Below are 59,928 nucleotides of genomic sequence, written 5' to 3' on the forward strand. Positions count from 1 at the left end.
AGACTCAATCTCTTCATATAAACAACCCAGAAAACAAACTGAAGCAGCATGAACTAATAACCTAAGTGATGGTTGGTAACCAGTCCTCAATTATCAAAAAGACTGTAATAAAGAACTTTAAGGGATAATTCTGTCAAAGAATGACAACAGCAGCAGCAAAAGGAGTTTGGGAAAGAATGCCCAGCTTGGCGGGCTTACAGAATATTTTCACAGTTGAAAAAAAAAACAAAAAACCAAAAAAACTACAACCTACTACAAATTATATGTGTGGTTTTGCTTCAGCTGAAGAATATATCTGAAACCACTTTAGCTGTGTCCACTGAAAATATTCTGATATGGTACCAGACTGTTCTGAGTCATCTGAAAATGGACACACATGAATAAGTGAGTTAACAGGACTGTACAGCAGTATGGTAGTAGAAGACCCAGGCCTCACTGCTTAGAGTACCCAACAAAAATTTCTATATTCACATAAACCTAGACTAACTCTTTAAACAGCAATTGCAACAACATATTCGTCACATTTTCGTATGGTGAAACCTGATTTTGGTTACTAAACATGGAAAATCGTGCCCTCGTGTAATTTGTCTCAATTATTAAAAGCTCCTTTAATGGCTTTGCACTTCTCACCTTAGCAGCTGGAACTGTAGACAAGATAACTCTTTCCTTTGTATTAGTCTAAGCGTAGCTTGTTGAATATCAGAAGAGAATAGCCAGCTTCTGTCATTTGAACAAGGAGCATCAACCAGTACCTACATAACAAATAAAAGCCAATAAGAAACTTCATAAGAAAGATATTCCCTTTCTGAACACCATATGCCAAAAATCTACTCAACTTACTTTTGCAAACACTTAGAACAACCTTCCTATTTTCCCTTTTAGGGGCAGAAATGATCTAATTGCTATTTTTCATGTTTTTATGGAGTTATGAGGGGAAGGGAGAAGACAAGAAATTACTGCTCCAAAAGTACCCTCTACCTGAGCAGCTCTCACTAACACAAGAACAAAAGCACAATAGGCTTAATAAAGAGATTCCTGAGGCTTTGCAAATCCTGTACACAACCCTAGTTCCCCTTGATAGGTCAGATATTTTGGTGGGGGCCAGAAAAAAATAAAGTTAAAAAGATAGCAACATCAGAAGAAGCACAATGCAGAAATATCATTCGCTAATAAGTAAAAATGTTACCTTGTCGTATGATTCAGACTTAAGATGTCCAATCTGTCTACCATCCAATTTAGAGACTGTTATTAAATTTATCAAAGGATCCGGGATGAAGGATTCTATTGTCTGTTTCAACCATCTTGACCGCAATTCATCATATTCATTACAGTGAAATTGACCTTAGAAAATTAAAAAAATGAAGTAAACACTCTAAAATAAGTCTTTATGCTTTTTCTATTTTGTTGTTTTACAAATATAAGGATTTACACTGATTTCAGAAGTTCTACTGCTTTGCCAAGATTGCCATAGAGTTTTCACCTTATGTACTTGTATTATTGCACATTTTATAAAACACTGCTGAATTTTTATAAACCTGAGTAAATTTCAACATACTCCTACAGAGCAATCCATAAATATTTACTACCAAATACTTACTGTAACAATAGACTTTCACAGTAAAACAAACCTTAAACATGACCCACATCCAAAGACCAGTGCTAAGTGAGTGTCTTTCTGGGCTCCTTGAGACATTGTCTAAATGAAGTATGTGCCCCTTGTTAACTAATCAATTGTCTTTTAAATAAATAAAACATCAGTTTTGTGTATCCTAAGTTGAGCAGTCCAATCACTTATTTTGGAGTTCAGAGAAGGGCAACAAAGCTGGTAATGGGTCTGGAACACAAGTCTGATGAGGAGTGGCTGAAGGAACTGGGGCTGTTCAGGTTGGAGAAAAGGAGGCTGAGGAGAGACCTTATCGCTTTCTACAACTACCTGAAAGGAGGCTGTAGCATGGAAGGTGTTGGTCTCTTCCGCCAAGTAACAAGTGATAGGACAAGAGGCAATGGCCTCAAGTTGTGCCAGGGGAGGTTTAGATTGATATTTAGCACTGAGGAAAAATTTCCTCAAAGAAAGGGTTGTCAGGCACTGGAACAGGCTGCTCAGGGAAGTGGCTGAATCACCATCCCTGGAGGTGTTTAAAAGACATACAGATGTGGTGCTTAGGGACATGGTTTAGTGGTGGACTTGGCAGCATCAGCTTAATGTTTGGACTTGGTGATCTTACGGGTCTCTTCCAATCAAAATGATTTTATGATGCTATGATTTATTTGAAATTTGAGCCAGAATTGTTTTCAGAAAAGCCTTTTGGTTGCACTTACTGTTAACAATGTAGCCAGAACAGTTATCCCTTCAGAAGAAACAATGTTCTTGCTTGTAACCCAGACCAGAAACTTCAGCATGATATTTTCTTCATCTTAGTCCTGTTTTCTAATTTAATAAAATTACTATTTTCATGTCTCCACAGGTTGTCCTACACCCTGTTTGCCACACTAAATATGGTACATCTTAGTATCCACTGAGATATATTAAGAATCAACTACCTTACATCTTACGTTCTCAGCAACAATCTAGTATCTTCAGAGGCAGCCATGGGATAAAGTTTGGGTTTTTTTCAAACCTTTTGAAAGGGCAATCCACATTTAATCTACCTCAGTGGCATCACCTCATTTCTCTACAAGAGGGAGGGAGAACCGGCTGTAATCACCAGGTACAGGTGATTATAGCAATGGCCTCATCAGTAACAAGGTAAGGTACTTGAAGAGTTTGAGACAATTATTACCTAGACTAACATATAAACTTGGAAACAGCAATCACAGCTTGCTTCCTGGCCTGGAAGAACTGAGCTGCTACTTTCTGTTGCCTTCTAAACACTGTGATTATCTTAGTGCCCTTCTGCAATATCTGGGTGGATTAAGACACAGAGCTTATTAAGCCCTTATATAGACAAATTCCTCATCATAAACTTTCTCCCTTGATCTTGCACATTTAATTTGTTATGCTCTGCTTTACATCAGTACACATAAACTCACTTATATTCTCTGCACAGCACTGACCAGAGATGTAGCAGAGGAAAAAAAAAAAGTGCAAGTATTCTAAGATTGCAGATTACTCACCTCCCTGTGCCAACAAATCTCCATGATTCTAAGTAACTTCTTGAGAAGTAACAGTAAGGGAACCAGTGGAGGAAAAAAAAACATAGAGCTACTCCACTTTCGTCTGTCTGTCTGCAGTATTGAAATAACTACTGCATATCGCAACCTCTTATAGTTAAAGAGACTTCATAAAAATCTTATTAAACAGCATGAACCTGCTTGGAATATGAATTGTTGCCCCCCAATCCAAATCTTGCACAGAACACAGGCACAACTGAAAAAGCCCAGGCACAGAGCCAGGGATCAGCTTCTACCCACACCTCAATACATTACCTGGACAGGCACACTGCAGCAGAGCCACCGATTTACCCCCTGGTGCAGCACAGAGATCCAAAACATCTTCCCCATCTTTTACTTCTAATGCCAGCACTGGCAACAGCGAAGCAGCATTCAGCAGGTAATACTCTTTCAGTTTACCAGCCTGGTGTTTTTGTGCGGGGAATCTCCCAGGAGTCCTCCTAATGTAACACTTCAGTGACGCTGGAAGGTAGGGCAACGGGCCCTGAAAGGCAGGATGACACCCCTTCTCATGTAAGGTGCTCTCCAGTTCAGCGGATGGGCTGAACCTGTTCATGAGGATGGCATACTGCCAGCACAATGGGTATGTGAGTACATCTCTAGATTTAAAAGAAAAAAAAGGAAGGAAAAGCTATTTAATAACTTGGCAAATAAAATGAGCTTTCCATAGCATAGGAAGCCTTTTCTTACATGAGGGTAATAATCCCACAATTGGATCAATCTGGTACAATCAAAAAGGAATAACTTTGATTAGATATGATGAAGAAAAGCATGCAGGAAAACAATTTTAGTATGAAATCGACCCACCAGTTTCTGTAATGATTGTATTTAAAACACTAACTTCTTCTGAAACAAGATATTCTCTATTTTCCCTAACTCTTTAGCAAATAACTGTAAAAGTTATAAATTATGAAGTATATCATTCTTTCTGACTATAAAGTAGTTTCTTAGGGACAAAGTAAAACTGCAATATTAGTTGTAAATGTCACAACAAAAAGAATCCCATTGGCTTTGCAATGGTTATTCCAGCCAGCACTGTAAAATGCAGCTTTTACATGCGTTCTTTTCTAAATTTCCTTTTATGTTCTGCAAACATGGGGCCAGAAAAACTTAAACTGATAGATATTCCTTGAAGGCAGGCAAAAAGCAGTGCTTATATGGTAGGAACATGTTTGTTCATAGTTCACTTTTTCAGACCTTTCTTACACAGATCTCCCCCATTTGCTATTTGAATTTCTCTCAGTATTTTTAAATTTAGCTATAAAAAATACTCCTCAGGAATATTTTTAACCATGGAAATACTTATTTTAAACTACTTTTTACAGGCTACACCAAAGACGGCACTCAAAGGAATCACATAATTTCAAAGACTCTGAACACCTAACATGCCTTTTACTTCAAAGTAATGTGGCACTGATCTTGAGAGCACTCCTCATGCACTTCAGGTCAAAGACAACTACTTTTTTTCAAATTCCTGTTGAAAAGTATATAGGCTGAACAGGGAACTTCTCCTGAAGGGCTCTTCTGCTGGCTTTCTTGTGAGTGACAACCACCAGTTAGCAGGGAAGGGAAGATGTTCTCTCAATACCACACCCAGTTTTCTAGTGGCTGACCCAAAGTGATCAAGACCCAAATCAAGTCATATCCTTTTCTGCACATGTCATTAACATTCAGTTTCTTCTAATGAAAGAAATCAGGGGATGTACATCTCTCCTAATATCTTTGTCCTAGTCTTTCAAGATAAAATAAAGCTGTAGGAAAAAGAAAAATATATAAAAAAAGCCCAAGAGCAGCTGCTGTTAAGTATAAAGGGATGCTTTTTGGACCACCTTTTTACAAAACAGGCAACAAACACCTAAGATGGCAGGCTCCTCGCAGTGCATGTGCATACAGAAGAACAGAAACTTCATCATGTCAGAAGAATCATGTCAAAGAAAAATCAAAAGTAACTTCAAGTTTGAGTCCTCTATTATTTCACACTTTATAACAGTTCTAAACTGAAAATAAACTAAAGCAGTTTTTAAAGTCCATGTCTCTCTTGAGAGTTATTCTATGAACCACTTAAAACATCCTCTTCCCTCCCTCCCCCATCTCCTCAAAAAAACAGACCTGACACTTGTCCATGTGTCTCCAAGTTCCACCATGTACTGCTTCTCAAAATGATCCAGAACAACCTGACAAATCTTCTTTTGAAGTTTCCCTTTTGTTTTATTTTCCAGCTCCAGGGAAAGGAGGAAAAAAGAAAAGCAGTAAAAACAAACAAATGAAACCCTTACTAGTTCTCACTAGAATTATTAAAAGAACACTTTTCAATTTAAATAAATCTAGTATCAGTTATGTTAGGATGCTCAAATATCAACGTCATGTCACACATGTCACCAAGATGTAACAGGAATTTCAGAGAACAAACGAGTTAAGCTAGTGTACTCTCTTCTTCCCTACCTGTGAAGAGGTCATTCAAAGCTTGTTGATAATATCCTCCTCTGTATCACCCACACTAGTAGTACAGTGGTTCCAGGAACAAAATAAGCAAGGCACGATTATGATCATGCACTACAATCACCTCTGCCAAGATGTACCCATGTGCTTAACTGAAATAAATTAATTTAATCATTACAGAAGTCAGCTGAAGCTGAGCTGCAAGGCACTAATTTATTCCAAAAGTAAGGGGAAAAAAAAAAAAAAGCTACACTTTTTGTTTGTTTGTTTGTTTTTTAAAGCCATGCAAATTTGATGTTTTATTTGGGCAGGGAGGGGAAGAACTTTTGGTTTCTAAGCAAACTGGTGCTATTCAGAAGGAAAAGCCCGAAAGGAAAGACTGATATTTGCTGGATTTCCCTCCCCACACCACAGTGTCCTTCCTCCTGCTTCTCCTCCCCGTTGCACACCTGTACTCCCCCAACAGAAACTGGAGCGGGCTGTCCAGGGAAGCGGTGGAGTCACCATTCCTGGGAGTGTTTAAAAGGCATATAGATGAGGTTCTTAGGGACCTGGTTTAGTGCCAGAGTTGGGTTATGGTTGGACTCGATGATCTTATGGGTCGCTTCCAACCAAAATGATTCCATGAAACACTTGGCAGAAAGTAGAACCTGAAGGACCCGCTAAGCTCCGAGTTACTCCGTTGTCTCTTAGTTTATTGACCACCACAGTGCACACGAAGGTCCGATTTTTGTGTCTCAAATCGGTTCCTGTACCCGCGGGACGCGCCGCCCGGCAGAGGAGCCGCGGCAGGGATCGCAAAGCCAGGTACGAGGAGCTTTAATACAAAACGATACGCGCGTTTGTTTCTCGAAGGGACGAGGGGATGACACAGGCGGGACTACCGAGGGAGTCAAAGCCTTGCGGGGCAGAGCCCAGCATCGGCCACAGGGGCTCTTCCCGCTGCTACAAACGCCCCCGGCAGCGACCAAACACCCCGAACAGCCCAAGTCGCCACTTCCAACTCAGAAGCTGCGCTCTCAACAAATGGAGGAGCTTCTCCGCGCTGCCCTGCCCGCAGGCTGAGGCGCGGCCCGGCGGCAGCGGCCCACGGCTCCCAGCGGGGAAGGCTCTTCCCGTACGGCCCGCGGAAGGCGCAGGAACGGACCGCCCGCCCGTCCCGCCCCGCTTCCGGCTGGCAAGGGCGAGCCGCGCCGCGCCGCTTGCCCACTCCCTCCTTCCCCCCCTAGCGCCTCACCGGCTGCGAGGCCCGGGCGGCCGCTCGGTTCGACAGGAGGGCGGCCCCGGGGCGGCGAGGAAGCGCCGGCAGCAGCAGCAGCAGCGGCAGCCGCCGCATGGCGGGAACGGGGCAGGGCGGCGGGGCCGGGGCGCCCCCTGGCGGCCGAGGGGCTGCAGCGGCGGCATCGGGCGAGTGGCGCTGCCGCCCTCCTTGTGTCCCGTCGCTCCCAGGAGGTGCGGGGGTGGGCATGAGGTTTTTGGGGGGTTTGTTTCACAGAATCTGGACACAATATTCCAGGTGTGGTCTCACCAGGGCAGAGTAGAGGGGCAGGAGAAACCTCTCTCGATCTACTAACCACCCCCCTTGTAATACACCCCAGGATGCCACTGGCCTTCCTGGCCACAAGGGCACAGTGCTGGCTCATGGTCATCCTGCTGTCCACCAGGACCCCCAGGTCCCTTTCCCCTACGCTGCTCTCTAAAAGGTCATTCCCCAACTTATACTGGAACCTGGGGTTGTTCCTGCCCAGATTCACGACTCTACACTCTTTCGTTGTGGTTTTTTTTTTTTTTTGGTTGGTTTTAGGGTTGTTTTGGTGGGTTTTTGTTTGTTTATTTGTTTGTTTTTGTTTGGTTTGGTTTGGTTGTTTTTTGTTTGTTTGTTTTAAAAACCATGGGAGGCTCTCCTGTCCTTCAGTCTCTTCTGCCTCTCCCAGGGATAAAGCAGGATTAGGCAGCAACTGGATTCTGGATTAATCAATTTATAAAACTGATCCTCATCCCATAGCCTGCTGGAGGTGCTGCTGCCATCTGCACCACTGCTGGCAGACCTCTGCTAATGGCTTTGCACCTGTCCTTAACTCCCGCCTTGTCCGGGCTTTCCCAGAGTTTGCAATTGCTATTCAGCTGCTTAACAGCCTCCTCTAAACCAGACTGGAGATCAGCTTTAGCTTAACCTGCTGCTACTGCAAAGAAAAATTGAAACGTGAGAGTTATCACACATAAATGTCTTACACCCATTTTCAGATAGCCCATTCTCTGGGACCAGTGTGACCAGGACAACCGCCAGACCTCAATTCACCAACTGTTACTGGCTTAGTAGCACTAAAGCCCGAGGCCAAATTGAGGGCAGCTCCTCTTCTGACCACTTCCCCTGAGCAGAACTGTGGGGACCGGTGAACTCCTGTTAGAAAGGGCATCTTGCTTTGTTAGCCACCTCTTGCTGCAGCCGTCGTGGCCCAGCGAAACAAAGCCACCACACACCCTCTCTCTCACTCAAAAGCTCGCTTGTCCATCAGCATTTGCTGAGTCCTTCAGTAAGAGCAATGCCCATGGAAACAGCAAGCTGGTGAAACAGGAGTTTCCATAACATCAATGCCTACCCACACAGCTGAAACCAGCCTCTGAAATCAAGCCAGGAAAGGGGTGCAACGGTAAAGCAGCAGTGCTGTCATATAGATAAATATTTGAGTTTCAGGCACTGAGTAAAGAAAACTAAGGACATTTATGCAAATCTCATGCAAATTATCATCAAACTTGAAAACTTATTTAAAATGTTTCAATCAGGATCCTGACAAAGAGCCAGCAGGCAAAATGGAGACCTCCTACCTATCAAATGTAAACGGAAACCAGAAAGGCTTTTTGATAAATGAGTTGTACCACAAGACACAGAACAAAACTAGTGTAAAAACTGCAGTTCTCTGTGGATGTAATTCTGCCAAGACCAATAATATAAAAGGAAATACATACAGTGACTGAATTTTACTGTACCAATAAAACAAAAACGTATGCTGAATGAGTTGCCTTCCCCTAAATACAGAGTAATATCCCACTTGTAGAAGGTGCCATCAGTGTTTCTTAATGTGTCTGAAACCAGTTAGATTTGCAACACATCAGAAGGATAGACTTCAGTTAAATAGTTTGTGCACTAGCAACACCAGGACCACAAAGAAACTACAAAAAACCAGTAAAAACACAACCACAACCTGTATCTCCATCGTGCTATTGGAGAGATGGATTGACTCTGGGGGAATTAACTTCAGTACATTTTGAAATTCAGGCTACTGTTCCTCTTAATAAAAAGCAGTCCAAAATGATGTGATATCTGTCACCTAAGCAACTACGCTTGCCAAAGTAAGTGACCACCTGCATGCCTGGATGCCCAGTTGAACCACAAGCTGTATCTCATTTCTGAAAAATCTGTTGTATTTCCACAACTCCACTACAACCTCAGTCCACAATTCTCTCAGGCTAATGCATTTTCTTTAAACGTTAGTCATCTTATTTCAAACTTGGGTTTTCTAGGCATGTCCCCGCATTCAGGAAAGCAAAGGCAGAGGACAGTGTATGCCGTGTTGGCCCCTGATACATTCAGAGAGTGGAAAGTGGCTGAAATGTCTTAAAATTAGCAAGTCAATATTCAGAAATACCACCACCGGCACATCAATTCTCTCCAAACCAAGCAAACTGAAAAGAGAGGCCGTTACTGTGACTTTCAATGTTCAGTTTCAGGTGTCTGCAGCTTCCTTGAGCAAGGACAAATTCCGAGTCTTCATCATTACTATATATTAATTTAGAAATACACAAGAAAACATATTCTCCTTGTTCGTTATATTAGGACAGACCCCACAAAATCTTGCTAGGTCTTATGAAGATCAAATTAATGGATGACTTGAATTTTAGGATAAAAAATATGTAGATTAGAAGATCATGTAAATTAATGATATTGGGATGTATTACCTGCTGGGCCTCTGCGGGTATTTTGCTGCTTCCATCTCGATCCTCATAAGCAGGCCTCTCAAGAGAGCCTCTAGAAAGCTGGCACCAGCTGTCTGTTGCAAGTAATTCCTTTAAAGCCTTCTAATTCTTCATCACGACTGTGGATTTGAAATAGAAGTCTCACAAGATTATCAAATAGCTTCCTCTAAAATGTGCTTTTGTCTCACCTCAATATGAGTGTCCCTCACTTACTGTGCATTATTTACATGGAGAGAGCACGTCACAGATGTGAAACTAAACCTAGTGGATATCAAATATACCTACTTTTAATAATGTGATTATAGTTACTATTTAAAACCTTTACATCTCTAAGTAAGGTTCTTCTGTGGATTCTAGGTTTTGGCTAAAAACGAAGACAACAATGAGAATGACTTATTTTGAAGCACTGATTATCTTTCACATCAGCTAAGCTCATGAAAATTAATATTTCTATCTTAGAAGATCCATTTAACCTACCTATAACGTTTTGACTAAAATGTATTTAAAATGTTGCACATAGATAATGCAAAATCACACAGAATCACAGAATGTCAGGGATTGGAAGGGACCTTGAAAGATCATCTAGTCCAATCCCCCTGCTGGAGCAGGAACACCTAGATGAGGTTACACAGGAAGATGTCCAGGTGGGTTTTGAATGTTACCAGAGAAGGAGACTCCACAACTTCCCTGGGCAGCCTCTTCCAGTGTTTTGTTACTCTCATTGAGAAGTTTCTTCTCAAATTTAGGAGGAACCTCTTGTGTTCCAATTTGAACCCATTACTCCTTGTCTTATCATTGGTTGTCACCGAGAAGAGCCTGGTTCCATCCTCGTGACACTCACCCTTCATACATCTGTAAACATCAATGAAGTCACCCCTCAGTCTCCTCCAAGCTAAAGAGACCCAGCTCCCTCAGCCTTTCCTCATAAGGGAGATGCTCCACTCTCTTAATCATCCTTGTTGCCCTGTACTGGACTCTCTCCAGCAGATCCCTGTCCTTCTTGTACTGAGGGGCCCAGAACTAGACACAATATTCCAGATGTGGTCTCAGCAGGGCAGAGTAGAGGGGCAGGAGAACCTCTCTGGACCTACTAACCACCCCCCTTCTAATCCACCCCAGGTACCACTGGCCTTCCTGGCCACAAGGGCACAGTGCTGGCTCATGGTCATCCTGCTGTCCACCAGGACCCCCAGGTCCCCTTCCCCTACACTGCTCTCTAATAGATCGTTCCCCAACTTATACTGGAACCTGGGGTCGTTCCTGCCCAGATGCAAGACTCTACACTTGCCCTTGTTATATTTCATTACATTTTTCCCTGCCCAACTCTCCAGCCTGTCCAGGTGGATGGCAGCACAGCCTTCTGCTGTGTCAGCCACTCCTCCCAGCTTGGTGTCATCAGCAAACTTGCTGATAGTGCACTCTATTCCATCATCCAAGTCATTGATGAATATATTGAATAGTACTGGGCCAAGTTCTGACCCTTGAGGCACTCCACTAGACACAGGCCTCCAACTAGACTCTGCCCCATTGACCACGACTCTCTGGCTTCTTCCCTTCAGCCAGTTCCCAGTTCACCTCACTACCTGATCATCCAGACCGCACTCCCTCAGTTTAGCTGTGAGAATGCTGTGGGAGACTGTGTCAAATGCTTTACTGAAGTCAAGGTAGACCACATCCACCGCTTTGCCATCATCTATCCACCTCATTATGTCCTCATAAAAAAAAAAAGGTAGCATATTTCCTATGTAGCATATTTCCATGTTCTTACCACTCATGTACTTAACTACAAAACCTCCTAGCTGAATGCACTGATGTGTTTTGAAAGTGATGGTTTTGACAACAAAGAGCATGAGAACCTGATGAAATCTTCTAATTCATGCAATAATAATAATTGTGATATAAATATTACCTCTCAACTTACAAATGTACAATTTATTACCTCTCAAACATAAAGTGCAATATCAAAGCACTTTATATGTATACATGTACTCATAACCTAGTGCCAATCTATCAATATATTCTAAATTTTACCACATTGTAGTTGTAAAAGTATGGTCTCTATTTTGTACATTTTAGCTATGTAAATTATACTTGCAGCCATTAAACATTTATGTCTATAATTGTTTCTAAAAATTTGAAAATTTATGATAATTTGGGAAACATGTTGATGCTGTTGCATTAGTTTTATTCTATACATAAATGTCATCTTGAGCAAATAAAAAGTCAAGGTAGTATATATGACTGGAAAAACTATTGTAGTAAATAATTACAGAGCATATTCATAAACAAAACTGTATTTTTTGGTCAGAAATTGGTAGAATTTATTTTAAAAGCAGAAACAAAACTGTTCACACAAACAATAAACATTTCATATACAAATATAAACATCTTCCTTTTTGATTTCTTAAATTTTATTTCCACAGCAATATTTATTTTTAATAAAGACTTCCATTAATTTATTTTAGATAAGTGTTAGAATAAAAAGCAAATACATTTCTAGAAACTGAGGCTGTAAAAAAAACAAGCCTGCAAAAGTAGAGCCTTTAAGCCAAAAAATTTAAGTGGTAACATAGCTAAAGATAGTAAGATTTGAGATTGCACACATAAACTTCCCCCTTCCACTTAATATTGTGTTTGTTTGAAGTGAAAACGACTAAATCCTGAGAATAATCACACTGACCATGTTACACTGTTTGAATACAACAAAAGTATTCTCATGCTGACAGTCACATACAATTTGTTTCATCCTGACACTAAACTAGCAAACCTGGAATATTCCTCTCCACTCATTCCGAACACAACATTCTTAAGACTGACTCCCTGCCCCCTTCCAACATAGCCTTTAAAAATCTTGGGTAATAATTTAATTTTGTGTATATAACTTGTGTAACTCATTGCTGTAAGGGCTATATGGCAAAGGTTTCTAATGTCAAAGTGCTGAATATATACATTGCATTATTTTAACATCATCTAAAATCTGTTGGTAATACCATGTTATGGAAGACTGAGTGCATAATACAAAATAATCAAGTGATGCTTGTACAAAAAGCCTTTGAATGGGGTTTTCATCCTTGGTGTAACTAGGTACCGTGACTATATATGTTTACACATATACCAATGGCCGTCTCCAATTTAAGAAGATAAATATTTAAATAGGAATATTTCCAACTGTAACCCTTGTTGTTTATGTATCACCTGTATGTGATTTTTTAATGTAAAAGTAACACATTTTGTGGAAGTATTATATAAGTCCTTAAAAACCTGGGGTTTCCTTTGTTTTTGAGATGGTATTTTAGTGTTATCGAGATGAAAAAGTGCTGGAGCTTATCTGCATACTGGTTGATTCAGTTTTCCATCAGAGTTGGTGACTGAATTAGTGCAAAACTTTCACTATGGGCAATTTTCTTGTATGTTGCAGTAGACAATACAATATTCAGCTCTATGTTTTCAACTGAACTTATTACCTATGCCCAACTCAGTTAACAAAACAAAGAAAACAACACATAAGAAAATTTCTCAGACAATTCAAATAGCATATTTTTGTATAAAATGTATTGATCTTTAATTTCCCTATCTAGCTTCCTCACCTCTTCAGATTGGTAGAAATAAAAAATATGCATCTGCTCACGTAATCTCTAATAAGAGGTATTGCTACTGTAAGAGAAATGTAAGAATCAAACATCCTCTACTTGTATGCATTTGACTGTCAGCATTGTAACGCTTTCTAGGTATCATTTTATTGGTAGTAAGTATGTATGTTGACACAAACTTGCAAATAATTTTATAAAAAGTTAGAAAAATATACTCAAATATTTGTTACATAACACCCCTATATTCACCCTATCATATATGAATCTTACAAAACGCATTAGAACCATTTATTAGCTTCAAAAATACTGACCACTGCACAGCACCTGGAGAAAGGTCTTGATGTGAACATACAATCCAGTATAATGTGATCTTGAAAGTTTTTTTCTTCAGGTTTACAGCTACTTGTTTTCACAAGTAAACTAAATAAATATTTGATACTGTGTTCCTATGAGCATACATAGACCTTTCTTGATTTCATGCTAAATCCCAAAGAGCTGGTGATGTGAAAAGTAAATGACAAAGTCTGATCAACTAAATATGACAGAATGACCTCCATGTTTGTCACCAAGTTATTTTGCAAAAAAATAATAGATTCTCATTTTAAAATTTTTCCTTCAAGGGCAAAAAATATATCTGATATAATTTTTTTGTATAACGTTTCTTAAATACTATTTGTGATCCAGTTAAGCAATGACATCATGGGTATCACTGTTGGGTCTTTGGCGTACAGTCAGCGGGGGCAGAGGCTTTCCGTAGAAATCTGTGTAAGAAATGTCAGAGAAGAAAAACACATTAATATGTCATTTACATTTCCTTTGCTTACACACTCTTTAAATCAGGTAAATTCTTACTTCCTTAATAAAAGCTAGGTAGCCTACAAGTTTGCAGCTTATTCCTACAAGCAAATTTCAGACACGGCTCTATTTAATACCTGGAGATGTATTGGCTAAAACAGGGTTTAATTATATTTTGTTACACATGTATTAGCATTTGCAAGATCAAGCCCCAAGGTAATCTGTAAACGTCACTAAAAATAGGAAATGAGACACCCACAGTGTACGACAAACAACTGAAAAAATGAAGTATCAAAATTTGAATGTTGCTGTAGTCAAATCTACATTGCAATAAAGTTTTAAGTGACACTTAATGCTATTGGGCATCCAAATTTTGGAGAACACTTATGCGTATATCTTGAAAGCCACACTAACTTTCTAAAATAACTACATTAAGAATTTTTAGATAAAAGTGCAACATTTTTTCAATAGGGGAATCTAAAGTAGTAAAAGTGTTCAAGACAAAGTTATTAAGTACATCAAAAGAGAGTAACAAGTACTCTCGAACATTTGTAATTGATGAAACATCCCCATGCAGAATGGAACATGCAAAGCACTTCACAAACAAAATATTAGTAATATGAAAGATGGTAAGAAACAGGTAGAAATTAAAAATAAAAGCAGCTTTTTGAAGCATTCAAATCTCAATTTTGTTTATACAGACAGCCTTCTCCCCAGAAAAGCCTTGATGGCTTTCCAACTTAAAATTCAGCTTTAATAAATCAAAATTTTCCAAGAAAAATATATTCTACTTGTAGTAAATATGCAATATTGTGTGTTAAAATTGCATTCCTCAGCTAAAAGTAACAAAAACAAGCTGTATTTCACTACTCTAAGACTTAATCTGTGCACGTCTGTAGGATCAAGGTTTTAGTTATCCTTACATTTAAATCAGTAAAGTAACAACACTGTTATATTATTGTTCTAAATAATTTGTTCTTAGTGGAGCTAATTCAGTGTTACAGGAGCATGTGAAAAGCAGCAAAACTGCAACAAATTATTATAAGGTGAATGAAAATCTGTACAATGGATGTTTTTATTAGCCAGTTTCTTGAGGCCTGGCAGACAACTTTAGGACTGGCAGACAATTTTACCTCCTATAATGAGAGACGTTTATCATTCTTGCAAATGTATCCTCCAGTGACAATAAACAGACACTCATTATCTCATGTAGTGCTAGAATCATTGGCATGACTGGAAAAATGAAGTCTTTAGTGGAAATAAGTGTATCATTAAAGATTTATATAATTGACTCTACTACCTGTTAACTCTGCCTAAATATCCAACATAATGTTCTCTATTTACAATGACACAAAAAAGACTCTCTCTATATATATATATATTAAACAGTTTTCTCACTAACACTAAATTTTGAAGTTTGCACATTAAATCATTAAGATAGATTTATATCTCTGAGAACACCTTGAATTAAAAACCAGACCTTTGGAAGTTGTTTCAACCTCACACTACACTAATTTTATATATTTCAGCAGCAAGGTCTACCAGATATCTGTGACACTTCCAAAAAATATTTTTTAAGACAAAACCAAAAGAATAACTGCTATCCTAACTGACAAAGACCTGTACTAGAATGCATGGGAATACAGAGAAACACCTGTTACTGTGTTTTTCCATGAGCTACCAGAAATCAACACTACAAACAACTGTATCTGTTTTGAAGCTTAAGGGGGTTTCTTGACTTACGTTGAAGAGCTATTAAATGATTCATTGCTACACTCTTGGACATAGACTTTCAGAGTACTCCTGAAAATAACCTCTACCCACAACCAAGGCTTCTTAAACTTTTAAAAGCAGACTGTTAAATACTTTTTTCTCTCCTTGCCCTTATGGACACTAACAATTTTACCTGGAGTCCTGTCAAAAGCATCTATTGGGCATCCTACTGAAATTGAGGTTTCTCACCCTGGTCTACATGAACATAGGTCCTCATTTGCAACATACACAAAGACTTTTTGGCCACTTGGCCAATAACAGTTTGTCAAAGCAAACTGTTCAACAGAATAGAGTACTGCTATAGAAAACAGTGTACTTCAGAGAATCCAAAAGTCCCACAAAAAACAAAGCCTCATTGAAGTTCCAGGTAAAGGATACTAAAAAAATACTTTAAGTTTTCATTGCAAATTGTCCTTCAAGACATTCATATAATGAAAGCAATACAGAAACCAGGTCTTTTTATTTTCACAAAGGTTGAATGCCTGAAAAACTTTTAAAACCACCTTTACAGTGAATTTTGGGCAAAGCTGTAAAAAAAAAAGCACCACAATAATCAAAATTATTTATTTCTCTGCTGAAGGGACAGTCAAAAATAATTTGGTTTTCAGAAAGACGCAATTCAGGGAATATTCTAAAAAAAATGGATCAAAAGTAGGCTCCACTGGTCTTAAGAAAACTTGAATGAGTTTCTAAGCAGAAGCAGGTTATCCACCTACAAAATATGTAAAAACTCATTGAAAAATACAGTTGTGTGACAGAAAATGGGCAAGGACAAGACAGCAAACTAAATTCAGTGCAAGATGCACTTGGTAGTATTAGGTTAATGGTTGAGTTAACTCAGTGACCCTAAGGGTCCTTTCCAATCTAAATGATTCTATGGCTCCCAAATGGTCTGAATTAAAAACAAAACAAAACAAACAAACACCCAAAAGCACAAACAAACAAAAAACCCAAACCAACAACAACAAACTACACACACACACAAAAAAAACCCAAACAAAAAAACACAACTGCTTTACACAAAACAAAGAATTGATGCTCTTTGATATCAGGACCTAACTAAAGATTTGACAATGCTGGATCATGAGTTTAAACAGCTTTTTTCATTTAGAAATAGTGCGTTCCTCATAGATGCTTTCTTGCTGTCTCGGGATTTTTTGTATCTGTGTGATCTTGTGAGTGTTTCAAAACTATTGAAAAAAACAATCCCAGTGAAGACCAGGCAATGTCTTGAATTCAGCTGCAAAGTTCTGAGCACTCCAGGTTTCCTCTGATCTTAGTCGTTACACCTCTGCTCAAGAGATCGTTCCCCTACCAACATCTTTCACACCGTTAGATTCCAAAATACTTTAATGTAATCCTTATGTCAAAATGGAGTAAATTAACACAGATCTCAGGTTACTAACTTACGCACCTGTGAGTAAAGAACCTATTTTAAGCAGGTTTTTTCCCTCTTTGTCCCACCCATGCTCCTGCTACGAAATGCAACATCTCCCTTATGCATAGATAAAAATTGAGTATCACCCCTTCCCTTTCTTCCCCTCCCTAGCTCTTCATCTGGCTTTTCTTTCTTGTTGCCTTCTCTCTATGTGCTTTAAAAAAAAGAGCAAGATGGTTTTATGATTAAGACTACAAATTACATTTTATGCATATGAATGACTAATTTTTACTAATTACTAATTTTTAGAGATCTTAATTCATCTTTATGCATATTTTGATGCTTTGGCAAAGACACTCCATGTTCTGTTGTTCCAGAACTTCAACAGGTATGTCCAGAGGGTGCTGTTCTGCATGACAGTAGCACAATCAGTTCAAGTCAGGGTTAAGCTCAAGGATCACTAGAGCCACACTGAGCTCTTTTCTCTATAGGTTCCTCAATTAATGTTCTCTTTGTTCAATTTGTATAAGTGTTTCCATTGCTTTGGTTATCCTCAACTCACATTACTCTGTATGCTTCCTTATTCGCTTGCTTTTTCAAAATTTGAAAAATAAAAATAGAAGAAAAATGAAGAAATTATCATCTAAAACTGAAAAAGATACAGTATGAGCATATGAAAAACAATCCTCTGTAGAAAATAGTCATAGAAGAGAGAAATCACGAATCTATCTACTACACCCTGACATTTCCAGTTATTAAACTTATTTTTCCTATCAGTTTATGAACTATCAGGGACACTGGCTCATCAGGTAAAGCAGCAGATCCCAAGCTTTATCATGGACACCTCTCCTTGCAGGCCAATAACCTAGTTTTCAGTTGGAAGTCTCACTACTTCTGCAATCAAATTTATATTGGGCTTTTCATCACAGCTGGGATTGCAGTCCCTAAGCTGGAGCTGCCAACATAATGCACTTAATCCAGAGGTCCTCACAGTCTTTAGCTTTCCTTCTCATCAGACCCCCAAATCCATGCCAAAATCTGACAGGCTATGCTTTTAAAACCATATGAAAACAGTAGCAGTGGAAAGAAGAATTTTTTGGCTATCTCAAGAGGCAGCACAAGGAGTCAGCTTAGACACAGCAAATTCATCTGGATGTGGGCTATGGTTTCCAGAACTCCAGAAATACATGGAGTCCATTTGGATTCAGTATTGTAAAGTGATTAGCACTTCCACATCCTGCCATAAGACCAGTGTGGAAACAAACTGACAGCTCAGTACAGAACCAGCCTAGATGTGGAAGAGCCATGATGGATCCCAAATTAATAAGCCCTGCTGGATCTCTGCAGTCCTGCTTAGGTCTTTCAGCAGTATCATCTCTGTTGAATACCTCCGACTTCTTCCAGTACCCAGGTAACCCAACTCCATTGCATCAGATAATGATGAACTGTCTACATAAGAACAATGGAATTACACTTTGAAACTTTCATTTTGAATGCAATATCTGTTTGGACTCTTAAAGTAAGTAATCCTGTTACTCTTTGTTATATGGCACATTATAGTATGCAGGTGCATGCTGCCATGCAGATAATTTCAGATCATTAATAGCTTCTGATATCCCCTGCCACTTTATAAGGGAATCTGAGAGAACTTAGTCTTTTTGGTTAAAAAAAAAAAAGACTTGAGAAATCAAAAAGATGCTTTCTATTAAGCAAATGGGTTAGCTTTTAGTCAATGAATATTGGCATTAAGAAACTAAAAAAGATGAAGAATGAAAAGAAATGAATGTAGAAGTGAATGAGCAATGAAGAATGCTTTAAAAAATACAAAACTTCAGTTACCAGCATGATATGTTTCACCAAGAGGCTCAAGTTTTCGAAGTCTATTAAGTTTGGGAGTTCCCCAGCCAACTAAAGGAAAACAGACAGTCAAAACACGCTGTGACTGCATTTGATGATGATGAAAAATACAGAAGCCAGTTCTCTTTAGGAAAAATCAAAGCATTTAGAAATGCCAAAAGTATGCAACATATTACATATATGGTGAATAGTGATGAAGTAGTTTAAAAATAAGCTGATTTACTGTTAAAAAAAATGGATATTTTTAATTACTTTTTCATCAGTGCGTAGTCAAGGCTCTCATCCTTTGTGTGAAAATAATATTTCCCCCACCACCCTGCAGAATGGATCAAATCAATACCGCTGAAAGTTCATACCATAAAGTAACAAACTGCATCAAAGATTTCCTGGAGAGTAAGATTTAGTAGCATATCTTTCTATGAAGATCACACAAGTTTCATCATTCACAAATTAATATTTTAAACGTTTAATAACCACAAATTGAGGCATTGATTATTGTTTGTTAGTACACTTACCTGGTGGAAGAGCTGGTGGTGGTGTAGGATTTTTGGGAACAGCATCCTCTGTATTAAGAGGTTCTACTCTGTGGACCCTTTTAAATCTTGTTTTTTTATTTTTTTTCTTACTGTTATCTATATCAAACAGAAATAAAGCGGTACATATCATACAATTATACTCAGAGACTATGTTAGATCATCTTTTAATACAACTGTTGAGGTGAGATGCATCAGCATTTTCAGTCCAAACTTATACAGAAGAGCATGTGAAATGTAAAATTTACACAATGTTTTGCTACAGAAAATAAACTGTAAGCATAAAATATAGGCAAACTATGTTTTATTATAGAAATACAACTTATCTTGCTACTGACAGAAAGTGAACCACATATTTGATTATGACAAAAAGGAACCTAATTTCACCTACAGTGTCAGTCACACCAACAAACATGCACTTTTATGAAGCATGTTTACCAATACGAAAACCTAATGGTGCATTTTTAGGTTTTCTACAGATTAAATTGACATGTGGTATAACAAAAAATAATACAGAGATGGAAGAGCTATGTGAAAAATAACATTCATTGATACATTAAAAGGAAGCAGTATTACCTGAGTCAAGGCATTGCGAGGCTTGCTGCTCATTCTCTTCTTCATGCTGCAAAAGCTGTGCAGTTGTAGAATTGCATGTTTCTAGTTTACTATCATTTGTGTTTTGGCTACTGCTACTTGATAAGTGCTGGGCATCCATTTGTTCCTGCTCTGTTTGTGATTGCAAGTCAATAGTAGGCTTTTCAGTCTCCAACCTTTGCCGATTCTTTTCCTTTTCAATTTGCCTTTCGTTCTAACAAAAAGTATAAGAATTTTTTATAACAATCAAAATATTTCTACAATATTTTTCTGTCCCATTTCTAGCATAGAAAAATATTTTCAAATAAGTGAAGAAATTAAACTTTCAATATGCTGTCCAGAAGGTGTGTGTGTGGGGAGAATTAAATGCAAAATAAATTATCTTTAGGTTTATAGCCTGATTTCTTGCTTTCTTTTTGGTCATGTGATAACAAAAAATGCCAGCAATATAAACATCAATAGTCCTCAGCAAAAGGTTAGAAAATCCTAAGTTCTTCCTCTTCACTTATCTTTTCTTTGTTTAACGTTTTAATTAAAATGAAAGACATATGCACAGAGTTTAAGTATCCAGAAAGTGCTACCATAGTTTGGTCAAATACAGATTGTGTCATACAGACTCAATGATAGGCTGTTTCACAGGTTCTATATCACTAAATCACTGTCTCTGCAATACTCACAGCTATACCCTTCTCTTCTTACTATGTTATTATAAAGTGTACTATTGTGCATGTAGCTGACTTTACAAGATATGTGGATATGGGTGTATTTGTCCTGGAGAGAAACAAATCTTTGAATTACTTAGTGGAAAAGTCTCTGAGAGTTTTTGTGTCTCGAGATTGTGTTATCTCAAGTCAACTGAATAAAAAAATATGGTACAATAAATAAGAACTACCTGAACCCAGAAACCCAGGTTAAGGAAACTTTATATAATAATATGCTTTTCATATTTCAGAACTAGGAAAGCTTCTCAATTGTCTCAGTTTTCAACAGAAGACAAGTTATGCTCAGAAATCTAAATAGCTGAAGTAGTCAGGGAGATTTTATATGACTTACTACATCACTTTACAAGAAACTAACAGAACTTCAGTATTTTCCACTCCTGAATACCCAATAATTTAATTAGGAAATGTGTTCAGTAATCTGTTTACTATACCTTTATTTTACTGTCTACAAAACCTCTTGTCCATGAATTAATAATAGGGGCTTTTCTTAACATGAAAGCATCGATTCAATGCACACAAAACAAGACTGCCAAGCTTAAAACAGAAAATTTAAAAAATGCTGTACCGACAGACAGACTTTAAACAATTCTTTTAAATGAACCATTTTTCTCATTACCTCTCAGACATTTGTTAGTGGTAGGTCTAAAACGATGCAGAATTCCACATATTCTCATACCTCAGAGATTACAGCAGATATGGGCTGGAAGGGGTTTTCACAGTTCCCAGGCTCAGGGTCTTCCTCATCAGGTGTACTTCTTCCTTCTTCTCTTTTCCTTTGTTGATGGGTTTATGTTGTTGGTTTAGTGGTTGGTTAATTTGTTTGTTTATTCATTTTGGGAGGGGGTGGGAAGAGGTGGGCAGAGAAGAGGAAGGATAAACAAAGTGTTATGAAGAAGCCAAGCCATAAATTTTACATAATAGAGAACACTTATTAGGTCATCTAACTCATCTTCCAATTTATGCCAGCTGATCTTTACAATATACTTCTGTCTTTTGAAAAACATTCTATAGAAATCACAATGACAGGCTAATAGCAATAAAGCACAAGCATGTATTATGTCAGAGATACTCATTTGTTTAAAAATCTATGTGGTGGGGAAACAGACTATCAAAACCATCTTCTTTTATTTTTAATATACCTACATTTCTCATAATTCTAGATTCTTCTCAACACATGTAAGAGAGACTTGGTGCCAGACTGTTCCTTTTATGTAGTAACAGGGAATCATATTTGCTTCAACCAGACTCAGAAAAGTTCAGAAAGCCACAGAGGACAGACACATAATCCCCAGTATACTTTTGTTGCACTAGGACTAGTCATTTTTTATGTATTGGATCTCTATGTAAGAAATATTCAATTACTGTGTATTAAATAACATATCATTAATAAAGTATATGCGCTCATCCGACACTTTTTATCAATTGATCTGATGGTACTGGTGCATAGGAAGTCACTGTTACACCTACTTTACAGCTACAAGTACTGAGAGAGGAAGTAACCCCATTGTCCAGAGGCACAGATTGGTATGAAAAGAAGTCACTGATCTACTCATGAAATCACACTGCTTGGAAGGAATGGACAGTACCCTGTTAACACTTACTGGCACTACTTCTCTCTGGTTTTCTGTTTGGAACAAGATCATTACTACCAATGTATCGTGGAGGAAATAAACTTAGAGAAAACATTCAGGGAAGCAAATCTGAGCAAGAAGCAGTTTGGGGAATTATTACAACATGAAATGAAACAGAATTACACTTGAATCAAGAATAACTTGCTTCTTACAGTAAACTGATCTGATGCAAAACAGCAAAACAAGAGTGAACCCCATCTTCCTATATACGGGGACAAGATCTCAGGTACAAGTAAAATAGCAGAAGTTACTAGTTAGCTTCCTCTAAGGCACAAGTTCAGTTTAATCCAGTTCAGACCAAATCAGTTTTTCCAGGAACAAATACAATCAAGATCACTGCGCAAGAACAGAATATATGGAAAAATGCCCATATCATCAGAAAATCTCTTTGAGATATGTTTCAAAGCTATACCTCTCAACATGGCATCACCCAAGCACAATCCAATATGGTCAGAGGGTTTTTGTCTATGCAGAGGAATCTGGCAGACTACAGCATATGAATTTTTTTGCAAGTTTGTGAAATATGTATGAAGACCACATCAAATTCCAGGTGTTTAAAATGTGCTTAAGCAATTTACTTGCTGAAGTAAACCAAATCAGCGAGAGTACAAGCCAAGACACTATGCAGTAGCTTCACAGTTACTTCTCATAGTAACTAAGACTTTCCAATTGCTGCATATATAAGGTAGATGGAGGATGGGGGTGCTGAGTGAAATTTGTAAGAATGGCCCTGTAAAACGATTCATATCAGTCTCTAACAGGAACCATGGTGGGCTGCTGATGACCACAAAGGGCTTTGAAGAAAAGTAATAAATCACTTGTCCTGCTTCCCTTCTGTGCATCATCTTAACTCCCTCCATGACTCACCTGCTGGATAACCTGAAGTTTATTAAGCAATAGTGTTGAATAAAGTTTCTCATCTAGTCTTTGATATTCACATATGGGTTACAAAGTCTAACGTAAGTTAATAAAAGTTTATTTTAGAACTTAACTTCAGATTAAATGACAGGATTTTTTTGTGTGTTAGCCTCCTGTGCAATTATATTAACTACTATTAACTACTTGCAATTCTCATTCATGGTACATTTCAAGCACAGAATGAATTAAAAATGAGGGCGAACCAGACAAAAAAAAAACTTGTATGTCTTATAGAAAGCCTTCAGCATTCAGTTCCCTGTTTTTAATAAGGAGGCTCTTGTCTTGTGGCTTGTAAGCTTTAAATACTGGATAGTTTGGTTCCCATAAGCTCTATGTAGAGGAATGGATCAAGTGACTTAGAGTAATGGAGGAAGAGTAGGTAGGAGAAATTACAGAGAGAATACCTTTCTTCTCGTATCCTTCTCACTCGCTCGGCTCGTTCTAGTTTATTTTGTTCTTCATATGCTTTTTGTTCTGTAGTGTCTCTTTGGATGCGTTCATGTAAGTCCTCAAAATCTTTTGCTATGATATGTAGAAGCCAATATAAACCCTTTTTTATCGATTTATCAATTTTTTTCCCACAGCCCATGATAGCTGAACAAGGTTCCTGTAAGTACAGGGAGAGGGAGGAGAAAATTCACAGTTCAGATCATATTCCTTGACTGAAAACAAGAAATCAACCAGTATTTACTGTGAAGCTTGCAAAACACTGAGAAGTATGGGAAATAAATTTGCAAAGAGGTATTCTATACATTTAGGTGCTTTTTTTTTTCCAAGATAAAAATCGCATTAGTTCTATCAAATTCCACTATTTCAAGTCCTTTTCCAAAAATACCAGAATACTGCACAGAAAAACATATTTGCATGTCTGTCTCTAAATACAGATATATACACCAGCTACAGATACATACACCTGTTACATATACACCTACTATGTGTATATACATTTATTTCCACACCTATTTCTATACACATCTGTATCTATGTATCTATAGAGAAATATAATTTATCAACCTCCAATATGTATGTTCTGTTTTGCTGCTGCTTTTTAATAGCCTATGTTACATTTATCTAGTAACATGGAAAAAATGAGATGCAAGAGAATCATTTTAGCTTCAGCTCATAGAAGAAATGTTAGATTCATTCATAAGCACCTAGGAGATTAAAAAAATCTACTGTCAATTTCTTAGAAAAACTGTCAAACCAATTCATTTTTTTAGCTCAGAAAATGTACTGTGGATAGGGGTGCCTGAGTGAAGTAAAACTTCTGTCATGATATTCTCACCACTAAGCAAGAGAGACACGATCTACGCAAATCTGTTGGAAAATGGGTGTAAAAACCCATTGCTAAAATAGTTTGGAATACTTTATCTAGCTTGGATGTAACACATCAAGAAAGTGGACTGTGGACTGACTAGAAGGAATCATGAGGAGCACAGTGAGAAGAAGCAGACCAAATTGTTTATGAATACACATCTGGTAAGAAAATGTCAAAGGAACAGGAATGTTTATTCTATTGAGAAGAAAAAACTTTAAGAAGATATGATAATAGCCTTCAAAAAACATAATGCTCAACTGCAAATAGCAAAATAATACTTTGCTTTTCATGTTCATAGTCAGGAAGACAAGTATAATCAGCTTTAATTGAAACAAAAAAAAGATATGGATTGATTCTAGCTTACAACATGGAAAAGGACTAAATGACTTCTCATGATCTCTTCAGAACTTTTTTCCAGAATGTCTTGGAGCACAGTATGCGTCTCTTAAACTGTTCTCTGAATGACAACTGAATAGGTCCAGCTATTTAAAAGACGCATAGATGAGGTTCTTATAGAGGTGAACTTGGCAATGTTAGGTTAAGAGGTGGACTCAATGAGCTTAAAGGCCTTTTCAACCAAACTGATTCTATGATTCTACAATTCTATGTATTTTACATGAAGAAATGATATTTCACACTGATTGTTTCAGGATTTGTATCCATGAGCAATGAAAGATTAAAAAAACCCTAACTCTCCAATACCAAAACCTAAAAGTTATCTGTGTTCTCTCTTCATTTGACAAGCATTTAAATGGCACCATAGTCAGATATGGTATACACTATTTACAACAGAAAAAAAAAAATAATCCAACCTATTATGTCTTCCCAGAGTGCCAAACCTAGCTTGCATTTTAATACATTCCTACTTTGTCTAAATTAAGTTTCAAATATGAGTATTGTTCACTACAGAACGCTAAATATCCTCTAGCAGAACTTGATCAAGGAGAAGATGTATAGGCAATAATACCTTGTTTCTCTGAGAAAACTAGGTTAAAATGACAGACAGCACTGGGAAAATTTTCCTCTAGGTTTGCACAAAGATTATTGTTAATGTAGTTCAGCTACAAAATTGTGCTGGATTTGGCTGGGATAGAGTTAATTTTCTTCCCAGTAGCTTGTATAGGCTATGTTTCAGATTTGTGCTGGAAACAGCATTGATAGCTCATGGACGTTTTTGTTATTGCTGAGCAATGCTGACAGGGTCAAGGCCTTTTCTGCTCCTCACACCACCCAGCAGCAAGAGGGCTGGGGGTGCACAAATGTTGGGAAGGGACACAGCCTGGACAACTGATGTCAACTGACCAAAGGGATATTCCACACAATATGACATCATGATTGGCATATAAAGCAAGCTGAGGGAAGAAGAAGGAAGGGGGAGACATTCGGAGTTACAGTGTTTGTCTTCCCAAGTAACTGTTACACATGTTGGAGCCCAGCTTTCCTGGAGATGGCTGAAAACCTGCCTGCCTGTGGGAAGTGCTGAATGAATCCCTTGTTTTGCTTTGTTTGTGTACATGGCTTTTACTTTACTTATTAAACTGTCTTTATCTCAACCCATAAGTTTTCTCACTTCAGCTCTTCTGATTCTCTCCCCATCCCACCAACAGGAAGCAAGGAAGCAGCTGCACGGTGTTTAGTTGTCAGCTGGGGTTAAACCATCTTGTTTCATAATGCCCCTGTTTAAATTCACCCCATGAGTCATCGTATTGAAATACATTGGGACCATGTTTACCTTTGATAAGCCTAGTAAAGCAGCTGCCCATTTGAGTATAAAAGACTCTCAGCTGCTTTCAGCCAAAATGATTATGAGTATGTGATCTAGTTACTTTGTTGATTACACCCAAGATATAAATGGAGAGTGAGAACAACATTTTACTGGAATGTATCATAAATTAAGTAATTCTAAAGTATTGGAAAAATACATTGGAATATTTCAGGTCTTTTATATTGACAATGATTTGCAAGAAAAATATTTTTGCCACAGAAGTGCCTCAGAAAAAGAGAGTGAACTTGCAATTTTTATTTTTATGATTCCTATATGCATAGTGCAAAATGCACTGACTAAAAAGCCCTCAAAGACTCATGATATAATTAACACAGCTATAATCTAACTTTCTAGAGAAAACAATAGCAATATCTACCACCCTACAAATTTTGCAACTTCTCCTATGGACTTAGAAGCAGTTTTAAAAATTTAAAACCTAAATACCAGATGGAATGGGTTTGTAAAATTGCCTTCTAATTTTGGTTAATAACAGCAAAGCTCTCAATATATTTTAAAATGTTTCTTATTGCAATTAGGAAAACATTATAAAAGTAAACCTCATAAATAGTTAACTAACAAACTGGTGGATTAAAACAAAAGCTTAAAGAAAACTTCAAGTATTAGTGATCTGGATAAATTATATGAAATAGTGACCAATATTAAGTAGCCTTCATATAGATTTTGTGTTTTGGCATGTTTTTTTAGCATGACTGAATACTACATCTGAAATGCAGTAAAATAACTGTTTTAGGACAGATATTAACTAGCTCTAACAGCATTCTCCAATGACTACTGTGCTGGGAATGAGATGCAGTAGGAACTGGATTAAGTTCTTACTGTTTGCCAGATGGTAACTCACACTAAATGATGGTTTTTAACTTTAAACAGAAATGAGACAAACATCACATGTGGACAGTGGTGCTTCTGGAATGTCAACATCTGCAAATTCCATTTCCTGCTTCTTTTTTTAAATAGTTGAATACTAAAGTTGCTGTCTAACTAAACAAGTTTTAAATCACATCAGTAATTAATTTTTCTTGCATGGTTTCAGAGTGGACCAGCAGGCACACTTTGAGAACCTTTTTATAAAGCTTTTTTCAACAGATCCATAAGCAGAATGTCAAGGTGAATTGCTTGCAAAACAGATATATGTACTGTATATTCATGGTGCTTGCAGGGTTCTAGTTTCAGTCTTACACTATGTGGCACAATCCCCCACCTTATTACAAGTACTACATATATATTAGAAAATGAAGCATCTTAGAAGATACTTACAATTTGACATAGACACTTGTGTTCATTGACGAGTTTTTCCAGAGATAAGGATTCGATTACATCTGCTTCTGACAGAGCTCCTTCTCTGTCCTGCTTATTTGCCAGCCTAAAGAAAAGATCAACAGCAACACTGAACACCCTGATGTGACAGATTCTCACATCTCCAAAAGCTGTTTCTGAACAAAAGTAGGAAGAAGGGGAAGAAAGATAAATTAAAGAGAAATGTTTGGTCCTAGCTTTAATTCTTATTTGTTCTTTCACCTTAATGTGTTAGTCCATGCACAGCATTCAGCAGATACTAATATTAACTAATTACTAAGCAGCCATAGACAAAGCAATCGTATTTTACAGCTAAGAAGATGGATGTAAAGGACTGTGCTGTTCTACATCTAGAGCTACTCAGCACTATCTGTTGGAGTTTATGAATCAAAGTTCAGAACTTCGTAACTTCCCAGACCACGTGCATTTCCCCACATAATACTGATACTGCTTTGTGATCATCTCAAGTCTGTCAACTATCCAGAACTTCTCTCCAACATCAAACAACTCGATCTGTAACGCTTTCAACCTGCTCTTTGTAAGTAAAACTCAAAGCTCAGAGGGAGGAACTTGCATGAACAGTTCAAAAAATGATACTTTAGTATTTAACAGAGGGAAGGAAAAAAAGGTATATGAAACACATAGCTTACCAAGTAAGTATTTTGTAAAATCAAGTGTCATCATTGTCTTATTTGTTAGAGACATTGTAGCAAAGGAGATTCCAGAAAATAAACATCTTAATTTTTTGGGGGACTGTTCTTGATTGGATTTGTCTTCCACATACTCCATAACTGCATCCAATCCATAACTTGACTATCCTAAAGACCTCAATTCCTTGATTAAAATTGATTTAAATTGGGCAATATCCAGGAAGGTAGGATGGATTATAGGCATCATGATCATGTATGCCTCACTTCTTCAGGAAAACAGGCTAAAATCTGTAATTCCCTGATAAATGCAACATGCATTTATCCTAGTAAATATTCTATACAGAAAGGGATAAATTGTCAGAAACAAAGGAAAAATGTACACGAAGCAATGTGTAGAAAATGTCAGAAAAAGACTAACAAGATAAGTTTACCTAAGTATTTAGGAATGTGTTAACCCAGCAGTTGTATTCCCTTAGAAGACACTTGCTCTCATGTTGCAACAATTTTCTAAGTTCACTTACAAGCAAATTTTAGTAACAAATGGAGACATTTAGATTGAAATACAATATATGTATTTTAAACAGACAAAAATGACAAAAAGAGACAAACACATAGGAAATAATTCATGTTTCTTGAGGGTCTAAGAGTTGTATAAGGAATAAACAAAACTTCACAAAGGGGTCAAGTCAAAAAAGAGCTGTTCCCACCTTCCATAAAAACTCTTGGTGACAATATGATATATTTCTCCTTACCTATTTTTAATTAAAAGCTAGCACGGTAAATCTGTAGGAACTGTGAAAAGATATTAAATAATATTTCACTACCAACTAACTATTCCTGTTCAAAGTTACTATTTTTCAGCATGACAATTGGTGTTGTTTGCTTTGAACCAGTGTAGACCATTTTGGAATATAAGCATACAATGAAATCTGATTTTAATGTTCTGAAATTTAGCAAGCCTTTCATTGCAAGAAAACTCCGAATCAATTTTCTAGATAAAATCACAAATATTTGGCTTCCATTAATACAATGGCAGATGGTTTCGGAACCAGACATCATAGCCTTTTTTTCTGAAATCTCAAGTCATCATGAGATGGCTTTTAGGGAATATTAGGCCATTTGTACTTCGGATTTATCATACTCCTTAACAATGGTAGGAATTCACTCCATAGTTACCAGAAATTGTCAGCACCTCTAGTTTCATCTAAGATCCTATTCCTTCTCATTTTCCAAAATCGCAGTATTACAGTCTCAGTTCTTAATTCTTTTACTCGCAAGAGAGTTTTTAACTTCAAAGAGACATTAGAAAAAAAAAAAAAAGCTGTGTTGCATCCACAGCTCAAAAACCCATTCCTTGTCACCATTAACCTCACACACTATGATTCATTATCTAACCTTTCCTTTTAAGTAGAGTGTACAGAGGAGACCATGGAAAGACAGGTGCTTCTCAAACATTCATTCTCTCTCATTCTCCATCAGTCTTAAGAATGATCTGCTGTCCAAAAGGTTCACAAACTTATCATCACATTTGGGAAAAAGCCCCCAACATCCTACAGAGGATCAACTCTGTTGACTCGGCTGTAGAGACAGAAAAAGCACAAGACTTTTCCCACCTCCACTCTGCTTTGATAATCCGTTCCCTTTTCTCAACAAAAAGAGTAACTCTACAGTACTCTGTACTATGATTTAATGCAGAGAATCCCTAACTTGTTCAATGCACACATAGAATCTATGACATTTTCTGTATGCTTGTGATACTCTGGCAGCATTCCTTCTCACCAGCCAGCTAGGACAAGTAATGTCTTCTCAAGTGTTTGGCTATGAAACAGAGCCTAAAGCTAAAGCAGTGAAAAACTGCAATGAAATTCAAGAAAGCTATGAAAAGTAATTAAAAGACTGGACACAATTATATCCACTTTTTTTTTTTTTTTTTAATTTAACCTAACTTTGTCACAATCTGAAAATCTTATTGCACTGCACCCTGGTCTCAAAAAGCATTCCTCAGCAGTGCTGTCAAATCCTGTCTAGATCTAACTGAAGAAAATATTTCCAAACACAGACTTTGTTGCCACAGCCTTTACCTTTCTCACCTCAAGATTAAATAACTGCAATATTTACTATGTTATTGGACCGAACATTCTACAAAGCACAACTGAAGCAGAATAAAATGTTGGTAAGCTGCATAGCTCAGCGTGAGTGTGACACTAATGTTCTATAACTTGCAGTAGTTGCTGATTTTTGACCTCTAATATCTTGAAAAGAGTAAGATTTGTCTGTTTGGTCAATTAGCTTCCATTTTCTCCACAGTACTTGTGTTGCAATACTGAATGTATTCAAAAAAATACAGCTGACGTGCTGTTATCTGGAAAGTAGCTTATCCAAATAGCTGTCTGCACCTTACGCTCCCCAAGCGCGTAAAAATAAACTGAAAACTAAATACTGTAGAGGGTACATGCTCTGTGTGTGTGTGGGGGGGTAATCTGTTAAAGTGTCTCAGGGAAGCTACTTTTGGGGTTAAGTTTAATCAGAGTATGTTAACATAAACCCAAAATCTTGTGTCAAACCTGGATGGTAGCTATAAAAATTAATGAAGAGCAAAGCATCCCTGAGGTCAAAATATTACAGTATCAGAACTATCAACATAATTATAAGCAACTTAGGGAAAACGTATAGCACAGGTCACACATTTCCTGCACACGCCTGCTCCACTCCAGCCTTTAGGTCAAACTTATAAATGGAGTAAAAATATTTTTAAGGTACTGACTGTGATATGGGGTAGTATTATGTTGGATTTTCTTTCCCCCACTTTCAAGTAAACACACCAACGACCTAGCCCTGCTTCCTTTTTCCTCCACACTTCAGTGTAGAAGGCAGCAATCCCTGCACTTGGGCTTGTGTTTCATGGGGAGGCAGTGCCCCACTTGCAGCTCACAAGGCCTCTCTCTACCTGGGGAGCTGCTCCCAACACTTCCTGCTCCCAGGCAGCTGCAGCAGCGATCCGATCCGCCTCTCAGTGAGGCTGGGCTTCAAACAGGCAGAACCAGATTCCCCAAGCAGAAAGTAATCACTTTGCCTGCCTACTGCGGTGGCAGAAGTTGGCTTTTCTCTCACACCACTGCTCCCAAAGATGAGCCCTTGGACAACTATTTAAGAACCAGAAGCAGAAGGCATGCAGAAAAAACTGGATGGAATGCAACTCAAGGCAGGTTACTTAGTCAAATATTCGAAACAATGTTTTTCAGATTACACTGAAGCTTCCCCTCAGGAGTTTCTCAGTTAAGGATAAACCAGAAAGCCACCAGCACAAGACTAAGAGGTAAAGACTTTTCTTTTCCTTAATGTTTGTAAAGTTGCAAATACCAGAAAAAGTCTGTGTAGTGTGGTGTGGTTTAGAATGGAAATCCTTTTAAGTGTCAAGATGTACAAATAATGGATGTCTACCCTGCAAAGAATCAGATATATCTCTGGGTGAATATAGTCTCAGAGCTCTGTTGCTCACGCATAGGAATGCTAGGTTTTGAGGCATGTTTTATGCACAAAACTTCCTTCTTTAGGGAATATGTCAGAGTTATCTCAAAGGATAGACCTTGATTTTAATCTTCCAGTCAGCAGAACTTCATACATAGCAGTTTCTCACATTTAAAAAACTGTAGCAGGTATATATCAAAACATACCTGAAAGCACAGGAGAGTGTTGCTTTAATACATTAAGTTGGCTGAGTAAGAAACTTTCATAAAATCATGCCTGGCTTATTTCAATTTCACATAAGGTATATTTGGAACCTTCTTAGTGTAACAAAGCATCAGCTGTGTTTACATCAAGTAGGATTTTTTTAAGCAGCTACAGAGCTTTTCAACTTTCTTTTAAGAGTCATGGGAAACAATATGGAAAGGGCGTGTATGTGTGCATTGGCGCAACTGACATCTACAGTTCAGTAACAATATTTCTCTTGGAAGACAGAAGACATGCCAGAGAAAAACAAAGTCTGAATGTGAACTATGTGTGCTCCTCAGCCTGTTTCTAAAATATAAATTACTGAGCAACTAGGAAAAAGCAAAAAAAACCCAACCAAAACAGTATTAAAGTTTACTTTACAATCTGAAAGATTTGGTGAAAAAAATCCAGTATAAAATTGGCACATTTGCATCTCAGCTTTCATTAAAAATCCAGTAAGTGTTACAGAAAGGGTTTATTTGGGAAGAGTATATTTTGTGTGAGGGTATGTGCATGGCATGTATGTGTGTTTTCTTGTTTTGCGGACTTGGAGTTTTTTTAAACATTGTTACTTTCTGACTTGTACATTTCTTTCCACTTGTGGGGAGTGTCATACAGTAACAAAACACCGAAAACTAAATACTGTAGAGGGTACATGCTCTGTGTATGTTAGGGGGATAATCTGTTAAAGTGTCTCAGGGAAGCTACTTTTGGGGTTAAGTTTAATCAGAGCATGTTAACATAAACCCAAAATCTTGTGTCAAACCTGCATGGTGGCTATAAAAATTAATGAAGAGCAAAGCATCCCTGAGGTCAAAATATTACAGTATCAGAACTATCAACATAATTATAAGCAACTTAGGGAAAACGTATCTTTATGAGAATAATTTATTGAAGATCAAAAATATTAGCCTTTAAGGCTACTTCAAGAAGCCATAGCTTTGAGTGACTGAAGACAAAAGTCACAGAAGACAAAATTCTTACTATATTTAAGAAAGAAGCAGATAGGAGAACTAGGCAACAGTTTCAGTCCTCCCATGGAGACCATAAGGCACTAAGATTAAGATCCAGACACTTCTTTCCACAGACTTTTTGGAGATTGCCTTAAAAAGCTTTAATTCCACTGAAATAATCCAAATGGTGGGTATCAGCAGATCTTAATCTACATTCTTCCTTAGCACTCTAAACCCCTGTACTTTCTGCATTGTTAACGAACCCATCAGTAACTTTTCACTGATTGACAATAAGCTCTTTCTCAAATAAACTGGCTTATTTCATTTCTCTAGTTTGCTTTTCATGCCTCCAATCCTTACGCAAAACAATCCTTTGAATATTAGGGTAAACTATAACGAAAAACTGCTGAATAAAGTGCTACAAGATTATCCACCTGCAAATATCAATTAAGAGTTTGCTTTCATGCAGTTGCAGGGAGATATAAGAGACATTTCTCTTATTCAACCTCTTCCCCCAACAGTTCCTCCAGGTCACACTAAATTAAGAGAATAGTTAGAAATAAGATTCTAAACTCAACTTGTTTATAATATCTCCAGGCAACTCTAGAGCAACTTCATTCTTGTATTACCTTTTGAAGTGGTCACAAGAATTTCAACAATTATATTTTTTTCATTTTGGTTAAGTGGCCTCATTCTCATCTCAGGTCTGAATCATTTTCCTATTTACTGAAAACATTTTTCTCTGACACACTCTGCTATCAGGTTAATCACGCTTATTGATCAAATATGCTGCATCCAAAGAGATGTCTGAGCTCACATCAAGAACTTTATGTTCAGCTTCCAGATGTGTAATTCTAAAAGCAATGACAATAAATACTATTGCCATATATTTTTATACAAGATTTGTTAAAAATTGTACATATGAATTATTTTCTTATACTCTATTTCACCTTGGTATATCAATACCTAGGCAAACATTAAAGTTATTTAGTCAAAGTTGCCTATAAGATATGTTTTTTAAAAAACTGCCTGCAATTGTTACATTTATTACAGGTGAGGTCCAAGGCTGTGATACATAGCTACATGGTCTGACAGATATGAAATGGGAAAGTAGAGTAGGTAGGATGCTGCACGGTACAAATTTGAGCCTGCAGTTCTACTGTCAGGAAGACAAACATCTTGAAAACGATTTATAGCAATATAAAGTCATTAACTAGGAGCTCAAACTATATATCCTATTAAATAGAAATAATTTCATCTGTCCTCTCTCCTGTTGCAGTCCTTTCTCTTGCTCCTAATTTATTTTCAAATACTGAATTAAAATGTATATCAATATATGGACCTTAATTATGTATTCTTTTGGCAGAGGAGATTATGATTTTCTCTCTGGATTTCTGTGACCTATAAGTGACCATCATATTTGCACCAGCTAATTAAGTAAAGGTGGTGATTTCTAGTACTATTCTTGCTGGAAATAAACAAATAAGCCCAGGTATCTACAACGTATACATTTACTTCTTTGTACTGCTAATTTCTGAGGTCTCTTGAAGAGCACTACTGACAGTAAGTCTCTGGTTTAATAGGTGAAAAAAACACCATCAAAATATTAAATGAGTTTTTCAGTATTGCTTTTAATCAAGGGATACTCCATTCCCTTACCAATTACAGAGGATAATATATAGACTAACTGATTTGCAGAGTGAGATCATTGTTTTGTCAGTCAGGATTTGTAGGTGCAGCATGTGTTGCCATAACTGTGACTTATATCAGTGCAAAAGCATGAACTCACCACCTTTCATTATCCAAAATATCAGTAGGGAACATGAGGATTGCTGTCTGTAGACATGTAAATGGTAGTAAAAGCTTTTCCTTAGGTATTCCACATCTGCAGCCACACATTCATAACAAAGGTTCCAAAACTCCAAGGAACAATCTCAGATTTGCCACTGATTCACTGTGCATCTTTGAACCAAATATTTCTTAAAATAGCAAAAAAACTCCACATTTTTTGTAATTGGAACGTAAGAGGAGTGCTGACAGTTGTAGAGATTTCAAAAGTATAAAAGCTTGTAATACAGATGACTATCAAACTGTTGTATTCTCCCACTCCACTAATGCTAAATTCTATACCTTGCATTATTCCCATTTCTCCTGGGATTCTTTCCCGTATCATGTAATACCACACAATCAACACAAGAAAGCTATTAATATGCCTCCTACAAAATGATTATGTTACAGATTTCTGGCCAAATGCCCAAGAACATCTGAATTACTTTAAGTAACCAAGGTCTACTTTCCCCCTCTACATATCCCTTGGGAGGCTTACTCTAGCATTTCTAGCAGCTTTGGACTCAGTCTTACCTATCTTATGAACTCCTTGTATACTCAGACCTGGTTTATTCCATTTTTATCTCATGTTTTTTCTCAGTATCAACATTCCACTTTCCATGATCTATTTCACACTATTTAGAGAACTCTCAAGTAACCTTGCTTCAAATTCACTGTTTCTATTTTCCCAACTACTAGTCGTTTTGGTTTCACTGGGTAGCCTTATGGCAGTTATGGTGGGTAACTGTCCCAAGGGGACAAGCAACCACACTGTATTCCCTCAGCATTATGTAGCAGATAAATGCCAGAAGCCATGTGCTATGGGTTATCTTCCAGAGACAAAGGCTGACAAATACAAATGACCTTTGCACATCAGTATTTTTTAATATTACAAATGAGATACCCACTAGCACTTAAGTCCCCTGTGTGGAAAAGGTTACTGATTTTGCACTATCAGATCCCATATACTGATACACTTTAGCTACCTTCCACATATAATGGCATCCTTTTTTAGGTTCATAATTAGGGCAAGCTCTTTGCCTTTGGCATTTTCCTGTTGAACCACTCCCACACTTCCCACAAACAGAAACTTGAACTTAGAACTATTTTAAAATATGTTTTTCCAAGAACTTATCTTAAGACAGAGGTGCTTTAAGAGGATATTTTCATCCAGCCACTGTGCTGTGTGATAATCCTTGATTTCAGCACGTTTGTTTACAAAGTATTGAAGCTAAAGGAAACTTTCTAAACAAAGGAGAAAATAAATGTAACCTGTAGCAAGATCACTTACTTTAGTTACTTGAGATGTATCTTTGGGTAATAGGGCAAGATTCCAAAACACCATCAAAAGAGTTCCTTCTTGTGAGAATATTTGAGAGATCACAGCCTTTAGAGTAAACTGAAATTTCAACACAAGGCCCTAGTTTTCCCCACAAACTACTATAAGTATCTTAAACTGTAGGCATTTAAATGTTATATGTGTCTCACTAATTTCTTTTTGTTAAACTTTAGACACTTAAAACAATAATCAAGTTCCAGAGCAGAGTATGTCTCCGAACATTACTCACAGCCACTGTGCTCAAAAAGAACAGTTATATGGGTTTGTTGGCACCATATAACAGAGCTATAATGTAACTTAACATAGCATAACATAACTGCAGCCTGGAAATGGATTTACAAAAAAAAATGAAGAAGAAGAAAAAAATCAGATTACTTACTTGTAACCTGAAATTCCTTGGGGACATGTTGTTTGAAATTGTCCTCTACCTAATGTCCTTAATTGAGTCACAACTAAAGAACAGGAAAACAAACTGGCCCTTATTTTTGTTGCAATTATTAAAAAGAAAAGGTAGCTATTTCAGCAGAGATAAAGAAAGGAGTAAGACACAGAACACAGACCACACATCTCAAACAGCTCTTAAAGAAAGAATTATGTCCCTTGGTTGTCTGCAAGTCATCTTCTCCCAGTGGAGTGCAGTATGTTAAAGTGAACATAAGAAGGCATGCAAATTGCAAAGATCAAAAACAAATAGAGCCTTTTGTGTCAGGCATTTTAAAAAAGGTGCTGAATAACCAAGAAAAAGTGCACAAAACTATGGAAATTAAAATAAACAAGAGTTTTTGGTAAGTTGGGGGTGGGGAAGAAATAAAACAATTCATCAAAGGAAAAAAAAAAAAGACTTTAAAGCTAATTGCAATCAGAAACAAGAGTTCCATATGATCAACTTACCTACTTCACATATACATTTATGGCTTTTAAGTTAATGCAGCCCAAATCTCATTTTTTGATAGGAGCTTCCTGTTTACTGGGTCTACTGATAAATTACGATAGGTGGAAGAATATTCTATATGGCTGGTTTGCAATTAAGCAAAAAGACCTTCCAACTTGTTTTGCCCTGCCCCCTCCCAAAAAAAAAAAAAAAAAAAAAAAAAAAGAAGATAATACAAAAACTCAAATTAATTATCTTAGAATTTAGGAGACACTTTATCATCATGGCAGATTAATAATGGTGACCCAGTCATCAGGATCTATCATTCCCCTAGTCAGTGTGCTGAGGCGATTGCCATTATAGAGACTCTCCCAGCCACATATATCATCAGTTTGACTGGGGAGATTCATAACCCTGATAAGCAACATAGTAAATTTACCAGAAGGCAAAGATTCTTGCAATACCCTCAACTTGTATTTGACACAGATGTGAAAATTATGTTTCTGAATCTGTCAACTATATATAATGATATATAAGGATGCCTATCAGAAGAACAAATGCAACCTTAATCATGAGTGGATCTGCATGGTAAAAAAACTGTGAGGGGTGGGGAAGAAAGCTGTCTTAGGAGATAAGGTATCTTAGAGTGACCAAACCGAAATGCCACATGCACACTCCTACTTTTTCTCCCCAAACACATGTATGAAAGAACATCAATAACACTTGAACTTCAAGTATAACCTAGGTAGTGGGCAAAACAGGGCCTGATTCTTCCTCCTTTCACTTCCTTACACCTGCCACCTCCTCCCCAAACCCATCCTGTAGCCCTGGCTGTTCTTTGGCTACATTTTCAATCTTACATTGTTTCTAAGTGTGAACAGAGAAGACACCGTGCCACATCAGTTTGACTAAGTTATTGCAGATATATTATTAGAGCAACTCAATTTCTACATATTTTCTTTAACAAAAGACCAGCTAGCAGCTTGTGACTCTAGCTCCAAACACACGGTTTCAGCATCAGTAATAGTTCAAATAAAAGTTGATACAGCAGCCTTTATGACTAAGGAATGGCCAGAAACATGGGCAAATGTCACCGATGCTCTTCAGATTTATATATTTAAGAGCATTTAGGGCCATTTCTAAACATAGTCAACAATTTGAAGCTACAGTCTAATAAGCTAATGCTTTCCCATCTGCTGATTTGCTTTGCCTTTACTGCAGTCAGTCTCTTCTCTGTTTTAACCCAATTTTTCCAACCTTCAATGAAGAAAAGGTCTGATGAGGATGTGCTAGGCTGTGCTACTTTATTACTTCAGAAGGACCACCTTTTAAAATACTTTTTTGAATATAAGGGACACACTAAGTCACTGGAGTGCTTTCAGTCCACATACTCAACTCTAAAAGAACAGGCACATTCTCCCTCTATTGTCAAAAACTTCAAGGAAATCGATCTTTCATCTCAATCAAAAGAACAACAGGACATGCTCCTATACATATACATAAACATGTAGGACGACAACAAGGACAGAGATATGAACAAAGCTTGTTGTGGAACACTCAAGAAGTCACGAGAACAATTTCCAAGGTTATCTTTGTCATGAAGACATCCTTATTTATATGAAACCAGCATTTGTTTCAGTTGCCAGTATAATCAACCACATTTATTGGCAAGCACATTCAGTGGCAGGTTTAGAAGGCAAGCCCGATAAGATATAAGATATGAAGCCAGAGTTCAATTGCTTACATTCCACTCTTTAGCGAGACTGATGTTTAAACAAGAAAAAAAATATTCCATTAGCAGCAATCTTAAGTATTTTCAGCTTACTTCTTTGCAAGTTTGATATTTGAGAATATCTGCAGATTTGCAATTCTGTTGCCTTCCTTCCCTCCCCCCGCTAAAGAAGGAATACAGCTATTTCAAGACTAATGCACCCAAAACATTGAAAAGTAGATGTCAATCGTTAATGGATACAGAAATCAAAGATGAAGCCCTGTATAGTTCTTATGCTCCTAAGTTTAACTTACTTTCAAAGCACAGAACATTGGCAATGGACATTTTGAGAAACTGCACTGTGTTCAGAACGAGTAACTGAATGACTGCATGCACGTTTTACAGCTTTTCAGTAATTACTTGCATTCTCTTAAATACGAGAAAGCCTTGCCACCTCACATCATAAGCACTAATGGTGCCCTTAGAACTTGCTTTTAATCACAGGCTTGTCAAGCCATGCTAAATTAACATGGGTCAACAGACGTGTTAGGCTACACTAAAACAGATTTTCAGGTCACATCTCTGAAGCCTTGCTTAGCACTCCTGGTTCCTTTCACATGCCCCAGACTGAACTTCCCCTGCGGCAGTCTCACTGGTGCCAAGCAGCTCTGAAACATTCCTGAAGAATGTTATCTTGAAGAAATTGCCTGACTTCTGCTGTGGGAGATACACAGCAAGTTAGGCAACGAAGAGGAATTACTGCAACAAAATTATTACATTTTCCCCACCCCAAAGTCATATTTTCCAATAAATTACTTGCAAGCTTGCCTGATCACAAGTTCCAGTACATTACCGTAACTTCTAATGACTGCCAGGCTTTTTGGATTTTCCTGATATGAATCAACAAACACTAAATTCAGATATTAAGGCATTAAAGGGAAAAAAAAAAAAAAAGGAAGCCATAGGGGAAACTCATACCAGGGTAGAATATCAACATTCTTTCTTACAATTTATCTCTGTAGAATTTCAAGTTTTGTTTTTTGGCTAATCCTCCTGCAGACAGACAGATTTAAGTCAGTGGAAGACATTTTCACACAGTTCAACTCCATGACTTATATTATGCAAAAATCTATTTAGGGACTTTAATTATGCATAAGGGAGCAGAGATATCACAGAAGTATCATTTGAAGTTGTTGAAACGTAACAAAATCATTTGCATATTGACAGGTTACTGCATTGATGCTTCTCAGTTACTGCAAATGCATCCTTTTGGATACTCTGGAGAAATACTGCATTTGCCTACTGAAAATAATATTTAGAATTGGAGTTTAAGAAGACATGCACCTAGAAAACACTACTATTTCAGAAGATTGCCCTGTAACCTCCGAAACCCACCAAGGAGATACTACTGTTTAACATCTACGCTTGAACAACCCTTTGAAAGACACACATTAGATTTAACCAGATGACCCCAAGTAAAAATCCTGTGATCTTCTTGTCCTGAACATTTTACTTTTTACTGAAGTCTTGCATTCTTGATCATAGTCCAAGGAAAACATTCATGTAGAGTTTCAGGAAAATACTTTCTTCCCTATAATTAAAAATAGTTTAACTTAGATATTTTCTAAAACATGCACAATAAAACCTTTCTCTTAGCTGTATCTCCAGTAAAGCTTGCAAAACAGCTAGTGTAGAAAGCCAAACTAAATCCACTTGCTATTAAATAGGGAAGAGTGCTGAACTGTATCCCACGATGGTGCACAAAGCACATTCACATAACTTTTATGAAGAGTGCAAGTGGCAATGTAAGAATAGAAGCCAGTAGTCCAGCCTAAAAATCTTCAAGCTGCAAACTACAAGGTATTTCAAAAAGATGGACCCAATTTCAAAGCAAATCCTACTTAAATTCAGTCCATCTTTTTGAAACATCCTGTACTTTTCATGTGTACATATAACTGCTAACATTGACTGTTGTTACCCTTTGATTACAGTGAAAGAAGAAAAAAGATATTGGAGTTAAGTCTGTGCTGCAAGAGGGGAAAACTCACCCCTCTCTCCCTCCCCTCGAACACAAAAACCATGAGGGACCGCCTCCAAGAGCTTAAACTGAGAGTTAAGGAACTACAGATAGCTGGGGAAAACAACAGCACACCTGTACAAGAAGAAGAGCAGGAGGAGTTTGAACAGCAGGCCATCATTTATGAAAAAGAGCCCATAACTGAAAGGCACTTGCAGGAAATCCAGAAGCTTCAGAATGAAGTTAATAATTTGGTGGATGAAGTTAATAAATTCAGTCAACAACAAAAAAGCCTGGTATCTTCAATGAGAAGATTCAGTGTTCTTAAAAAGGAATCTAACATAGCAAGAGAAATAAAAATTCAAGCAGAGCACATACGAAAATATTTGGATGAACTGTCAAAAACAGTGAAAAAAGCTGAAAATGAACATGGGCCATCAAGTGCCACAGTAAGAATTCTAGCTTATCAGCATGCTTTCTTATCCCGACGTTACCTAAATGCTATGCTTTCATACAATGATGCTATAACTGCTAAGCAAGAGAAATGCAGAAGATTTATTGTCCGTCAGCTTGAAGTAGCTGGTAAAGAGGTATCCGAGGAAGAAGTCAACAACATGCTCCAACAAGGAAAATGGGAGATCTTCAATGAAAATCTGCTCACTGAAGTCAAAATCACCAAAGCTCAGCTTTCGGAGATTGAACAGAGACAGAAAGAACTAGTCAATCTGGAGAACCAGATCAAAGACTTAAAGGAACTTTTTAGACAGATATCAATTCTGGTGGAGGAGCAAGGGGAGATGATCAACAACATTGAAATTAGTATGAACAACACTCAGGAATACACTCAAGTATCTAAAGAAAAATTTGGACTTGCAGTCAAATATCGAAAAAGAAACCCTTGCAAAGCGCTGTGCTGCTGGTGTTGTCCGTGTTGCAAATGACAGAAGACAGAAACTGTTTGAAATACCAATGATTCCTATTTAGTAAATGGATCTTGTAAAACAGTCTCAGGATCCTTCGATTCTTTCATTTTTCTTCCTTTTTCCCTTTCCGCAGGCCTCTCAGGAAAAAGTGCATCTGTTTTCCAAATAGAATTAGAAGAATTTAATGGTTTTGACAGAAACACATGAACTGGGGGAAAAGATCAAAGGACAAGTGATACCATTTTCTTCTTCCACTCAAACAATGTGGCAACAAACTACCCATGCTTTTGGAAAGCATTGAAAATACTGTTAATCTCAAAGACAGGATTCATAAGAATGGTTTCTTAATAGTTACCTTTTAAGAAATAGTAATTAGTATGTTTAATTGCCTTGTGGTTTTCTAGCACTCATATTTACTTGGTTCAAATTCTAAGGTGTTCTTTTTTTTCTAGAAATTCTGTGAAAATACATCTACAGATAAAGCAGACATCATTAGTAATAATCCTGAACACGACACCTAAACCAATCAATAAGTCAAAAAACAGTTATCAGGGGTGTTTCAGTACTACCTCTATAGGAAAAGTTAGTTACAGCCTTACTTGCCTACTTTGCACCATGAAATAATGCTCATATTATAGCAAGACTGTGTAAACTGTTTGGTGAAACGCAAACCAGCCATTGGGGTCTTTATTTTAATAACACCATTCTGTATTTCTTACAGATAGTTGTTGAGCTGGTATTTTCTGAACACATTTAAGAGTACCAGCAGCAGAAGACCACATAACCAAACCTATAGGGATATTTGTTAGCAGTCTGACAAGAAGACATGTGTTAATAAATTGACATAAAGATATTTACAGTATTCAACTATACAGGCAGACCCCTACCAAGTAAGGATAGGGGAATATGACACTTCATTATACTCTGATAAGACATGTTCTTACTGCTGCCCTGTCTATCAAAATACACAGTTGCCTCTACAGTCTCACTTTTGCTAGTACAGAAATGAAGGAAAAATATAATAAATAAACAGAACTCCATCCTTACAAAAATAAATGTAATCTAGAACCAGAGAAGGTTTTAGGTTGGAAGGAGCTTCTGGGGGACATCCATACCAACCTCTTCCTCAAATCAAGACACGAACTTCCCTGGTTGCAGGTCTTGTCCACCAGGCCTTTGAGAAGAGCCTTGTTCTGTTATCTTCACACCTTACTAGTAGGCAGCAGTAGACAGAATCATAGAATCATTTTCATTGGAAGAGACCATTAAGATCATCAAGTCCAACCATAACCTAAATCTAGCACTAAACAATGTCCCTAAGAGCCTCATCTATGTGTCTTTTAAACACCTTCAGGGACAGTGACTACACCACTTCCCTGGACAGCCTGTTTCGGATCTCCACCTTAGGTTCTTCACCTTAAGTCCAAACAAACGCAGCTCTCTGACTCTCCTCATATGTCATGTACTCCAATACCCAAGCAGCATGGACTCACTATATTATAATCAACATTTGCCTTCATGGTCTTCTTGTAGCGGGATGTCCAAAACTGGACATGGTATAGGATATGCATCTCCTTGTACTGCCACAGGAATGGCCAGAAGAACTACTTGAAGGTTTCCAGAACTCTAAATGGTTCAATGAAATTCTGCTAATTGTAGAAGCCTAGAATCCTCATGTAGGTATGCAAAACAGATGCCTAAAGTAGTAAATATGAATACCTCCCCTGAGTACCTGAAACAGATCAGCTAGCCATTGATTCAACCTGTCCCTGAACATACGTTAGATGCTCTTTATGAAAGAGCTGAATTACCAACACAGGAAGTATACCACTCCTTTATTTTGCAGCAGTAGTTATTTCTGAAGTGAAGAGAAACAAGCAGATGCAGAGTGCTTTTGCTTTCCATAATCCAAATGGCTGGTTTCTTCCCTGTACCCAACTCCTTTTGGAATCAAATGAGAAATAGCACTCTAATGCAATTAAACAGAAAATAACAATGCTACTGAGAGAGAAAAAAAAAAAAAAAGTTATTTCCAAAAAGAAAAAAGCAACAGCAAACCAAACAAAAACACAAACAAACAATAACACTAACAAACACTAAACCTGAACAAGTAACCAGGAATGCATTTCTGAACTCCTTTATGCTGTGGAAAGATAGCATCAATATTTGGATACAGCCAGAGAAGTCAGAGAAAATTGTGCTGCAATTCTGCAAGACACTAAGCAAGCTAGATGTCTTTAATTGCATCTAATGGAAAAACAAAAAATCAATCTACCATCAAAAGGCACTACAGAATTATTTTCACATTGCGATATTTATAAATAGTTAGATTCCTTCCTTCCCAGCTTAAAATTGCAACTGAAATTAACCGTTATCAAAGTGCAGCCAGAGGTCTGAATCTTAAAGTGAAAAAGTATATTTACACAGTAGCGACAAACAATAAAATTAGATAATGACGCCACTAATACAGTTACACAAAATAATCTCCCTTAACTGTTAAAAATATACGGAAGCTATCTTTACATTCCAAGTGCAGAGTAAAAACTAGCCAATAATGAATACGGAGAAAAAGTTGCTACAGCCAACGTGCTCTTCGATACATATATGGATGGATGTACATGAATATATATCATACACACAGAAATATGAACTACAAAGAAACATCACCCCATCATCTTTTCCTGGTTTTACTTTTATAAAGAACAACGGTACATAGCAGATAGACCTTTCCTTCTCTCCTGGGCCCTTAAAAAGAAAGGCATTAGCGTACTTCTGTGAAGAATTATTGCAGCCAGCCTTGACAGAAGAGGACGTCAAAAATACAACAAACACCACCTGTTTACACAGCACCTCCCATGCATGAGGTGTTCACACAAACGTTCTTATCTAAGAAATGTGTTCCTGGGCTAGCCCTTCCTCTTCACACAACATGTATTTCTTTGAAGTAAATATGCTCTTGTTAAACAAGAGCTGTGCTTCAAATCCTGGAAGAAAACTCTAGTTTCATGAATACTCAGGAAGACAGCTGCCTATCATAGAATAATTTTGGTTGGAAAAGACCCTCAAGATCATCGAGTCCAACCATAACCTAACTCTGGCACTAAACCATGTCCCTAAGAACCTCATCTGTATATCTCTTAAACACCTCCAGGGATGGTGACTCCACCACTTCCCTGGGCAGCCTGTTCCAGAGCTTCATAACCCTTTCTGTAAAGAAATGTTTCTGACCTAAACCTCCCCAGCACAACCTGAGGCCATTTCCTCTCATCCTATCACTTGTTACCTGGGAGAAGAGACCAACACCCTCCATGCTACAACCTCCTGTCATGTAGTTGTAGAGAGAGACAAGGTCTCCCCCCTCAGCCTCCTTTTCTCCAGGCTAAACAGCCCCAGTTCCCTCAGCTGCTCCTCACCAGACTTGTGCTCCAGACCCCTCACCAGCTTCATTGCCCTCTCTGAACCCTCTCCAGTACCTCTATGTCTTTCTTGTAGTGAGGGACCCAAAACTGAACACAGGATTCAAGGTGGGGCCTCACCAGGGCCGAGTATAGTGGCACAATCACTTCTCTAGTCCTGCTGGCCACGTTATTCCTGATACAAGCCAGGATGCTCTTCGCCTTTTTGGCCACCTGGGCACACTGCTGGCTCATATTCAGCCGGCTGTCAATCAACACCCCCAGATCCTTTTCTGCCAGGCAGCTTTCCAGCCACTCTTCCCCGAGCCTGCAGTGTTGGCTGGGGTTGTCGTGACCCAAGTGCAGGACCTGGCACTTGGACTTGTTAAATCTCATACAATTGGCCTCAGCCCAATGATCCAGCTGATCCATATCCCTCTGTATGGCCTTCCTACCCTCCAACAGATTAACACTCCCAACTTGGTGTCATCTGCAAATTTACTGGGGGTGCACTCAATGCCCTCATCCAGATCACTGATAAAGAGATTAAAGAGAACTGGACCATAATTCCAGTAGTTTTGAGCTATATATTGGTTAGAAAATGGCAAAACAGAAGCACATATAACACGCTGCAGAAAAACTGAGAGAAAACCAGAGAGACTTGTGATAAGCTTTTTCTTAATGTGAGGTGCTATTAACTGAAAGTAAATGCTATTAACTAAACTTACATTGACATAATGAGAATTTGATATTGAGCATTCAAAATGATTAACAGCAGAAATGTTGCAGTAATCATTAGGATAATTTTCCAGTGTTTTTTTTAGTTGCATAGTTATGCAGAAGACAAACAAATTAAAGCAGGGTTACTAGTGCTCTAATGAGAAATGTGAGATATTAATGACTCTAAGCACTAAAAACCAGAATAATAGGTAGAAATTAGCTTTCTACTAAAAAAACCACAACTGTCCAGTGATCCAGTGATCTCTCTGATATAAAAATATCAGCCATAGCACATGGACTTGTGTTTCATGTCAAAGCAAAAATCAAACAAAACCAAACATGACCATACAAAAAAACCTCAGCACACACACACACAAATAACCCCAAACAAAACCAGTATTTGCCTACATTATATGAAGTCTAAATGTTCCTGTCTGATAAAAGAACAAAAAAATTCTGAGAAAATAAAATTTATACTTGCATACCTATAGAAGTCTTTAGGATTATGGCAGAAGAATTGACCCATGATTGTAAGAACTGCAAGATCTCTATTTTTCTACAATTCAATTTCCCCATACATAACAGACTGATTAACTACTTAAGCAGTTAAGCATTAAAAGAGGCCTACCTGAGCAAAGGAAATATAAAAAGTAGTAACACTGAACAGTAAAAAAACCCCTTAATATGAAGTTTAACATCTTCAAGTAGTTTGTACTGAGTCAATAACAGCCAATAACATCAGCACTTTAGGAAAACTGTCTTACAATCATAATGAGATACCTTCATAGGTAGTGGTAGATAGTAAGATGCCACAGCACCAAATCAATTTGAAGCAAGTATCTCACTGAACAACACCAGAACCCTTATATTCCCATATTACTATAATATAGAGTATCTTGTACCAACCCTATGCCTACATTGCACAATTCAGCCTATTCTCTTCCCATGCTATTGGGCCTCTACTTATCCCTGAACAGAGGTCTCTAACCACTCCTTTACCAGGGAGGATGAGGAGCAATATTTGTCTTGCCCTTTACTTGTGTCAGCAGCATGTCTTCTTACTCCTGGCAAAAAAGAAGAGCTGCCATGCCCATAGGTGTACTATGGGATTTGGGCATACCATAACACAATTGATGGGATGGAAGAAAACATGGCAAAAGGAAGAATGGGCCAGTGATTCCAACTCTACTTTGCTCCATAATGAAGATTGCATCTCAAACTCTCTAGTAATGGACCCTGTTCTTCCTTGTGAAATGAGACCCCTGTACCCATGATCCTTCACAGCAGTATCTTGCTAGCATTAATCACAGTATAAAGTTGATCACAAACAAAAGATGTCTAAGAAGTTATGCTTCTTGGTGACAACCAATGATAGGACAAGGGGAAATGGGTACAAATAGGAACACAGGAGGTTCCACTTAAATATGAGAAGACACAGAACACTGATCAGGCTGCCCAAGGAGGTTGTGGAGTCTCCTTCTCTGGAGACATTCAAAACCTGTCTGGACACATTCTCATGTAACCTCATCTAGGTGTTCCTGCAAAGGGATTGGACTAGATGATCTTTCGAGGTCCCTTCCAAGCCCTAACGTTCTGTGATTCTGTGTGACGTTAATTCCCGGTGCTTCTCAGAAAGGACTGCCGCTTTTTTTGGCAGTTGTAAAACAAAAGGAAAAATATTCTGGGAAAATGTTCTCATTAAAAGAAATAACAGAAATAGTGTATTTACTAGGTAGAGCTAGAATTAAAAAAACAAGCAAAACAACCCCCAGATTTTAACTTGAAGAAAAAAAGTTGTGAATAAAACACATACATTTTTCAAGGACCTATTCTTCTACTGGAAAGATTTTAAAGTACTTGTTGTGGATATAATTTTCCACATACTTCATTAAATAACTGAGGGCCTAATTCGCACACCTCCCTATACATTATGATCAAAACACTTTTACTGCACACATCACAGTCCTAGCTGGACAACGTATCAAAAATTGTTCTCCCACCTCTCCTCCCCGCTTTCTTCCAAATACACACAGCTGCTCATCTGTGTGACAAATTGTAACTACACTGTCTTTGTGGACGGTACCAGAGAGCAAGCCCTGGCCCCTGGATAAAGTGGTGTGGACTGGCACCGATTTAAGATATTTGGAGCAAAGAGCTTTTGGAGCCCTTCCTCTGGAGAGGACTGGTCACATTCATGCTACAGCACATGATCCCAGTCTCCCTTGTGCTGCATGTGGCATCCCTCTGGCCTCAGGCCTTAAATACGTAATATTATTTTATTTTTAATTCAATATGTCTAAAATAACAATCAGTGCAATGTATCTCATGAGAGAATTGTTCATGTCGATATTACATGCTTAAAGTTTTGCACACATAGCATGAGGGCACGTAGTGTGCAAGACCTGCTGACGCAGCATTGGAGACCTGTCCTGATTAGTAGAAGCTGAAGTTGGTATGGCCCACACCTTTACTATCTGACCAACCTACAGTGTTATACAGACATGACCTCTCGGAAAGAGGGAGGACACACAACCGTTTCTCTCCAAGAAGGAAGAAGTGAATCAGCTACCACGTACACAGTACAGCTCATTGTGGTGACAGTACCCAAGGAATGACAAAAAAAGGGGGAAGAAGGGAGAGAGTGAATGACTACATCTCTTAGTGTAGACAAACCAGATAATCACTGTGCTGTTCAAAATGGGAAAACAAAAGTTTACTTTGTCTGTTGGTGTGTCAAACACTCTCGAGTCTTTCCTGGTGACCCCTAAGTGTAGTGTTGTTAAAGTCTGGTGCTGTTCTTGGATGTTGTTTTTGTTTGTTGTTTTTGGGTTTTTGTTTGTTTGTTTTTGTTTTGTTCAATACAACCTCAGCTTCACATTAGTAAGTGAGAAAAATCTTGAAACTGAATGAAACTTCAGACCATTGAATGAATATATAGAAGAGTGGACAAACCTGTCATCATGTTAACAGCAAACAACAGGAGAAAATACTTTTTATTTAAATGTTACTATTAGAGATGTTTTTACTGCAATGTACTAGACCCCATACTTACAAGCAACATTATCATTTTACAGGAAGAAACATACAGTTACCTAAATTATGTTTTTTTCTTTTAAAAACTTCAAATATAAAAATTAGGTATATTTAGGTAAAGGAACTTCATGATTCAGCATATATTTTACACATCAAAATTTGCTTACTCGAGTAGAAAAAGCTTCTCCTTCACTACTTTTATAGACCACTTTTGCAAGAACAGTTAGTTCCTACAATAACCACACCACTGACTTAAATCAATTTCATATGGGTAGAAGAGAGAGAACAAAACTGATTTTAATTAATTCACTTCACCTATTCCTAAAGGCAACAGCCAGCCAAGTACTTCTCTTGTTGCACTGCAACCAGACCCAGCATGTGCTTCCTCAGCCAGAGAGGAAATGCTGAATGGAGAAAGGGAAGAGAAGGAAAAAGAGGTTAAGTCTTCAGGAACTAGTGAAAGAGGTTAGAGAATGTAAGAAAAGGTGAGTATATTAGAGAATGTGTTTATTCATTAGTACAGTTATACAAATTGTATTATGTTCTCTTGGAATTATTATTGAAAAAACGATTTTCTAGAAGCATTCAACAATGACACTCTTAATCCAAATCATAATGTTCTGAACGCCAGGAATTGTACAAGTAAAACAGGATGAAAGTTCTAGTAAGCATTAAATTACCTAACAGGGAATGCAATTTCTATTTCAAGTTTTTCTTTTATATATGCTGAGATAGTCCTTGACAGATTAGGAAGAGAACTCCGACAGATCAGAATTATTGTCTAGAGGGAAATCCCAGACTCCTTACCATTGCTAACACTCTAGTATCATTCCTTTCCAAGTTTTGTTAACTAATAAGGAAAATATTACAACGCATAGCCACAAATATGTTATTGATAACCTGATAATTGGAATGTTCCTTTACTAATATACAAATTTAATTGTCTGATAAGCAGTGGTTTATTTCAAAGGTCCATCTTGGTTACTGGTCATGAAGATTTTATCCCACTTGCAAAGTTAGTTTTATCCAGATAGATGAAAGCCCATAAATACGAAAGAAAAAGGTACACACAATGATACACCTGATACCGCATATATAGTAATTTCTGGTGCTGCCTTCAATATCTAGAATGGACTTACATCCAATCTTACAGCATGTTTATATATACTCCATTGCACAAGATAGATACTGCACATATCACAAGTTGAGGTAAATAACTTTAGACTAAAATTCGGTACTGACTGTTGAAATTTTGGTATATTAATTCAATCTATGCTTAAAAAGAAACATTAAAATCCAGTAGAAACATTGTAATTGTTTAATCCTGATCAAGTCACAAATACTCTTTCATCAGTCTTCAGCACACACACACTCTGAAGCTATAGGTCTCCTTTTCATTCCTTTAGAGTTTAGGTTCTTTCATTAGTTTTTAAGATGATAACTGGTAATTAATGAAACATTAATGAATACAAGTTTTGTATTTAAGCATACAAATAACATTGTAGAGAAATAGGTGAACCTACAGACAGCAGAGAATAAACAAATTACACCTTTTTTTCTGCTTCTCCTTGTTTATTTCAAGTGCTGGAGGAAAGCAGTAGTCCAGACCAGAGACACACTTGTGGAGTGTGGAAATCACAGAGAAGGAGTCTCTCTCCTCTGTCATGAAATTATAACAATATTCTATGAAAAGAGAAATAGATTGTGGTCTGCAGTGTAAGAGCATGGGAGAGAAGGGAATTACTTAAACTTTAGCTTTCTTGGATTTAACACTCAGGCATCACTGTATTGTTTTCAGTAAATACTAGCCTTCACACACACATGCACAGACTAAAATGTACTAATTAGAAACTTAGCAAGATATTAGGGAACTTATTGCTACATGGACACCAAGTATGTTGTTATTAAAAAACAAAATGAGAGCTGAACATCCTTAGAAGGAAATATTTTAAAAGGCTAACTTTCACCACAAATTAGGAAATCTGCTGTTTGCTTTATTCTGCTCTTCATACATTCTAATTTTTCAGTTTTAGGGACTAAAGGGAAAAACATTTATGCCACAGACCTCTTATCTGGCAAGTATGAGTGACAGAAATTTGCATCTCCAATCAAAGGCATCTTCAGGAAGGGAAGGTACACAGGACCAGTTTAATCTCATTTGCTGAGCACTTGATACCCACAACACAAACACTAGTGCACACTGACTGCTTCACAGCTTGCAGGCTTCATAACATAAGAAGTGCTTCAAATATCGAAAAAAATTCTAGACTTTACATGATTTGAACACGCCCAGAAGCATTTCTGTGCCATTAACATTAGAGACCAAACCAAAACCAAAAGCAATACAGGAAAGAATCCTTAACTCAAGATGCAGGCTCATACAGGGAGCATAAAACAAAAAACTACTGGGTCCCTCCACAGAACTGGGGCACTGCCAAAGCAAATGCTGTTCAAAGGCTGATTAGCTACTGACATGGATCGAAAATGTAAGATAGAGTCCCACAAGTCCCAGGAACGTGAGTGGGCTCTGCAGCTACAGTCAGCCACCCAAATAAACTCCATTATAGGATTAGGGCATAGAGATTTCTATGAAAAAAACCCACCAAAACAACAAACAACACAAAACAAACCAACAAACAAAACAAACAAACAACAAACAAAAAACCACAAACAAAACCAAACAAAAAAAAAACCAAACCAACCAACCAAAAACGCAAACTAAAACCAAAAAGGTAAAGTTGTATTTATTTAAAAACACTGCACAGTTGTCAACTGTCACAGTTGCATTTTCAGAACAGATTTGAGTTGATCTAGCTGCATTAAGTTGGTTTTACTGCCCTCCCTGTACTAATAACATTCAGATAGCAAAGGAAGTTAAAATCTAACCTATTTTTCAACATAAATACCATTAGGATTGCTGAACCACACTCTACTTCATTGAAACAATTAGCCAGCTTCACCTTCAAATCACCAGAGCATTGCTACTTAAAAGTAGATGGCCTTCCTCTTATCTTCACAGATTCTTTACAATATCACAGAAATGTTGTGTAATTACTGCATTATGGAGGTCTTATGCCCACCAGACATAAAGATATTGTCCTGATAAATGATTTTAAACTTTCATAGTTTACTTTGTAACTTTTAGATGGTATTTGTCCTCAAAGACCTTTTGTGTGGCTGAAATTAATAGCGTGTTATTTCCAATATTTTACAAAACCTAGTTTTTAAGCAGAAAAGCTCATGAGTCTACCAGTTATGTGAAAGAAGGTCTCTAGACCTTATGAAACATTAAGTATTTTTTTAATTAAAACACATGCACTGAAACAGAAGCACATGGCACACATTATTAAAGTAAGCCTTCTTTAATGAGATTTTGCTGATCATGTATCAGCAGCACCACCATGTGTTAAGTGAACAAAACATTTATTACTGAGAGATTACTGGTATTGCAGAATATAGTCAGCCATTTACAATTTAAGCAATTGAAGTAGGCCTAAATAGTAACAATATTTTTGCACCATTTTTCCCATGCCAAACTTGCAAAGCCTTTAGCCTATCGTACCATTTCAAGTAATATTACAATTTTCAAGAGTTAAAAAAACCCACCTTATTATTTTTCCACTGATAATAAAAGACAAGAGAAATTAATATCCCTGAGAAGTATTAAATAAGATCTAATGCCAGATGCAGTGAATAGACTCACTATATCACTATTTACAAATCAGGAAGGATGGGCTTTGTTCACTAGTATGATACTAAGATTGGCATAAAATAAATACTTCAGAAATACTGTAAAACTAATTGTAATATTGTTTAATGCTAAAGTTACAGTAGTATTACTGTACTTTATACTTATGTTTATACTTTACATAAATGGTTCTTTAGAAGGTGCATTGAAGGTAACAATTTAATAAATATTCTCCTAATAATCTGAAATTTTGTAAAGTTACTTACACTAACACGGGTTTTCCTGATATCTTAGGGCTGTTTAAAACGTCTATCATGGCTTGCTTTGTTTCTTCCATTCTTGCAATGTCACTGGAATCCACAACAAATATTACACCATAGGACTCAGCATAGTAATTCTTCCAGATATTTCGAATTCGTTTCCCACCTCCTAAATCAAAGATGGTGACTTCAAAGCGTCCCTGTTTAAGGTCAATCTTGGAAAAACCAACTGTTGGAGCCACATCTTCAGGAGACTCTGTCAGAGTTCAAAGAAGAAAGACTTCAGTAAAATGTGTTCTTAGTTCTTTAAAGAGGATTTGACATTGTGATTTGTGTAGCAAAATGTATATTTTAAAAACATGGAGCAAATTCTCCCTGTTAAGTGACACCATATCGCTAACCACATTTTTTTACATTAAGATTTTCCCTCTCCTGACATAATTTCAAACTAATACACTAGTCTCTCAAACAGTTACTTCACATAAATTTAGACAGGAGCACTAGGGCCAGGGGTGGGGGAGGAGAAAAAAGAGCCAAAAATGCAATTTTTAATATTTAATACTACAGTTAAATTGCAGTGGTGTTCAGTGTATGGCAGTTTTTACTTTTCCCCTCACCACTAACGCTCCCATCTAAACAGTTACAGTGTTTGCATGGTATTAGTCCAAGTTTGAGAAGAAGAACAAACAAAACAGTTAATAAATTATGACCTGGGAAGCCTTGCACTCTGCCAAATTTATTCTTTATCCCTCAATGGTTGCCAAAATAGCTTCAAAACTTCAAACCAAAAGTTGAGATAAAGTGACTAAAACCATGTTCTGAGATCTAAACTACTTGATTCACTGTATTCAAGATCAGGTTTTGGCCTTTGTTTTAGTTTTGTTTGTTTTCAGTTTGCTATACAATATGCTATTAAAAAAAAAAAAAACCCAAAACAAAAAAAAAAAAAAAACCAAAACAAAACAAAAAAAAGCACTCAAACAGGAAAAACCAAAACCAAAACAAAAAACCACAAACACACCTGTAGCTTTACATTTAATACTTTTGCTTCCTGTCTTCCTCTCCAGAGGGCAAAGAAAGCCTGTACTTGCCTCACATCACTAAGCTGCAGGGGGTGTTACCTGGATCTCTGCAACCGTTTTATGTAGGCTTGGTAGCACAAGGCAGGAGAAATAGATGTAAAATTCAGCTTGTTTAGAGGAAGAAATAAAGGCACAGTCAAAAGCACTGAGCTCTGAAGAGGAGTACAGAAGCTAAATCATTATCAGACTTCTGCTACCACATTCCTTTTTTGAGAGAATCCTTCATACACACACAGCTGAGATGGGGATTCATAACAGACTGCCTGGCCAGAACAGCATAAGCCAAGGCTCCAGTAAGAGAGGGGTCCCAGGACACCATTTATGAAAAACTACAGCTTCAAAACTCAGTAGACTTTATTTTGAAGAATGTTTTGCACATGAGCTGGAAGTATATGCTTTTACAAGAGAGAACATTGTGAACATAAAGGTTGGATAAGGGTGAAAGCTATCAATGATGAGGGGATATTGCTGAAACATATGCTACTATTGTACAGTGAGGTCTCCAATAATGCACAGTCTTCAGCGTAAAAACAGGGTCTGCCATATAGTCTGCAGAGCCGTTTTGGCAACTATGACTTCAGTGGCTATGCCGATTTGCTTAGATTTAAGAATCCTAAGAACTGAAATATACTTGGTTTCTGCTAAAACCCAGCAGTCATAACTGCAGTCTTCTCCTGTAAGTTTTATGACTGGTACACAGCCAAAAATACTGGTTCTATCAACTCTAAAGACTAACTGAAGGTTATAAACTCTGCAAGCCCTGTTAAGGAAAAAAAATGCTTTCTACAGCAGGTGCTATTTAAGCCCTGGGAAACAGTCACAGAAGTGAGAACTATCTTTTGCTGGAGTTTCCCTTTAGAAATATCCTCTTTAACCCCCTTTTTTTTTCTTAAAAAACAAAAGGACTTTTAGAAAGAACTCTCATGTTTAGCTGATAAAGGTATTAAAGTTTATTGAGATAGAATGGAAGGCTAAATAATGAAGCTCTCATGTTTTCAGGACAAAGATTCAGGAATAAAAGTGAGAGAATATTAATAACTTTATTCCCACTCAGCAAGTTCGTGAACTTACATAACACATGTAAACAAAAAGTCAAGGTGGAGTCTCCAAGTCTGGCAAAACACTAGTAAGTACACTCTTGTTATTACACAAGATGAAAGCTATTTAGAAAGACAATCCCACACGTGGAAAAATAAAACCAAAACCATAAAGAAGCTTTGTTTTGATAAGTACATGTTTTATCTCAAATTAATCTTGCTTGCACATGTCACTGAATGGTGCAGAGCATGCTCCAAAAATCAAGTGGTCTGTTACTGAAGCAACTACCTAGAAAATTGTTACCTTCAAAAGGTAAGACCCCTAAATATTTCTCCATCTGCATGTCTTCACACCATGGGGCCTGTGACATACCCACTTTGTCAACCACATTTGTACCACTTTTGGTGGTACAATCACCAAAACTTTCTTTCAACAATATGGGAGGATGAGAAATTAAGAAACAAAGCAATATTTTTAGATTTAAATTATTTTAGATTGAAATTATTAATTATACTCTCTCTTTCAATGTTCTATTTAGATGAAAAACAAATTAATTGCTTACCTCCTTGAATTCCTCGGACTGTAGCAGTTTTACCAGCATTATCGAGACCAACCATTATTAGGGTCACCTTCCTACACAAGGAGAGAAAAAAAAAAATATTTCAAGTATTTTTTCTTCTAGCTATACAACATTTATTCAATTCAGCTTTTTAATACATGCATAGCAAATTTACCACAAACTAGTAGAAATAATAGGTATCAAAATACCAAGTAGGAGGCTTTGTTGCAATTGTATATCTGATGTTCAATATGTCAAATTATCTGATTAGACAGAATAGACAGAGCAGCAGAACAAGGTATGAAATGAGAAGTCTAATATTGCACTACAAGTTTCACAAGACAATGATTTTGCTTTCAATTTATATTTGCTTGATGAAAATTAATTTCATGGTATTGTAAATTTTATCCTTTTTTGGGGGGGTGGTCATGGTCTCTAACTATTTCTGTAATTTCATTTCCATTCCTCTGTATTTTTACTGTCTCTCTGCCTCAAAGTTGTGTCTATACTAGAAATACATTTGTCTCAACCAATGCATCTGAACAATACTATAGTACACAACACTTGTGCAGACAACATCAGATGCTGTAAAAAAGGTGGCACTGGTACTCATTGTGCCTTTGCTTCAAGGAGGAACAATCTAGACTGCCAATGTGCAAACCAGTGGTATTGAGTATGTACAATATACAAGCAAAGTGGCAGACAGGTTAGAATTTATACCATGATAGGATTTTAAGCAAAGCAATAGGGAAAGTATGTACATGTATATCTCAATTGTTCCTCCTAGTCACAAAAACTCAGAGGAGTCAAAGAAATTTGCTAAATTTTATGCCCCTTTAAGTGAGGGAATACTAAAAACATCGTTATTTCCAATCTTAAAACTATGGTATCATCACGCGTGAAGTATAATTCATGCGAGTTTCTTCAGAAGAGCCAAAAACCTCTGAGAAAAGAGCCTAAAATGAAGAGTAGTATGTTCATAGTAAATTATACTTTAACAGTAAGATAAAAATCAGAACAGCCACGAACATTTATAAACTCACAATTGTTCATAATACCTTGGTGGTATCAGAAAGCAATTCAATCCAATATAGTTCTTTGAACAACAGCACTTTCTATAAAACCTAAACTATGTAGCATTGAAGAAAAGAGCAAATCCTGCTACATGAGTGTAAAGTATAACTGTGTGGTGTACCATTTTTCCCTTTCCCTGTAGCTTGTAAATAGTTTGAAAAAGAACAATGCACTATCTGTGCCTCTCTGCTAACTTGAGGGAAAAGGATGCAGGATGTCAAAGTAAAAGTAACGGAAACAGATGAAAACAGTAGAATTCCATAAGTGAGAATGGATCACCAGGCTATTCTCAAAATGCAGTATTAAGATACTTAGATAATAGTACGAAAACTAGTATTACACTGGGGCTATAGTCTACTCTTGACAAAGTGTTTTAACACATTACATTTCAGAATCTCAAAATGCAAAAACTAAATCAATACGACAAAAAGCAAATAAACTTTACATCAACATTCTAGCATCACCCCATAATGCTCAACTTGAGGAAACAGTACGCAAAGGACAATATTTTGAATGTTATACTTTCCTGAAGTCAGAAACCAAGGGCCTAAATTAGAGATGATTAACTTTTAACTTTTCAGTTCAGAAGATGTATTGATTCTCTCTTGGAGAAAAAATAAATGATGCATTTTATCTCAGAGGACATGAAATACAGTCTGAGAAGGTCAGTACAGAAATTTCAAATATTTTTGCATGTTTACCTGACAGGTTCCTGCCACCGTTTTAACCAGCTGCAGCAATTGGCCATTAGACTGAACATTTCCCTTCTCTAGCCATCTAGAGCCATGAAAACTACAGAAATGATGTGGACAGGCCAGCACAACCCAAGACGACTGAGAGAGAGATTGCAGATGCCAGATGGTGTCTTGTCACTGCTAGCAAGGGAAGAAAAAAAAAAAAAAAGCATAGTTAGCTCCTATGTATAACCAAGGCAAGGATTTTCGCAGCAGCCTGACCATTCAGAGTGTGCCATATTCAGTAAGCCCTGCGACAGTCTCTTTATATGTTTCAATTTTCCATCCTCTCACACGCCATGTGTCCCCACTTTACATACCTGGGCAGCAACAACACAGTACTCATACAAAATAATAATGCAAGACTACTGCATATAGGGAAACTTGCAAGTTACAGCAGTAAGACAAATCAAGCTATGAGATTCCAGTGCTTGCCTTGCTAACATAGCCCACAGTTCTGCTGACAGACAGAAAATAAGACCAATTTCAAGCATAAGTAAGGCTTGTAAGAACAGAACAGGATAAGGTATTAAAAGCAAATAATGTCCTACCTGTTAAGTATATTCATTTAACTGTCAATTCATTTTACACAGAAAGATCCCATAACAAGGAAACTGGGTTCTCCAGGGAGTACTCTGAGGAACTGGCAACTTAATATCTAGTAATTTTCATTAAACAGAAGTATAATGTACTTCCATTATTTTATAATCCCACTTTCTACTCCTCAAGCAGGAGGAAGCAACAGGGAACAGCCCACTTTTTTGTGTTCCTCTGTATAACAAAATAGAGAGTGTGATCATGTGCACATTTATTTCTTTGTATGCACACTTAGCAAAGAAACAGTAAAGCTTACACAAACCCATGCAGTCAAGTGCACAAAGATGCAAAACCTTTAAATTCCCTTAGTTACAACAATCCTACTGCAAACAACAGTAGCTGCCCATATAAAGGCCTTTTGTAAGCAAGCTTTGGGCAATTTTAATTCACAAGTTCAAATCTACAACCTCCCTGATAGGATGATGTACCGAGTCTGGCTGCTACTTTCTTCACAACAGCCTGTGGTGCTATGCTTTGTATTTTCAGCTAAAACACTGCTAACACATGAATATTTTGGCTATTACTGGACATGCTTACACAGCATCAAGGCTTGCTTTCTTTCCCACTCTGCCCTGCCTCCCTTTCCCCTCAGCCAGTAGACAAGAGGTTGGGAGGGGACACCATCAGCCCCAACTGATCAAAGCATATGATAAGCTCAGCAAAAAACAGCTCAAGGAGGAAGAGAAAAATGTTCATAGTTGTCTTCCTAAGCAGCCATTAAGCATGCTGAGTCCCTGCTTTCCAGAAAGGGGCTGAACATCTGCCCACTGATGGGAAGAAGTGATTTATTCCTCTTTTTGTTCTGACTGAGCATGCAGCTTTTGCTTTCCCCATTAAACTGTCATTACCTCTACCCACAATTCTTCTCATCTTCCTTCTATCTTCTCCCCATCCTGTGGGAGACGGGAGTGAGAAAGTCACTGGGGGCATGTTTAGCTGTTGGGCAAGGCCAACCCACCACTGACCTTCTCAATGGCAACATGTGGCTAAAGATAATAAGGACTTTGATCTGAGCATGTTATAGTTGATAATTGGCAGGCCCTCGTGCTGGTCACTGAGCTCACTTACTTTACTGCACATTAGAGTCCAGTGCTTGTTAGTGGCTGGAAAAGGCTGTTCAGGTTGCTTCTCCTTTGGGAAATGGGAAAAGCCATTTGTGGTATCATGCCTGCTCAAGTGCACTTAGTGGGTAGTGTGGAAGCATAGGGAAATTCAGTGTGTATCTCAAGATTTAAACTTGGAGGAAAATAACGTGTATTTGAGTTGTGCATTACAGGCAGAATACAGCAGGAACCACTTGAACTAAAGGATGATGAGCCTTGTTAGGAATTAACTGAGTGTGGTGGCGACCCAACCCAGGTGGGGCTTGGCACCCAACAGTCCAACGTGCCACTTCCCCTACCCTGAGAGACCACCTCCAGAGATGGAGCCCAAGTCATCAACTCTTCTTATTCAGGGAAGGGGCATGACAGGGGCTCTGGAACAGAGGAATAATATCCATGCAAATGTCATGGGACATGGGATGTTGGTTAAGGACATAACCCATCTCTCCTCCAGAGATTATCACAACCTTTGCGGAAGGAATGTGCATTACCACCTCAGCTCATAGGTTCATATCATCTTAGCTCTCATTTTGATCAGCAGCTTAAGCTAAAGAAACAACTGGATTCATATCAGAGCAGCTGAGATGTAGACAGATATTCCCTACACTAACTTGCCTCCATGATCAGATTAACTGAGAGTTGTGACACTTTGAACTACCACAGCAAGTTTCCTAAAGCTTGTTTCTCAAAACTTTTTTTTTTTTTTTTTTAACAAATAAATTCCTTTTATATTTTAAATTATAACTAACCTCAAACCAAGGTAATTTCAAATTGTGGAGAAAACTGAATAATTAAAGATTATAACAACTTTCCAAAGCTGTCATCTTCCCAATCTAGGCAAACAAAAGTAGAAAAAAGATGAGGAAC

The 59,928-nt window shown here is 37.5% G+C and overlaps 3 protein-coding genes across 3 annotated transcripts in view; 1 reads left to right on the top strand and 2 right to left on the bottom strand.

Annotated features, from left to right (window-relative positions):
• NSUN3 (NOP2/Sun RNA methyltransferase 3) overlaps positions 1-7,078 on the bottom strand; it is a gene marked incomplete at both ends in the record, with an annotated part of 20,128 nt that extends 13,050 nt beyond the window's left edge. The window contains 5 exons of the mRNA XM_080350479.1: positions 631-752; positions 1,187-1,341; positions 3,427-3,770; positions 5,281-5,384; positions 6,848-7,078. Coding sequence (XP_080206605.1) covers positions 631-752; positions 1,187-1,341; positions 3,427-3,770; positions 5,281-5,384; positions 6,848-7,078 — 956 coding nt within the window. The remainder of the gene's footprint in view (positions 1-630; positions 753-1,186; positions 1,342-3,426; positions 3,771-5,280; positions 5,385-6,847) is intronic.
• A 6,781-nt stretch (positions 7,079-13,859) lies between these two features.
• On the bottom strand, positions 13,860-57,676 carry ARL13B (ARF like GTPase 13B; the record flags this gene model as incomplete). The annotated part of the gene is made up of 10 exons (XM_080350019.1): positions 57,329-57,676; positions 55,557-55,627; positions 52,881-53,130; positions 27,735-27,840; positions 23,781-23,983; positions 21,504-21,600; positions 20,088-20,319; positions 19,494-19,610; positions 18,961-19,029; positions 13,860-13,936 (listed from the first exon to the last, which is right to left on the bottom strand). The coding sequence occupies exons 1-10, from the start codon at positions 57,385-57,387 to the stop codon at positions 13,860-13,862; spliced, it is 1,281 nt and encodes a 426-aa protein (XP_080206145.1). The 5' UTR covers positions 57,388-57,676.
• Positions 40,918-41,796, top strand: STX19 (syntaxin 19; the record flags this gene model as incomplete). The annotated part of the gene is made up of 1 exon (XM_080350032.1): positions 40,918-41,796. The coding sequence occupies one exon, from the start codon at positions 40,918-40,920 to the stop codon at positions 41,794-41,796; it is 879 nt and encodes a 292-aa protein (XP_080206158.1).
• Positions 57,677-59,928: the final 2,252 nt, after the last annotated feature.

This window comes from Nesoenas mayeri (assembly GCF_963082525.1).
Source record: "Nesoenas mayeri genome assembly, chromosome: 1".
NCBI lineage: Eukaryota > Metazoa > Chordata > Aves > Columbiformes > Columbidae > Nesoenas > Nesoenas mayeri.